The sequence below is a fragment of the Castor canadensis genome, chromosome 9 (assembly GCF_047511655.1).
Source record: "Castor canadensis chromosome 9, mCasCan1.hap1v2, whole genome shotgun sequence".
In the NCBI taxonomy this organism is placed as follows: domain Eukaryota; kingdom Metazoa; phylum Chordata; class Mammalia; order Rodentia; family Castoridae; genus Castor; species Castor canadensis.
Window position 1 is genome coordinate 67,575,123 of NC_133394.1, and position 72,089 is coordinate 67,647,211.

At 36.8% G+C, this 72,089-nt stretch overlaps 1 protein-coding gene across 1 annotated transcript; it reads right to left on the reverse strand.

The window, feature by feature from the left end:
- Positions 1–6,521: 6,521 nt before the first annotated feature.
- LOC141410805 (serine/threonine-protein phosphatase 4 regulatory subunit 1-like) lies at positions 6,522–56,689 on the reverse strand. Its single transcript, XM_074041123.1, is given in 5 exon segments — positions 6,522–8,392; positions 8,395–9,363; positions 13,069–13,251; positions 13,314–13,387; positions 56,541–56,689. Coding segments are annotated over 5 exon segments (3,246 nt in total).
- Between the last annotated feature and the right edge of the window lie 15,400 nt (positions 56,690–72,089).

Sequence of the window (72,089 nt, forward strand, 5' to 3'; positions counted from 1 at the left end):
AAAAACATTTGCTAAATTTCCCAGTAAAAGGGAGAGAAGCATGCCACATAGAGAATTTTAAAGGGCTATCACAAATATCAAGGAAACTCTTCAGTAATACACAAACAAATATACATATAGGCATCACCTTACATATACTTGGCACTGTTCATTATTTTACATATATTAATCCATTTAAATCTCATACCAACCATATGAGCAAGTATTTTATTAGCCTAATATCACAGATAAACTGAGTTGGAGAAAAGAAAGTAATTAGGCTCAGATCACCCTCCTACCAAGAGAGAAGGCTGAGTTTAAGGCCTCAGTGCTCATTCAAAGGTGTAATCAGACCCTCCTTTGTGCCCAAGGCTGCACCTGTAGGTTTTAATGATCCTACAAGCCACACTTCTCCCCTTCCCTGAATCACAGCCCAGGACAATGTAATCTGCTAAAGAGGCTGCTTCCTAAGCAGAAAGAGGTAGTAGGGAAAAGCTGGATCCTCGTCATTCTCCGTTTAAAAGCCAAATTATTGAAATTATATTTTTAAGATATACAGGGACATTTTGATATACATATGTGTTATAAACTAATTACTGGTCATCTGCTTAGTTACCATGTGCATGTATGTGTTTTGAAGTGCTCAGCACATTTCAATTACACAGTACGGTATTAACTATAGTCCTGTGCTATACATTAGATCTCTAGAACTTACTCATTCTAAAAAACTGAAACTTTGTGCTCATTGACCAGCACATACCCAGTTCCCTAAATTTGTACTTCAGATACTCAGTGAGTAATGTTTTGATGTATGTTCCAAGCAATATTTGAGACATATTAAAATTTATTCATTCATTCTAGAATTCCACTTTAACTGGGCATCCTCTATTTTATCTGGTAGGCCCAAGGAAACTAACTGCAAGTTTCCAATTTTGTCCTGTATATCCCTGAAATCATAGCTTGCCAGAAGACTGAAGACATTTTAGGGCAAAGACTTCCTGTCATGTGCACATTTTAGCTACAAATACTGTACACAAGAGAATCTGAGATACCTGGTTTTTAGCACTTTTAAATATAGTTATAAATTCTTAAACATGAATATGGATATAATAAAATTTTATTTGATTCCTGTTTATCAATCAATAAATAGGTAAAGTTGTGTGTTTAGCCAAGACAAGTTGTCAAATGGGTGTCTTCCAGAAGCATTCATTAATTAAAAAAATTGCATCACAAGCATTTGCAGTATGTACACTAATAACAGGACCTCAAAGAACTATAAGGGCTCCTTCTTAAAGTTCCTATGAATATAAAATGAGGAAGTGTCCTCTCAGGAGGCAAAAATTTCTATGTCTTAACCATTAAATTTTAATGGCTTGATTTCAGTAATCATTAATTTGGAAAAAGTCTTCATTATACAAAAATTAGCTCTGAAAATATACATCATGAGATTTCAGGGAAAGCACGAGTTTCTACTGCACTAAACTTGAATTTAAACCTAATTTCATTAGTTACTAGTATGATTTATTTTTATTTTTATTTATTTATTTATTATTCATTTATTCACAGGTGCATACACTGTTCAGATCATTTCTCTCTCCTGCCCCCACCCTTTCCCCCTCCCCACCCCTTTCAGGCAAAACCTGTTCTGTGCTTTTCTCCAGTTCCGCTGAAGAGTAGAAACATGCACATATGAATAAAAGAAAAAAAATAAATAAAAAATAAATAAGCAATAATAAGAAAGACATAGCATTTTTGCTAGTTGAGATAAGGATAGCTATACAGAGAGATTCCTATCATTACTTCCATGTACAAATGGGTTACAACCCAGGTTGACTCATCTCTAACTGATGTTTACACTAGTTCCTGATCCCCTTCTCGTGTTGAGCTCTGTCGCTTTAAGGTTTCTGTATTAATTCCTCTGGAGTGGGGACATCACATGCTTTCATGTTTTGGGTTTTCTATCTAACTTTGTACCTCCCGTGTATATGTTCTCCCTTTGTTATGTAACCCACGTCTTATAACATTGCTGCATTTTCCCTAGATCCAAAGAGTGCATATGAGGGAGAAGATATGATTCTTGGTCTTCTGAGTCTGGCTAACCTCGCTCAGAATGATATTCTCCAGTTCCATCCATGTACTTGCAAATGATAAGATTTCATTTTTCTTCATGGCTGAGTAAAATTCCATTGTGTATAAATACCACATTTTCTTGACCCATTTGTCAGTAGTGGGTCATCTTGGCTGTTTCCATAACTTGGCTATTGTGAATAGCGCTTTAATATTTTTTATTTTGCAAATTTTCAAACCAACAGTAAAGATAAAATTCCAACAAAAATTCAGTTTACTTATCTAAGTTCACACTGTCAACATACAGACACTTCCATTTTGCCAGATAATTTGATTATAAACCAGACATCATGACACATCCTGCTAAATTCCTTAGCAGGCATCACCTAAAAAAAGGAACATTGTAAAAATGAATGCAATTATTGATGATAAGAAAATCAACATGAATGCAATGTCATCACTCAGCATAAAACTCAAACAGAAATTTCCCCAATTATCTAAAAAATGTCATAATGCCCTAACCAGCCCCATCAGTTATCAGTCGAGATCCATGCATTTAAGCTGGATTTTTTTCCCCACTGCCTCTGGTCTCCTTATGCTCCTTCAAACCAAAATGGTTCTCCAACTCTCTTGGGATTTTTTTCTACAACATTGAATGTTTTGAAGAGTCCAGACCAACTGTCCTAGAACATTGCATTACTACCTAGATTTTTCTTTCTTTTTTGGGGCAGGAGGTCAGTAGTAAAGTTTGAACTCAGGGCTTCACACTTGCTAGCCAAGCACACTACCACTTGAGACATGCTGCCAATCTATTTTGTTTATAGGTTGTTTTTCAGATTAGGTTCTACATTTTTGCCCGAGTCTGGTCTCAGACTGCAATCGTCCTACCTCTGCCTCCCACGCATCTGTGCGTGCAAGCATGTGCCACCATGCCTGGCTTGTTTGTTGAGATAGGGGTCTTGCCAACCTTTGCTCTGTTGGCCTCAAACTGTGATCCTGTGTATCTCCACTTCTCTAGTAGTTAGGATTATAGGCATAAACCATCATCCCCAGCTGATTCTTTCTTCATGAAAACTGTCCAGCATGAGCCCCCCACTATGCTGATATCTTATGTCTCCTTACACATCACACCATTAGCACAGGATGCCAGGAGGACATTCTGTATATCCACTACTAGCACTTTTCATTACAAAGACACATTGCCCCTGCCAACTAGTAATTTGTGGTGTGATCGTTTGAGGTCATGTAAGTATTCTATGCTTCAATATATAACCTCAACCTATATCCTATGGCACAACCATTGATCAAAAATTCATGCTTGCATCCATTATGCTGTATGCTACAAAAGGACGATTTTCCATTCTTATTATTCCTTCTACAACTATTAGCTATGTTTCTACTGGAACATCATATTACCATAAATTCATAATCTACTCTTTAAATTCAGTGTATTATCATTTATTGCCATAATTTTTTGACACTAAAATTGTCCCAAATTTGGTTAGCGGTAACGGTTCATGTTGGCTCCTTGGTCCTTTTGATATGGCATCATTAATTTTTCAGCTTTTTTTTTCTTTCTGGCCCAAGATACAAGTTCACCTTGTCCTTGCACTTTCCTTGCCCCAGACCTGGACTCAGCCATTTCTCCAAGGAGATAGTTGCTTTTATTTTAATATTTCTTGGGACAGTGTCTCATTATATAGCCCAAGTTTGATTCAAAAATGCAATTCTCTTGCCTTTGCCTCCTGAGTGCTGGGATTACACACAAGCATCACTGGGCAAATACAGACTTAACGTATATGACATAACAATGCAGACTTAATAACTGAATCATCTTCTTCTTCTTTCCTGGTACTGGGAATTGAACCTAGGACCTTGTACACGCTAGACAAGTGCTGTGCTTCTGAGCCTCCCTACACCCTGGGCCTGACGTAGTTCTTTTAAATGGGAAATAACTTCTTGAAATCAAGATCTGGATACTTGACACCATTACTACTGGGTTATGTCTTCTAGGTTCTCTTCATATATATGTATGTATCATGAGTTAATACAACATGTGGAACTGACATCCAGTACTATAAGATTCTTTCTCATCATCTACTTCTTTATATTGCCTCCTCCCTCACTTAAATCAATTGAGGTTTTCAACAATATCAAAATATTTACTCATTGGTTCATCCTAGCACAAACACAAAAATAACTTCAGAATTACAATACCAATATCACTATCTCCAAACCTAGGAAGTAAAATTGTAAAAGTAACAATGGTTCTAGGTCCAACAAAAGTAGAGTTTAGAAAGTATGTTTAGGAGCTAGCTGAATGAATTATTTTCTGTGTAGGTGGGTTAGTAACTTCATATACTGCTAAAATAATCTGTTTTTGTTTGTATTCCTATTTAGGTGCTTGGTTTTTTTCATAATTCATTTTGTTTTAATGTCTTTTGCAGCTCTGGGGATTGAATTCAGGGTCTCAAAGATAATATGCAAGTGCTCTACCACTTGATCCACTCCTCCAGTCCTTTTACTTGTATTTTGGTTTTGAGATAGGGTCTTGCTAACTTTTGCCCAAACTGGCCTTGAACTTGTAATCATCCTGCTCTGCCTAGGCCCGAGTAGCTGGGATTGCAGTTATGAACACCATGTGTGGTTTTGTTTTTTGAGTACATATAAAATGGGTGTTTCACACATCAAGACTATGCAAAAGGCTGCAGTCAATGAAGTCTTTCTCCAAATCCTCTCCACCTTGTTCTCACCACACATGGAGAGAAGATAAAGATAAACAGCCTTTATTCATGTATAACCCTAGTTCAACTACTTACACAAAAGGAAGTATACTATATACATTTTGTTTCTTGCTTTTTCTCACTTAATAAAATATCTTAGAATTCCACTATCAATTCACAGAGATCATTCTCACTCTTGTTGAAATGGAAAGAAGGAAGATTACAAAGTCCCCAACTGTGAAAAGTTCAGTCAGACTCTAGTATAAAGTTAGGTCTGAAGCCGATGTAGAAAGTAAGCTTGCTTTGGGTTCGAGTTAGAACTGAACTCAGGTTAAAACCCCAATGTCACTTTAGCCCAAGAATAGATTCCATTTAATACCATAACTCTTTACTCAAGACCCTCCATTCTAATATGTGTAAGTCATGTAGTCATTTCAGCACATCCTGCTCTTCACCCAGATTCTGGGTGAAACCCTGGGACAGGGAAGACATGAGACCCCAGACTTTAAGAGACCCTACTCTAATGAGACACACAGAGTGTGCATGAATAACTATATATCTAAAGTGCTCTGCGCATACAGAGAAGAAGACAACTATCTCCCTAGAGGAATGAAAAAAGAAATCCTACTAGAAGGGAGTTGAGTCTTTTTCAGGTTTTAAAATTCACTCTAAGCCTGATTTTGGGTGAGTATTGGGATACTGCCTATACCACCCCCTCCTGCTGCACGGAGAATAGCTCTGCGTCATGAGTCTCTTGTCAGGAATATACGTGTGACATTAGCGGAGGTACTCAAAGTTGGGGACAGGACTCACTGCTCCCATTTCCCTTTGGCAGAAAGCACTGGCTTCAAGATGAGTGGGTTTTGTTCATCAGGGTCAACTGTGCCTCCTGGATGGGATCTTGGAGGTAGGCGAAAATGGAAACTTTCTTATTTCTTGTGAAAAAACACAGTGACTCCAATGTAGCTCATTTCATTTCCTTTACAATGGTCAGATTCAGGCTAATGTTGAGCTGTGTGATCAATTCTAATCAATTGTGACTGTGTGCTCACACTGATGTGAGCACGGTTCTCCTGGAGTGTCCAGAACAAAAATGGCCATGACCCTGAGTGAGCATCATGACCACTCACTGGGGAGGCCTTGTAGGAAACAAGTGCACAAGCACAGTAGTTTGTAAAATAAAGGAAAATAACCTCAAACACATTGTCTTGTTTGCAACGCATAATCTGTTGGCACATTATACAATGATGACTTTTGTTATGCTCCCATCTGAGACTATTTAGGGTCTTCTAGTTTCTGCCTGGATCTCGTCTATGCACGCTAGCAGCAGTTGAGATGTTTTATTTTTAGCTAATACTGGATAATTGACAAGTAGAATTCTTCCTAAGATATGTTTCTTTCAAATCCATTATCATTCTTGAATGCATGGGAATAAAAAACTAGTTTTTAAGAAAAATGGTTTTATCTAGTTTTTCCATTTTATACTAAATCATTAATACAGGTCACAAATCACATTTATTCACAAACCACATTTATTTGTAAACATCTAGAAAAAACCCAAAAGTTTATATATCTCTTTATACATCTTATTAATAAATTCACAAGTAAGGAAACTTGTACCATAACAATTCTAACAGTATGACTTAAGACTCTTGTATTTTCTCTTTAACTATTATAACCCCTGGTACAGAGTGTAGGCAACTGGTACCTGCCAAGGAGTCAATGAGAAGAAGTTCTCTACACCCACAGCTATTACAGACCCTTGTGGGGAGGTTGAACTTCAGCTTTTGTGGAAGCAGAACACCAACGTTCAGGTTGAGGAAGGTGTGCTGGGACATCTTCAGAGACTTTGATACTGGCAGGATGTTTGCTTGCAAAATATTTCACATCACTGTCTTGGTCCATCTGAAGTGCCATGATGGTTTGCTCCACTGCTTCCTGATAACAACTAGCAGATGTTAAGAACCATTCTTTTTTAAGGAGAGTTTGTCTTAATGTTTTTGCAAGTAACACTCTAACATTTGGAACCTTGTCATTCACCAAGATCAGCAAATATGGCATCAAATGTACAGTAAACTGCTCCATGGGGAGGCAATCATCTTCAATGACATTCTGGCAGATGAAGACAAAGGCTTGCCAACCAGACCACTTGGGACACCTCCCAAAATTCTCTACCAGCTCATGGATGAGATCAGCTCCAAAGGTCACAGGTGTCTCCCTGTGAAGCTTCTTCACCATCTTGCTGACAAGCTTGTATGAAATCCAACGAACAGAAGAAATTTTGTTTGCACAGAGTTTCAGAGCAATGGGACATAAATAGTCATAAACATCTTTGGGACTATATAATTGTAGAAGTAAAATCAGCTGCTGAGCCAGTTCAGCTTGAAAACGCCAATTTATACTGTTACCCGCCACTAAAAATCCCTGAAGTTGAAAAAGATATTCTCTCCTTTTGTCAATATGAAGAAGCTTCAGAAAATCATGCAAGTGTTTAAGGACACCTATCCTGACTTCATCAACATCTTTTAAAAATTGATTAAAAATTGGAACCAGATCTGCAGCTGTCAACTGCTCTCTGAGGATAAGTGCAAACTCATGCATGGAGAATGCCAAAGTTCTTCGAACTTTGTATTGTGCGTCTGATGCCAGAGTCTTGTACGTCTCTCTCAGGTAGTGCCAATTCCTCCTGCCAAGTGTCAGGGCCACACCTGGCAGGCTGTATGCACAATGCTTAGTGATTTCAGTGTCAACTGTGTCTGCAAGAGAGGGATTGGTCATTGACAAGTACTGATCCAATAAAACCTGGGGTACAACATCTTGCACTTCAGGCCTCCTCTCCTCAGAGCTGAAGCCACTGCTGGTGCTTGCATCAGCATGGCTGTGGACATGGTGAGCAGTGGTGTCTATATTGTCAACAGCATCACTGACTAAAGGCACAAAATTATTTTGATTTATGTTACAACTAGGTATCTCATTTACCATATCCAACTCTTCTTGCACCTCATGTTTCTTTTCTGTACTGAAGGTTTCCTCATGAGCATCCAGCCAGGAAGCATGCAGCACAGTGGACAGCACTTCCACCTGTGCTTTAACATCTGGATCATCAATGTGGGGCTCTAGGTTTTTTATTGATTCTTCCAGTTCTTTCCTGGTAGAACCTGGCACAGGAACTTCAGATACTACTTCTGGTCTCTCTGGGCAGAATCTCTTCCCAGAGTGCTGTTCAGGCTGTTTAAGCTCAGGATGATCAAGTTCATGATGAAGAGCTCTCTGGAAATTGAAAGAGTTGCATGCTTCCTGATCTAAGTGAGTGCAATCTTGTGAATTGGTGCCAACCTCTGGTGGGAATACAGATTGGTTACCACATTTATTATCAATTTTATTGCTGGCTGTTTCCTTATTAGATTCTGAGGACAAAGTACAGAGTAAAGAGCTATCCACTGGAATGCGTATTTCACATGAAGAGTTTCTACAAGTTTTAGCAGCACCATCTTCCAGTATGTTTCCCAGTTTGATGCTGGAATTAGTGGTACTGAGATCTGTAGAAACAGTTTCTTGTCTGATTTTCCCATCCTCAGCAATGTTTTGACCTTGAATCCTATTTTTATCTTCTGAACTTTTTTTTCATCTTTAAAATGTTGTCCTGAGCTAGATGGATTAGCAAAAGTACTTATGAAAGGTCCCAAAGACTGAAAAGCTGCTTGGCGAACCCAACATGAGGGATCATTGATCAAGTCCACAAATAGTGTTAATAGCAGGGTCCTTTGAATTTCTTGATGTGTTGCACGTGAAACTGCCATGAAGCATGCAGCACAAGCCTTCCTGACTCCCCGTATGTTATCATAACACAGCTGCAAAAACCTTGGCAGCAGCATTTTCTCAGTAGCTTGCTGGCCAACTACACTGCAAGTATTTCCAATATTGTCAGCGCAGACCTTTCAAACATGAAGCATTCTGTAATCACAGCACATCTCACAAAATCTAGGAAGGATAAGACATTCTGCAATATCCTTCCCAACCATGGGGGCTATCTTACACATGATAGGCAGAACTTCTGCTTTCATGAAGTCATCACTTTCTGGGGCTGATAGCTCCTTGATCAGAGGCCATACTTTGGTCTCCACATCAAATCGCTCAATCGGTTCCTGCTCCAGAAGAGCCAGCAAAGCTTCCAGACTTGTTTCCCACACCTCCTTATTCGGCTCTCTGAGATATCTAATGACAATAGGTAGTAAGTATTTGGAAAAAGCATATGTTCTTGAATGCCAGTTAACTTTGCAAAACAATGCAATGTGAGGCATCTGTTTCATTAGCTCTGCTCTCACAGTTGATTCTGAACCATCAGCTAATTTACTAATTCATTTCATAACAGCAATACAGTCTCTTTCATTGTCACTGACAGCCCTCAATGTAACCAGCAAACTCTGGGCCACCATTTGTCTGTTAAATACGTCCTCACTTGAAGCATTCTTGTCTAATCTCTCTAGCGGTGTCAACATTTCATCTTCTGAGACAAAATCCAGGGCTGAGGGTATAGTAAAGCCATTAGACTCTAAGCAGTAGTCATCCACATCAAGTTTGTCAGCATCTACACCTGAGAGAGAAGAAAGACAGGTCAGTGCCCTTGGCTAGCATGGGGGGCGGGGGTGGCCTATCTCCTAATGCCTGCCCAATGCTCACCTGCAGCTCCCCATTGATGTCTATTTTGAGGTAAAAGAAACTCTGTATGAATGTGCAAGGTTACATTTTTTTCCTAGACACACCATTTTCCTATTTATTCTGTGACTGATTATTGCTTCTGGTTTGAATCTTCTTAGGAAATAATACACATGTCCCACAGACCTATTACTTTCAATATTTTTTTGTGTAAATCTTTAGGCCATGAATAGATTTTGTTTCCCTAGGACAATAACTTTTTAAAAATAGTATGTGACAACAGGTCATCTTTCCTTTATTTCTTCAGTGTCACGTCCCTAACACTGGGGGTGAATGTTGGAGGCAAGGAGTATATGAGAAAAATCCCCATTTATTTCAAAGATAGTTTGTACCATTCATTGAATAAATATCCTTTAGCCAATGCCTCTCCTCTGCACGGCTTTAGACCCCAACCAATTCAAAAGCTGAGAAAGAAGAAAGCACACACCTGAAATCCTTGAGGATTTTTCCTCTGTATCAGTATGTGTAAATGTTGGATTAGTGTGCATGCAAATATTCAGGTTGATTTGTATACAATCTGTTGATCTGATTTTCTTATGAATAAAATTGCCCAAATTATTCTGCATTTTGCTTCAATTGGAAAATTGAGAATGATGCCCCTCGATACAAACATGTGTGTACTGCAATTCGATGACAAAATTTATTAAGCAAAGTAACCATCAAGTCTGGTTCTTTCTTAAATGTATTTTGAGATTTAGCTTTGCCTTTTGTGATGTATCATCTTATTTGATAAAAGAATTCATGTTGTCTATGTGACCAATGAAAGTTTAAGCTTTTGCCCTGAAAATATGAGGTGTATGTTCTTGCCACAAAATATAAGTGTTAAACTAACTGAATTTATAGAAAACAGTCATGTTTTGAATGTGCAAGGGTCCATTCTTCTTAGACACTTTATTTACCTATTCATGTGTGAAGGATTCTTGCTTCTGTTTGGAATCTTTCTGGGAAATGAAACACATATTCCATAAACCATACTTTCATGCTTTTACCATGAGCTTTTTCACCTAAATCTTAGGCCATGAATAGAATTTGCTTCCCTAGGACAGCAAAATTTTAAAAGTAATATGTAACAATTAGCTCTCTTCCCCAGAATTGGAGATGGTGGACTATCATTCTCACAAATACCTGTGACAGAAGTACCGATGAGTAGTCCTGTCCTTGTGGATGGTGGGGTTTCATAGAAGTTGTTGTTGTGGCAGGATCTAGAATGATGGTGAAACATCCAATTCATGAAAGAGCATCTTCCTTTATCTGTTATTGGCTCTGGATCAAAGAGGAAGGGAGATTATTTCATTTAGTGTTTCACTTATTTCACCTTATTCCCACCATGTTCATTTTATTGTGTGCTAGGTACAATACATAGTAGAAGAACTGAGCTATTTGTACTGTAAATCTCCCACATTCTGAAACTGGTTAATTGGCTTGCAGAGTTAATATATTCTTTTTTTGTCAAAACCAGTTCACTGGTGGTTAGACCCAGTGGGCCTGATCAGACTCAGCTTAATTCTTCCCATGTGAATGCATCTTAGACAGTGTTCTCTCTGGCCTGTAGCAATGTATCACAAGACCATCAACACCTAATTAGAGAAAATTCCAGATGGTAAATACGCTTGATTAATTGACATGTCATATCCCATTTTTAAAGCTAAAACTCCAGTTGTTTTATAATGTTCTACTTTCAAAGCAAATCTTCTCCTGTTTGACTTTCTAAACATGTAACCAAGGTCAACTCTATCCCATCAAGGGCATCTGCCCTTACTGACACAGCCTGCCTCAGTCAGCCTCTGGTCAATTCACTGTGCAGTCTGTGTTCAAACCTGAGTCCAAAATTTGTACTGATCAGCTATGAATGTTTTCCACACATGGTACCTTCATATTTTATTAAGTAACATATACCAAATATTTAAAAACATAACAGGTAAGCCAACATTTGCAAGATGACTGACATTTGACCAAATATGTTTAAATAACTGCTCACTTGGCTTTTCTGGCATTTGCTATGTATAAAAACATGGGGGCAATGCTTGTTGGGCTGAATTAGATGCCAGTGTGGATTTCTGGCTTTGCCACCTACTTGGACAATTTATTCAAAGCTCCTTTAGGTTTAATTACTCTGCTTACCCTGAAGGATACTATCTATACCTCATTGGACTAATGTACTCCTCAGAACAAGGCATGATTCATAGCACTCTTGATGAAATTAAATTGATCCCTCACTCAGTTTAAGGCAGCCTAGAAAACATTCTCCTCTTTACAAAGCAAGCTCTACCCCTATTTTCATTTCAGTTGGCAGCCTCCAGAATTAATGCTACCTCTCTACCTGTTGTACATACTTGCAACAACACAAAAGGTAGAAAAGAAGAAAGTGCACACATTCTTGAATCCTAGAGGATTTTCCTGTATGATAATATGGACAAATTGATGACTACGAATGTAAATACACAGGTTGAATTGTTTCTCAGATTTTATTATTCCTAAAATTACCCAAAATACATTCTCTTACTTAGTCTTAAGAAAAAAATAGTTCCCTGTCCCTTGATACAAAGATATATACGTGAGCTATTCTATGAGCAAAGTCTGACAGCAAAGCAAATAACAAGTCTAATACTTTCTCAAAAATATTTTCACACTGAGCTAGGTATTTTGTGACATATGTTATTTGATAGGAGAGATCATATTGTCTATGTAATGAATAAAAGTGTATACGGGTGCCATGAAAATATGGGGTGGTAATTCAACCTAACTGTACAGAAACCCAGCAGGTATTAAACAGTCCTAGAATGAATTAGGTTAGTGAACTTTCCATGATCAAATTAGGGTATGAAAAAAATGTAAAAATCATAAACTGTGGGCTTATAGAATAACAAAAGGACAACAATAAAATAAGAAGAAACTCTGCTCCAGACAAAATATATCCCAAAATTATAATACATCTGTATCACTAAATATCAGAGGGAGAATTCTTTAATATTTGAGGAACAAACAGTAAGTAAGATTAATAAAAAGTCCCTGACTGATAATGTTCTTTGCAATTCTAGACTACATATACATCTGTGGCATATGTGGAATGTAAACTGGCCTTGGGTTAGAGTTGGATCTGAATTCAGGACAAAATCCTAAAGACACTTCACATTAAGTATAGATTCCATTTAATACCATAAGTCATTACTCAAACCTATCCATTACAAGTGTACCTAAATCATGCAGTCATGACTACTCTAGCCCCTGTCTTCTAAGCAGCAACTGTGGGATGGGTAAGATATGAGAATCCATAACTCCAGAGATAATCCTTTAATGAGACACACAAATGTGTGCATGCATAACTCTTTGTCTAAAGTGCTCTGGGGATACATATAAGAGAGCAATTATCTCTATGGAGAATTGAAAAAATCCTCCTAATAGGGACTGTGTGTTAACTTCAGTCATTAGAGGCATTCTAAGCCTGATTCTGAGTGAGTATTGGGTTCCTGCCTGTACTACCTCCTCACACTGCATGGAGAATGCCTATGGGTCATGAATTTTTTTGGTCAGGAATGGAGGCATGAGCTAAGAGATAGTACATGAAGGAAGGGAAGGTACTCACTGCTTCCCTGCTTGCCCGTGGTTGGATGCCTTGGCTCTAGGAAAAACAGGCCTCCGAGGTCTGGGGACACTTGCTGCCTAATGCAATCCTGGAGGGTCAAAGAAGTTAACTTTTTCAGTCCCTGTGGCATGAATGCCTTATCTCCAAGGTGGTTCATTTCAATAGCGTACGGAAATTCATGTCCTGTGTGGAGAAAAACTGAAATATTAATTCAGGCTGATGGTGATGGGTGTGATCAAACTTACCTTTGGCTGAGCTCACAAACATTGGTATGATCTTGGTTCTCTTGGGGTCTATGGAGTGAAGGATTCTGTGTCTCCTGAGTGTGAATTATGCACACTTATTGAGGAGACCATTGGAAAACAGGTGCCCAAGCACAGGAGTTTAATAAAGAGATTTACAAAAAAAAAAAAAGAACACCTTTGAGGATCCCAAATGGCAGCTAGGGTAGGGAATCAGAAATCCTAAGCTCCATATCACCAGAAAACTCCTTGAGACGTTGGAGCTACAATTGGGTAATTCTGATTGCTCCTAGCCAAAATAATAACTACCATCACATTAGGTGCAAATAAAATTCAAAGACTGACTCTTTGAATTAATCAGCCATTAATTGCACTGAACAGTGACAAAAATCCCTTGCAGCACAGCCAGCAAGGCATGTCTGGCCCTGGGAAAAAAGCCCCTCAGCTGTTTCTCTTCTTTTTTCTTTCTTTCTCACAATAAGCAGAAGACAGACCATCAATCAGAATCAAACTCTGCAGCATCCTGAACCCCTAGCCCATGGAAAGCCTTCACATAGGAAAAAAAGCAGAGTAATTTCTCCTCACCAGCTGGCTCCAAAGCTGCTTGTGTGAAACTGCAGAATGAAAAGGTGAGCATTAGGTACCATGCATGACTCCCCTACCTAACACTCGGGAAAATAATCCAGTGCAGCCCCTGGGCAGACTGACCTCCCCCAGCAAAACTTAGAAACATAAAGAATGGACTGTAATCTAACAGTGACAGCAGAGAAGGGGGTAGAACACAGAACCTGCCCAGAGAATTGTGGTAGGGCAAGAAGCCAAACTCTCAGTGAACTGCAGGAAAAGCAGCAAAGGCTGAAAGCAGGGGTGGGGCAACAAGCCAGCATCCCAGAAGAGCCACCAGCAGCCAGAAGACATGGAGAGAGGCATAAAGGCTGAAAGCAGGAGTAGGGAGACAAGCCAACCTCTCAGAGGAGCCATTAGTACCCAGCAGAGGCTGGGAAAAATCACAAAGGCTGAGAGCTGGGGTGGGGCAACAGGCCAACCTCCCAAAGCAGGGCAGGTGGTGGATCCCAGAGCTGGTCTCTGAGACAGGGAGGAGCTGACCAAATAGAGCTGCAGAAGAAGAGCAATGCAGCTGCTGCCTAGTGAAAACAACAGCTCTGACCACCCTGCACGAGAGGGCAGTCTTCCCTCACAATTTCAACTAATCTTACATATAGAGCCATAGCAAAAACAGCAGCATGGAACTGGTACAAAAACAGATATGAATACTTGTGGAACAGAATAGAGGACCCAGATATGAATCCACACAGCTATGCCTTATTTTTGACAAAGGTGCCAAAACATACAATGGAGAAAAGACAAATGTTTCTGGGAAAAGTGGTTACCTACCAGCAGAAAACTGAAACTAGATCCATGCCTGTCACCCTGTACTAGTATCAAAGTGGATTAAGGACTTTAATATCAGTCCCAAAACCTTGAAGTTAGTACACAAAAGAGCAGCAATACCCTGGAAGCAACACTTATATTGCAGAACTTCAGCAGCCCAGCAACTAAGAGGAAGGATGGACAAATGGGACTAAGTGGAATTAAAAAGCTTCTGCACAACAAAAGAAATAGGCTCCAAACTGGAGATCACCCACAGAATGGGAGAAAATATTTCCTTATACATTACACAAAGGACTGATAGTAAGAATATACAGGGAGCTCAAAAAACTAAATTCCCCCAAAATTAATGAACCAAAAAAAAAAAAGTGGGCAACTGACTTCAACAGTATTCTTTCAAAGGAAGAAATCCAAATGGCTAAAAAAACACATGAAAAAATGCTCGTCATCCCTGACTGAAAAGGAAATGTAAATCAAAGCCACATTAAGATTACACCACACTCCTGTTAGAATAGTTAGCATCAAGAACACCAACAACAACAAATGTTGGTGAGTATGCAGGGGGAAAAAGGAACTGCATGATGGGAATGTAAATTAGTACAACCATGATAGAAAACAGAATAGAGGCATCTTAAAAAAAACTTAAAATAGATCTGCCATACAATCCAGCAGTACCACTCCTAGGGATATGCCTGAAAGAATGTGACTCAGGTTACTACAAAGGCACCTGCAAACCCATGTTTTATTGCAGCACTATTCACAATAGTCAAGCTATGGAAATAGCCAAGATGACCTACTACCAATGAATGGATTAAGAAAATGTGGTATTTATACACAATGGAATTTTACTCAGTCACAAAGAAGAATGAAATTTTGTCATTTGCAAGTTAATGGATGGAACTGGAGAACATCATCTTAAGCAAAGTTAGCCAAGCTCAGAAGGCCAAAAATCACATGTTCTCCCTCATATGTGGATAATAGGCATAACATAACCTAAACACAATAATATCATTGGATATGGATCATACACTAAGGGCAGACTGCACAAGGGAGGAATAGGGAAAGGGAAGGAAACCTAAAATTTGAATGTGCTTAATGTGCTCACTGTAGAGGAATGAATATAGTAATCTTAAACTGGCAGAGGCCACTGTGGGAAGAGGACCAGGAAATAGTGAAGATGACTGGCAGAGATGAACCAATGTGGGTTGCAATACACAGGTGCATGGAAGCAATGTTAGGAATCTCTCTGTATAGTTATCTTTATCTCAAACTAGCAAAAACGCTATGTCTTATTATCTCCTATGTGTTCTCTTTAACAAAATCCAAAATCGGAGAACAAGAAGGCAGAAAAGATTCTGCTGTGAAGGGGGGGTGGGGGAAGGGGTGGGGGAGGGAATAGGAGGAGTAAGTAAATGTAAGTAAATGTAAAAATGATAAAATAAAATTTTAAAAAAGCATAAATATGTTGCCTTGCTTGGAATGCATAGATCCATCACTGAATTGTACAATGGTGACTATTTAAGGCCTTCTAGTTTCTGCCTTGACATCACCCAAATTTTTATACCTTAGAGTACCTTAAGAGCTTGAATCCTCTAACCTTCCACTCATCATTTTAAACACTTGTCCTCCCTACTGCAGAGACTTGTAAACATGGAAGAAAATATATTGGTGGACATTAGTTAATATACTTTAAAAATTGAACTATTCATGCCAAGAATAGGTAAGATTGTCATATGCGATGTCAGTTTTATCAAAAGAGATTTTGTTTTCCTTTGCCAGTTCTCAAATCAGGGCTACTCCTGAGCAGTGGAGTGGTTTTCCTTAGGCTTCGCTCACACTGCCGTCCTCCCAGTGTTTCCAGACAGAAAGTGAGCAGACGGAAGGCTGTGGGGTATTAGAAACCAGAAACAAAGTACAAAACACTGCTCTGAATTACTTCCTTTACAAAGGATTCTCAATTTTTTCCCCAAGATGGCGACTAGAGGGAGGAAGCAGAAAGCATGCTTCCTAAAGTAAAATCTTGGAGAGACGCTGGAGATACACCTTGCAGGAAAAACCATCAAAAAGAGGCAAAACTCCAACACCTCCACACCCCCAGCCTGCACATAGCATCCCCATTCCATGTTAAACACAGAAAGCATGAAGGCTCCCACGCTGCCAGACACCAGCTCCTAACCTGCTTGGGAGAAGCAGACCACTAGGTGAGCTAAGCAGCACATGGTATTCCCACAGACAACCCTGGGACGAATCAGCATAGCCTCCAGACAGATTGACACCCACCCAGGGACAAAAGAGAAAAAAACCAAACTGAATAATAAACAAGAAGCTTTAAAAAAAAAAAAAGACAAGACAGGTAGCAAAGACGTCAGGGTGCCCTGATCTCTGGAGAGTGGGGGAGGGGCAATCCCTCTTGCAAACTGTAAATAAACAGGACAGCCAGAGAAGGCGGGTTTGGCGCCACCTCCCCAGTGTGCTTGGAGAGGGGAAGGCTTGTAACAGCAGCTAAAGTGTGGCATGCTCTACAGGAGAGTAGGGGAAGAGCACTCTCCATGCAAACTGTAAATAAACAAGCTGGCCGGAGAAGGCAGGAGTGGCAGCACCTGCCCAGCAACCCTGGAGCAGGGAAAGCTTGTAACAATGGCTGTCGTGGGGAAAACTCCACCAGAGTGGTGGGGAGGCGTACTCCCTCATGCAAACTGTAAATAAACAAGCTGGCCAGAGAAGGCAGGAGTAGTGCCACCTCCCCCAGTGTGCCTGGAGAGAGGAAGGCTTCCAACCTTGGCTAAAGTGTGGCAGCTCCACCCAAGAGTGGGGGAGGGGCACCTCCCCATGTGAACTTTAAATCATTTTTTAAAAAGACTGCAATTGCAACAGATGTGTAGGGCTGTATACTGGAGAAAACAAAAGGGGCATGCGTCCAGAACTCTAAATAAATAAAGCCTGTTGGGCTAGGTGAGTGTAAAGCTCATTCCTGAGATCTACAATAAATAAAGCCTGCAGCAGATGGCTGACAGTAGGTGGCAGGTAAGCCGCAGCCTCAGATAGACATTCACAAAGCTGTCTCCATACTCTTTTTTTCTTTTCCTCTTCCTTTGATGAGACCACTACAGAACTAAGACTGGCTGCTGAAGGACTAAATGAAACTATTGCATTTGAACTTGGGATTTTAAAAATTTTTTCCCCTTTGATGAGACAACAGGACTACTTCTCAGACACCAACACCAGGACTGCAGGCTGAAGGACTAACACCAAAGTTATTAAGACTGAAACTTTATTGCATTTGAACTTAGGTATTTTTATTTTATTATTATCCTCTCTCTGTCTCTCTAATGCCTGTTTAGCTTATCGTTAATCAGTACACTATCTCTCCCTGTTTATTTCTTTGGCTGTATTTTTGTTTGTTTCTTTGTTTTCCCTTTTTCTTTACCTTCTTTGCATTCCCTCTCCTCTCACCCTTCCATTCTAGATATCACCATTGTTATTATTACAACCTAGACAATACTTAATTGCACACAGTACAGGGACAATAACAATAGCAAGGGCAATGATGGGAAGATGGAAAAAAGAGGGAAACCATTTTCCCCCAATAATAAATTACTACAGGAACCAGAGGGAAATGAAGAAAACAGATACCCAGACCCAGACTCCAACAAAACAAAGATAAACCATGCCAAAGAACCCACTGAAGCCCACAAGAACACCCTGAAATAAGAAATCCTTCAAGTAATCCATGAGAATTTTATAGAGATGATACTGGATATGGTCAACCAAAATGTACAGGAGACACTCAAATTCCAAGACAACAAAAATAGAGAATTTGAGAAAGCACAAGAACAAACAAAATAAACTATAGAAGCACTGTATAAACACCAAAGTGAAACAAAGAACACAATAAATAAAGAGATAAATGAACTCAGGAAAAAATAGACAACATTAAAGAGGAAGGGACTCAGGATATGGAAAGCCATATCCTGAAAAGAACGAAACAGAAATGCAAAACAAAATGGAAGGCCAATCCACCAGAACAGAACAAGCAGAAGACAGAATCTCAGAACTCAAAGATGAAATGGTAATTAAAGGAAAAACCTAAGAACTATAAACAACTCAAGACTTGTGAAAAGAAAATGCAAGGACCGACTGACTCCATCAAAAGACCAACCCGGAGAATCATGGGCATTGAAGAAGAGGTGCCAGCAAAAGGAATGCATAATATATTCAAAAAAATAATTACAGAAAATTTCCCAAATCTAAAGAAAAATATGCCCATACAGGTACAGCAGGCTTCCAGAACTCCAAACAGACCTGACCACAATAGAACTACCCCACAACATATTATCATTAAAACAAGTACAGAGGCCAGAGAAAGAATATTGAAGGCTGTAAGAGAGAATAAACAAATAACATACAAAGGTAAACCCATCAAAATCACAGCAGACTTCTCAACAGGAACATTAAAAGCAAGAACAGCTTGGGGTGAGTTCTTCCGGGCACTGAATGAAAATAACTTCAACCCTAGGATACTCTACACAGAAAAACTATCATTCAAAATAAATGGAGCTATAAAAGTCTTCCATGATAAGCAGAAACTAAAACAATATGTGACCACAAAGCCACCACTACAAAAGATTCTTCAAGGGATTCTGCACACAGAAAGTGAAACCCAACTTAACCATGAAAGGGCAGGCAGCACCAAACTACAGGAAAAGAAAAAGCAAGAAAGTAGAGAGTAACCTTAACTTAGGCACACACAATCAAACCCTCAAACAACTAAGACAATTAAATGACAGGAATCACCACATACTTATCAATGCTAACACTTAATGGTAACAGATTAATTCCCCCATTAAAAGGCACCATTTGACAAACTGGGTTAAATAGGAAGATTCAAGAATTTGTGGCTTACAGGAGACCCATCTCATCAACAGAAATAAGCACAGGCTTAGGATGAAAGGCTGGAAGATGATTTACCAAGCCAATGGCCACCAAAAACAGGCAGGAGTAGCAATACTTATCTCGGACAAAATAGACTTCAAACCTATATTGATCAAACGTGATAAAGAAGGATATTCCATACTAATAAAAGGGGAAATAGATCAAAAGGAAATAATTATCAACCTATATGCACCCAATGTCAACACACCCAATTTCATCAAACATACCCTGAAGGACCTAAAAGCATATATTAACTCCAACACAGTGGTTGTGGGAGACTTTAACACCCCACTATCATCAATAGATAGATCATCTAAATAAAAAATCAATAAAGAAATTCTAGATCTAAAACAACCACAGATCAAATGGACCTAGTTGATGTCTAGAGAACATTTCATCCAACTTCTACACAATATACATTCTTCTCAGCAGCCCACGGAACCTTCTCCAAAATAGATCATATCCTAGGGCACAAAGCAAGCCTCAGCAATAAGAAAATAGAAATTATACCATGCATACTATCTGATCACAATGCAGTAAAACTAGAACTCAACAACAAAAATAAACACAGTATGCAAACAGCTGGAAACTGAGTAACTCATTGCTTAGTGAGCAATGGGTCATTGATGAAATAAAAGAGGAAATTAAAAGGTTCCTGGGAGTCAATGAAAATGAAAACACAACCTACCGGAACCTAGGGGACACAGCAAAGGCAGTCCTGACAGGAAAGTTTATAGCCATGAGCGCATATATTAAAAAGACTGAAAGATCCCAAATCAATGACCTAATGATACATCTCAAACTCCTAGAAAAACAAGATGAAGCAAATCCCAAAACAAACAGCAAGAGAGAAATAATAAAAATAAGAGCAGAAATCAATGAAATAGAAACCAAAAAAACCATACAAAGAATTAGTAAAACAAAAGTTGGATCTTGGAAAAAATAAATGAGATTGATAGACCCCCCAAAACCAGGCAAAGACACCTCCAAAAAGGAGAACTTTAGGCCAATCTCCTTAATGAACATTGGTGCAAAAATCCTCAATAAAATAATGGCAAACCAAATTCAACAACACATCAAAAAGATCATTGACCACGACCAAGTAGGCTTCATCCCAGGAATGCAAGGGTGGTTCAATATACAAAAATCAATAAACGTAATACACCACATTAACAGAAGCAAAGACAAAAACCACTTGATCATCTCAGTAGATGCAGAAAAAGTCTTTGATAAGAACCAACACCATTTCATGATAAAAGCTCTAAGAAAACTAGGAACAGAAGGAAAGTACCTCAACATTATAAAAGCTATATATGATAAACCTGCAGCCAGCATTATCCTTAACGGTGAAAAACTGAAACCATTCCCTCTAAAATCAGGAACAAGACAAGGATGTTCATGACCTCCACTCCTATTCAACATAGTACTGGAATTCCTAGCCAGAGCAATTAGGAGAGAAGAAGGAATAAAGGGAATAGAAACAGGTAAAGAAACTGTCAAAATATCCCTATTTGAAGACAGTATGATCCTACACCTTAAAGACCCAAAAAACACTACTCAAAAGCTCCTAGACACCATCATCAGCTATAGCAAGGTAGCAGGATATAAAATCAACATAGAAAAACCATTAGCATTTCTATACACTAATACTGAACAAACTGAGAAAGAATATATGGAAACAATTCCATTTATAATAGCCTAAAAAAATCAAATACCTAGGTGCAAACTTAACAAAGGATGTGAATGACCTTTACAAGGAAAACTATAAACTTCTAAAGAAAGAGATTGAGGAAGACAATAGAAAGGGGAGAGATCTCCCATGCTCATGGATTTGTAGAATCAGCATAGTAAAAATGTCTATACTCCTAAAAGCAATCTACCTGTTTAATGCAATTCCCATCAAAATCCCAATGACATTTATCAAAGAGATTGAAAAATCTACCGTTAAATTTATATGGAAACGCAAGAGGCCACAAATAGCCAAGGCAATACTCAGTCAAAGAACAACGCTGGAGGTATCACAACATGGACTTCAAAATATATTACAAAGCAATAGCAATAAAAACAACATGGTACTGGCACAAAAACAGACATGAATACCAGTGGAACAGAACAGAGGACCTGGATATAAAGCCACACAACTATAACCAACTTATCTTTGACAAACACGGTAAAAATATACGATGGAGAAAAGACAGCCTCTTCAACAAAAACTGCTGGGAAAACTGGTTAGCGGTCTGCAAAAAACTGAAACTAGATCCATGTATATCACCCTATACCAAGATTAACTCAAAATGGATCAAGGATCTTAATATCAGAACCCAAACTCTAATGTTGATACAGGAAAGAGTAGGAAATACTCTGAAGTTAGTAGGTATAGGGAAGGGCTTTCTCAATGAAACCCCAGCAGCACAGCAACTAAGAGATAGCATAGATAAATGGGACTTCATAAAACTAAAAAGCTTCTGCTCAGCCAAAGAAATGGTCTCTAAACTGAAGAGACCACCCACAGAGTGGGAGAAAATATTTGCCAGCGACACATCAGACAAAGGACTGATAACCAGAATATACAGGGAACTCAAAAAACTAAATTCTCCCAAAATTAAGGAACCAATAAAGAAATGGGCAAGTGAACTAAAGAGAACTTTCTCCAAAGAAAAAATTCAAATGGCCAAAAAACACATGAAAAAATGCTCACCATCTCTAGCCATAAAGGAAATGCAACTTAAAACCACACTAAGATTCCACCTCATACGTTAGAATAGCCACCATTAGCAACACCACTAACAACAGGTGTTGGCGTGGATGCAGGGCAAAAGGAACCCTTTTACACTGCTGGTGGGAATGCAAACTAGTTCAACCACTCTAGAAAAAATTTTGGAGGCTTCTTAAAAATCTAAACATAGATCTACCATATGATCCAGCAACACCATTCTTGGGGATATACCCAAAAGAATGTGACACAGATTACTCCAGAGGCACTTGGACACCCATGTTTATTGCAGCTCTATGCACAACAGCTAAGATATGGAAACAGCCCAGATGCCCCACTATTGAAGAATGGATTAAGAAAATGTGGTACTTACACACAATGGAATTTTATGCAGCCATGAAGAAGAATGAAATCTTATCATTCTCAAGTAAATGGATGGAACTGGGGAACATCATTTTGAGTGAGGTTAGCCTGGCCCAAAAGACCAAAAATCGTATGTTCTCCCTTACACGCAGACATTAGAACAAGGGTAAATGTAACAAGGGGATTGACTTTGATCAAATGATAAAGCAAGAGCACATAAGGGAGGTATGAGGATAGGTAAGCCACCCAAAAATCTAGATGTATTTGTTGCCCTCAATGCAGAGAAACTAAACCAGATACTTTAAAGGAACTGAGGCCAATAGGAGAAGGGCACCAGGAACTAGAGAAAAGATTAGTTGGAGAAGAATTAATTTAGAAGGTAACACACATGTACAGGAAAGCAATGTGAGTCAACTCCCTTTATAGCTATCCTTATCTCAACTAGCAAAAACCCTTGGTCCTTCCTAGTATTGCTTATACTCTCTCTTCAACAAAATTAGAGATAAGGGCAAAATAGTTTCTGCCTGGTAGTGAGGGGGCAGGAGGAGAGAGGGAGGTGGTGAGGCGGTAAGGGGGGGCGGGGGGAAGGGGGAAGAAATGACCCAAACATTGTATGCACATATGAATAAAGGAAAAAAAATTTAATTAAAAAAAACCCAAAGAATTCTCAAACATACTGTGCTGTAAAATGAATTTCATTATCTAGGAGGTATATATAAGCTCCCTTTCATCCATTTCTCACTTTTCACTGATATACTTTGGTGAACTCTTGCTTGTCCTCTTTGCCTGGCACAGACACAATGTCAATGGTGCATTCAGACCAAGAAATGCAGCAACTTTTGACTTTTGGGTAGAAGAAACCTATCTGTCATCAATACAATAAAACAAAGGCATCAGGATGACCAGGAGTTGATCCACACTTGAGAACCAAGAGTACCTTAAAAATAATGGATTCAGAAAGGCTGATAAGGGGTCTTCATGAACACTAGGCTCTTAGAGTGCCTTAGAGCTAGCCATGGGTGAAGGTGTTCCAAACCTTTCAGTTATTATTGAGACAATATTTTATCAAATTAATACAGCATATTAAGATAAATGTTTCCACTATTCCCTTCTCTAATTTATTTTATTGCTGACCCAATTTTACAAAAATATCAACATTATTAAAAAGGAAAATGCTCTATGATTATCAGCAGAAATTATCTTCTCTTCACTACAGCATATGCAATTTATCATAGCCCTTCATGTGCTGGAATGGCTTTGTTTCTTCAACCACCCTGAAAACCTGTGAATTTTTCTTCTAGCTAATTGTTCCAATAAGTATTTTAAAGATGAATAATGTATCATTAACTTCAAAAAGACATGCTGGAAAATGCAACCTAGTAAATACAAAATACAGGTTGGTCAGTAACGGAAGACTTTAGGAGTCTGATTATCTCATTTTCTATTTATGCTGAGAAAAGTTCTGAGTATAGACTTGTTTTAATTTAATATTTATACATGAATTCACAGCAATGGCTGAATTTTAGAAGATCCTTACAAAAGAGAGGCTCTCTAGTCTTTAGAAAATGGGACAGTGGATTTTTATTGAGCAGGAGCAATAAATGAGAAAAATTAATTTCCTATCTAATTTAAATGTCATGAACAAAAAAATATTCTTTTTTTTAAAAGAAAAATTTCACTATTTTATGTGAAAAATCAGTACCAAACTTCTCATTATCTGTACCAGGTTTCCAACTACCTGTGATAGAGTAAGTGCTAGGTAATTATTTCTAAAATGTACAAGTGAATATTGTGGGCCATTTTTATGTTTAGAGGTATTTAAGTGTCAAACAACAATCAATACTTTAGAGGCACAACTTCAAACCCAATCAATCACATTTTAGATCTCTTCCTGACATTTTCCAATAAGTGTGAATGGAGCTTCTTTTTTTCCAGAATTGAAGGATAGCAGGTACTCCTTCTCGCAGCCCTGAGAGACAAAAAGGACTAAGTATCACAAAAAAGTAATTCACAATAGATTCTTGAAGAACATAGCTCCTTGACATTTCTGTGTTTCTAAAATGGAAAGGAATTTGTATCAGTGTAGATGCTATGCTATTCTATCCATGAGGTGGCTACAGTTTTAACAGTGCTGATTTAAGTAACTCCTATACACTTCGGAGCCTCCAATAGATTACTCCAGATTCTTGTCTATGGCTTCTGAAGGAGCATGGATCTACTCTCCACAATGCAACCAATCAAAAATCAAAGTTATCTTTCAAAAATCTCAAAAATCAAAGTTATCTTTCAATTTAAAAGTCAGTTGCAAGTAACTTACATTTATTCCTGGTATTGAAAGTGTTTTCTTGATAATATCATTCACTGTATCAGTACTTGTTGTAGTCACAGTAACAGGCTATAAAAAATGAGAAAAATGCTATAACTTAAAATTCCCAAAGCACATGATTACCAGTCATTGTCAAATTATTATCCATATTCAACAAGCAAAGCTTGCTGTCAGGTGATGACAAAGTAAAGCACATGTAGAGCACACACCCTTGACTGTAAATGTTTTTCATTCCTTTATATAATGTGAAGTCAGTAGAAAGCATTTCAGTATAACACATTTCTCTTCAAATAAAGGATCTGTAGCATTTGAAATACAACAGCTTAGTTGAGAAAGAGAAAATTCAGTATTCAGAGAGAGCATGGGGACTGGTCTTGAATACTGAGGCTGATTCCACAAAAGGCAGACAGTAGTTTCAAAAGGAGGAGCTGAACCCTTTCCTTCTCTACCTACATTATGTTTTGATAGTATAGCTTTTATTTCTTTGCATCTCAATCAGTTCTACTAAAATCAGAAAAACTGGCTATAAAAGACATTTTCAAAAAACCACTACGTAGAGAGAACTTTCTCTTCAGGCAATGAAACCTTCCATAATTTTAGTTCCATTCCTGTCTGCAGGAAATAAAGTCATTTCTACTACATCCCAAATTGCAAATGATTCTATAAAATAGAAAGATAATTTGTAGAAAACCTGAAAAGGGTTAAAGGGATTCTGAGTTGATACCATTGAACCATCTGAATTTCAAAATATATTATCATAAAATAAGAAAATTACTATCCATGTAGATTTTGTAACATTAGATAGATTTACAATGAGGATTGTGTTACCTGATAAACAGTGTTTAAAGAACACTTAACAGCTACTGTGCGTGGTGTCACACTCCTGCAATACCAGCACAACAAAGGCCTGAGGCAAGAGGATTGACTACAAATTTGAGGCCAGCCTGATCTACATAACAGGACTCTGGCAAACAAACAAACAGCCTTAAAATTATATTAAAAATAAAGTTAAGGAAACACTTTTATAATTCATTGTATTTTGCCTTATGGTAGACTAACTGATTGACATGACAGATGATCCTGGAATTTGTTAATTGGATTTGTGTGAGTGGGGGTGGGTGGGTGGGGTGCTGAGAATCACCCAGGGCCTGGCATATCTGGGCAGGTGCTCTACCTTTGAGTGTTAGTCAGACATGGAGGTCTCAACAACATTTTTTTTTTTGCCCAGGCTGGCCTTGAACCACAATACTTCCAATCTCTAGCTTCTATGTATCTAGGATTACAGGCTTATCCATGAAGTCTAGCCAGAATTCATTAGGTGTTTATGAACAAATCATCTTAAATCCATTCATTTCACATTGTGCTACTTAGAGCCTAAGAATTGTGAAAATGTGTTTCAGAACCCAAAAGTATGGTTCAAATCCTCCATACTCAGGGAAGTCAGAGTTTCTTGGGCTAAAATATCTGGATGGTACAAGCTTTAGCTTAGAATTTAGTTAGAAGTAAAGTTTCTGTAGTCTTTAAGATGTCAGAAATCTCTTCCTCACAATTTTAAAATTCCACCATAAAGAAAAAAAAATACTTTGAAATTCTAATCATTTTCTAATTTATATTGTTTATAAGAAAGTGGGTGGATGTGAGGGTGATCTGGCTGCGACATCTGTCACCACATTGATCGCCAGGGTTGATTCGGCTGATCTGGCTGGCTAGGCGGGTGTCCCCTTCCTCCCTCACCGCTCCATGTGCGTCCCTCCCAAAGCTGCGCGCTCGGTCGAAGAGGACGACCATCCCCGATAGAGGAGGACCGTTCTTCGGTCAAGGGTATACAAGTAGCTGCGCTCCCCTGCTAGAACCTCCAAACAAGCTCTCAAGAAAGTGGGTAATTTCAAAATTATACATGGTATCATAGTAAGTTAAAATGGTAAGTGAATGTGGTAAATTCAAAACGATAATTACAATAACATACGTACTCATTCCATATGGTATTCTTGTAGACAATACGTGACAGGCATGTGCCACTATGTTCATCTTTTTTCTGTTGAAAGGGAGTCTCAAAAACTTTTCTTCCCCATACTGGTCTGGAGCCACAACCCTCCTGATCTCAATCTCCAAGCTAGCTGGGATAAAAGGCACATCCCACCATGAACAGTGATTGAGATGGGAGAGGCGGGTCTTGTTAACTTTTGCCTGGGCATCCTCAAACCATGGTCCTGATCTCACCCTCCCAAGTAGCTAGAATTACAGACATGTGCCACTAGCTCCCAGCAAAAAATAAAGTTTCAATATTTATCAAAATATTTGGAAAAAAAAGTCAAATGTGACTTTGTTTTCCAGATGAGTTAAAGTATTACTTGATATATAAAGATCATGCAAATGTCCCCAATTCTCAAGAGCTGAAGCCATGCTCAAGATGATTTAGATCTTCACATTATGAGACAAAAAATGGCTCAAGATGATTTAGATCTTCACATTATGAGACAAAAACCAGTACATTCAAAATGTTTATTCTTTTGTAAATTGGACCTAAGTAAAATTGACTTTTTAAAATGTCAAGATGTATTCCATGACAAATTCTAAATGTAACCACCATTGAAATCAAGCAGGCAGAGACAAGGATGTGCTTCCTTACATGAGAACTATCCAGTCTCTTCTCACTTTCACCATGCATCTGGTGCATGGAAAAAGGTCAGAACAATCTGCTGCCTTTGTATTGTCTAGGAAATGTTTTGGTACTATTTATTTCCACCTTCAATACTATTTTGTGTAATTCAGAATCACTATACAGAACTACTTGCCATAAAAATACCTACAATATTTCGTTCATCATTGTGAACATCCAGGCTACTCTACCGAAGTTTCAGAAATCAACTATTGCATAGTATTGAAGGTACAAGTTTTGTCCTCAATAGCATTAAAAAAGATGAAGGAGACACATGCTGATCCCTTAAAAGTGTCATCCCACTCAGCTAGCTCAACTAAATCCTGATGTTCTTAAGAATGAAAGACTTATCAAACCTCTGCATTCAAAATAATTGCAAAATGCAATGTCTGACACTAGAAGATCCTGTTCTGAAAAGGGAACACTATTGGGGTGAAATGAAAAACTGGAAGATGAATAGTAGATAAAATTATATTGGCTAGGGATCTACCTCAGTCATAAATCACTTGATTTGCATATGCCAATGTGTGAGGTCGTGGACTCAAACACCAGTATTGTGCACACATACATATACATTATATCATATATGTACATCTTATATATATATATGATATATAATATATCTTATGCATATGTTATATATATCTTATATATATATGTACTTAAGGATAGAGGGCCATGGTAAATGTAACTGACCTTCAAAAAAATTGTACCTATACACTTTTCTAGGGAAAGAGAAAATGTATAATAAAATAAATGAGGCAAAATATCATCAAATAAGTGATTATAAAGGAAATATGATATTAGTCATTTTTATTTCAATGTATGCTTACAATTTGCAAAGACACAAAAGTATATTAAAATACATAAACACTATTTTTATGAAAACATCTGAAATCACTCTGGATGCAAGTAGCGAAATTTGAATAAAAACTTAATTGCAGTAAGAAATATCTGCTTGGGAAAATTACTTTATTACAACAACCAGTATATCTTATGTACCTTTAATTTGAAATACTTTCTCTAAGCTTAAGCATTGTACCTAGCATGGAGTACTCTTGCTTCATATTGCCTGGAATTTAGATATATATGTGCACAAAAACAAGCATACATAAAAATACATTTTCCAAATGACATTTTCTTTTAATAATAAACTTTTAAACAAATTTACACTAAAGCATACTTTTTAACATAATACTTAAAAAGAAATATATTAGTAATGGGTCTTCATTTTAAAGGCAGCTATAACATATTGAGGGAGAAAGTGAATTTATTCCAAAGAGAATATATTTTTAGTAGCATAAATTATACAAAGTAGTTTGTGTTATTTACATTCATGTATATAATGTACTTTCATCAAGTATATAACCTCTATTACTCTTTCTTAACCCCCTTTTTACTCCTCCAACTTGTTTCCTATTTTGAAAGACGTTAGTGCAATTTGATACTTTATAAATTCTCTTCTCTCTCTCTCTCCACCCCCCCCTTCTGTCTTTCTCTCTCTTTTTGTCTCTCTCTCTCTCTGCCTAAATCAGGAACTTGAAATTTTCTTTTTGGTCTTAAAAACACTTACAGAGTACTGGATGTCTTTCATGAAGATTAGGAGCTCAAGGCTCTTCTGATGGTCCTTCTCTTTTATTAGATTGAATGTTTCTAATGATTCAATAATAACCAAAAATTATAAAATGAAGTAGATAGCACATTTTCCAAAAAAAAGCCTACGTTGTTAAAAGTTATCCATCTTTATTATGTTATATTTAAAAGCATATGGAAAAACTTAGCAAGACCAATTATGCATTTGAAAATATGAAAAAATATTTCAGGAAAATGAGACATGGCCCAGAGGATAACACGTTGCCCTGGAATGTGAGATTTGTGAAGCAGATCCAGTCCTCAAAGCATTCTTGCCTGGCTGGGAGGGACAAACACCTTCCTGAGTTCAAAGGCAGGAAACAGTATGTTCTCTGAAGTAAGTAACCCTGTGTTTATGAGAATTTAATATACGTTTCAAGAATAAAGTTAGCTCTAATATATGGGTTGAAGAGAACAAAAGGGTAAGAGCTGTAACCAAAACTTCCCAAATATAAACAAAGAGTGCATGTCAACTAGAGAACACTATTTATAGTAGCCACCAAGGAAAATGGAAGTAAGAATTGTTTTGAGGGTAGGCTTATAATGGCTGTGAGTAAAAAGTGGAATAGTTTGAGAATACTGGCTTTCAGGGACTTTGCTTCTTTTATCACAAATTAAAGAATTAAAATATGTACAATGGAAAAATACCTTTCAATGAGTGAGCACCATTTTTCTTTATGTTCCAAAGAACTGCAATGTAAAAAGTGAGAAAAGATTAAGCTACATAACATATGTATGCTAAGATTTTAAGATCATCATTCCAGATAAAGATATTAGAGCCCATTGTTACTGCTGTGGGTACAGGTGGAAGTAGTATCTTGCTGATAACTGGGATGAAGGGACTCTGCTCTTTACACATGGTTTTCCAATGATAGCAAGTGGATTTTAGAGTGGAAGAGATGTTGGTTTGCAGCTTAAACACTGGATTGCAACTGTGCCCTGGAAGCTATATGACCATAAGCAAATTCACATAACTGGTCTAAGCTTCAGTTTCCACAACTGATGAAGAGGGTAATTAAACCTCAGGGAGCTTGAAGTACTATACAAATATAAAAAATACTGTTATTCAGATTAAATCATTCTTAACAAATTTATCCTTTGGATGGTCAATCTTGCATCAAAACAAGAACATCATTTTAGAGGGGAAAAACTCCACAATGTCTTATTTCTTTGTATAAATTTCAGAATTGCAATAAGGAAAATTAATTCCTAGAAAACATTTTTGTTAGCATGATTCTTTGCCCAAGATCAGTTCACCTGTAGCTAAATTGCAATGATTAGTATTCCCTTTGTTATTTCTCAGCTGTATTAAATACCTAAGTAAAAATATTTTAAGAATGATTCATATATGGATTTATCACTTATTAGATAGTTTAAAAACACGTAAATTTGGGCTGGGATGTAGCTCAGTGGTAGAGTGCGTGCCTAGCATGCATGAGGCTCTGGGTTCAATTCCAAAACCAAAAAAGAAAAGACAAAAAAAAATGGAAAATTACATATAACATGAAATTTGCCAAAAGTGACTTTTCATAAACTCATGATATTTTGTATCATCATTATCTTGTTCCTGAAAGCAAGCCCTTTACCTATTAATTTTACTGTCCCCATTCTCCCTATTCTATCCACATTATGTTTATTCATTAAACATTTGGTTGGTTTCTGTTTTTAGCCATTATGAGCAATGCTGCTGCTATGTGCATTTGTTTACAAAATTTTGTGCGGATATATGTTTGCAATTTTCATGGGTCTACACTCAGGAGTGGAATTGCTGTGTCATTTGGCAGCCCTATGCTGAAATTATTATGGAAAAATCAGACTTTTTTTCAGGACTACCATATTTTTTAGTTCTATCAGTCACAGCTCCTCCACTTTCCAGCTCTCTGCTATCTGGCATGGGTTTCATAAGTAGTGAGGCCACCTAGATGGCCCCTAACCTGCATATGTACATGGACATCACTTATAATTATGCCAATTTGAGGAATCCTAACAATAGCAAACAGAAAAAGCACTAGATGCTGGGCATTTTTGTAGCAGTATGATTAAGTGGAAATCTAACTTTCACATTTCATTCCCTCATCAAAATAAAAAAGGTTTTGGAAACTCTCTTATCAAAGACTTTGTATGTTCCTAATTTAAACTCCTTCCTCTAAACTGCAACATGGACAAAACATTAATAAAAGCCGATAGCCTTTAGTGAAATCTGCCATGGGACAAAAGACATGCTGAGATTGATACAAACATGGTCTTCTCAACAATCTTTGGAAAGTTTTCCTTGAGTCAAAACCTGAATCATGGCAATTTAGGTCTTGACTTCATTATGGTCCATGAGATTTAGCAGAGAGAGGTGAGGAGAGTAAAGAAGAAATGTAAATACATGTAATGAACCATCCATGTGTAAAATATGTATGAAACTTGGTCTGTAGCTGTTCAAGGTATCAGACCTGTGTTACTCAATGCCTGTGAAGCCAAGAGTATTAGTTCAAGATGGCTAGGTAGATGGCCATATTCCCATCTTCATGCCAGCCTAAGAATGTATTGTAAAATTAACCTGCACTGCACAAATAAACCACTATTTCAGATTGTCTAAAAAGACCCATATATGATATATATTGCTTATAGACAACAAATATGATAATCTGTCACACAGAGAGGAATCTCAGAATCTCAGATTTTGATGACATAGTTATTTTTATTTCAATCATTAAATGTTGTATCTTTACAGGAATTAATTTAGGAGTACAAAAGGAATTTTCAAACTTAATTGGACTACTCAATAATACTTGCTAAAGAAAGCTCTATTCAGTTTCAAACACAGACAATACCTTGTTACTACAGAGGGAAGATGTTACTATAGAGGGAAGAAGTCTTGTCACTTTTCACTTTGTCTGCCTTCCACAGCTCCTTGATCACCCACCTGTTAAAAATCTATGTTAACTCCAGGACACCAAACAGACCAGATCAAAATAGAACTACCCCATGGCATATTATCATTAAAACAAGCTCAGAAACTAGGGAAAGAATATGGAAGGCTGTAAGAGAGAAAAAACAAGTAACATACAAAGGTAAACCCATGAAAATCACAGCAGACTTCTCAACAGAGAAGCAAGAAGAACGTGGGGTGAGATCTTGGGCACTGAATGAAAATAACTTCAACCCCAGGATACTCTACCCAGCAAAACTATCATTCAAAGTAGATGGAGCAATAAAAGTCTTCCATGATAAGCAGAAATTAAAACAATATGTGACCACAAAGCCACCACTACAAAAGATTCTTCAAGGGATTCTGCACACAGAAAGTGAAACCCAACTTAACCATGAAAAGACAGGCAGCTCCAAACCACAGGAAAAGAAAAAGCAAGAAAGTAGAGAGTAACCTCAACTTAGGCACACACAATCAAACCCTCAAACAACTAAGACAACTAAATGACAGGAATCACCACATATCAATCAGTACTAACTAACACTTAATGTTAACGGACTTAATTCACCCATCAAAAGGCACCGTTTGACGAAATGGATTAAAAAGGAAGATCCAACAATTTGTTGCTTACAGGAGACCCATCTCACTGACAGAAATAAGCATAGGCTTAGGATGAAAGGTTGAAAGAAGATTTACCAAACCAATTGCCCCCGAAAACAGGCAGGAGTAGCAATACTTATCTCTGACAAAGTAGACTTAAAACCTACATTGATCAAATGAGATAAAGAAGGACATTCCATCTAATAAAAGGGGAAATAGACCAAAAGGAAATAATAATCATCAACCGGTATGCACCCAATGTCAATGCACCCACTTTCATCAAACATATCCCGAAAGACCTAAAAGCATATATTAACGCCAACACAGTGGTTGTGGGAGACTTTAACACCCCATTATCATCAATAAATAGGTCATCCAAACAAAGAATCAATAAAGAAATCCTAGATCTAAAATACACAATGGATCAAATGGACGTACTTGATGTCTACAGAACATTTCATCCAACTTCTACACAATATACATTCTTCACAGCAGCCCACGGAACCTTCTTCAAAATAGATCATATCCTAGGGCACAAAGCAAGCCTCAGCATTAATAAGAAAATAGAAATTATACCGTGCATACTATCTGATCACAATGTAGTAAAACTAGAACTCAACAACAAAAGTAAAGACAAAAAACATGCAAACAGCTGGAAACTAAATAATTCATTACTTAATGAACAATGGATCATCGATGCAATACAAGAGGAAATTAAAAGGTTCCTGGAAGTCAATGAAAATGAAAACACAACCTACCAGAACCTAGGGGACACAGCAAAGGCAGTCCTGACAGGAAAGTTTATAGCCATGAGTGCATATATTAAAAAGATTGAAAGATCCCAAATCAATGACCTAATGATACATCTCAAACTCCTAGAAAAACAAGAACAAGCAAATCCCAAAACAAACAGCAACAGAGAAATAATAAAAATAAGAGATGAAATCAATGAAATAGAAACCAGAAAAACCGTACAAAGAATTAATGAAACAAAAAGTTGGTTTTGTGAAAAAATAAACAAGATTGACAGACCCCTGGCAAACGTGACTAAAATGAGGAGAGAAAAAACCCAAATTAGTAGAATCAGAAATGCAAAAGGGGAGATAACAACAAACACCATGGAAGTCCAGGACATCATCAGAGACTACTTCGAGAACCTATATTCAAATACATTTGACACTCTTAAAGAAATGGACAGATTTTTAGATACATATGAGCATCCAAAACTGAACCAAGAGGAAATTAATCACCTGAATAGATCTATAACACAAAATGAAATTGAAGTAGGAATCAAGAGTCTCCCCAAAACGAAAAGTCCAGGACCTGATGGATTCTCGGCCAAATTCTATCAGACCTTTAAAGAAGAACTGATATCAACCCTCCTTAAACTGTTCCACAAAATAGAAAGGGAAGGAAAACTGCCAAACACATTTTATGAAGCCAGTATTACACTTATCCCAAAATCAGGCAAAGACACCTCCAAAAAGGAGAACTATAGGCCATTCTCCTTAATGAACATTGATGCAAAAATCCTCAACAAAATAATGGCAAACCGAATTCAACAACACATCAAAAAGATTATTCACCATGACCAAGTAGGCTTCATCCCAGGGATGCAAGGGTGGTTCAACATACGAAAATCAATAAACGTAATAAACTACATTAACAGAAGCAAGGACAAAAACCACTTGATCATCTCAATAGATGAAGAAAAAGCCTTTGATAAGATCCAACACCACTTCATGATAAAAGCTCTAAGAAAACTAGGAATAGAAGGAAAGTACCTCAACATTATAAAAGCTATATATGACAAACCTACAGCCAGCATTATACTTAATGGAGAAAAACTGAAACCATTCCCTCTAAAATCAGGAACCAGACAAGGATGCCCACTACCTCCACTCCTACTAAACATAGTACTGGAATTCCTAGCCAGAGCAATTAGGCAAGAAGAAGGAATAAAAGGAATACAAATAGGTAAAGAAACTCAAAATATCACTAATTGCAGATGACATGATCCTATACCTTAAAGACCCAAAAAACTATACTCAGAAGCTTCTAGACATCATCAATAGCTACAGCAAGGTAGCAGGATATAAAAGCAACATAGAAAAGTCATTAGCATTTCTATACACTAACAATGAGCAAACTGAAAAAGAATGTATGAAAACAATTCCATTTACAATAGCCTCAAAAAAAAATCAAATACCTAGGTGTAAACCTAACAAAAGATGGGAATGACCTCTACAAGGAAAACTATAAACTTCTGAAGAAAAAGACTGAGGAAGACTATTGAAAGTGGAGCGATCTCCCATGCTCATGGATAGGTAGAATCAACATAGTAAAAATGTCGATACTCCCAAAAGTAATCTACATGTTTAATGCAATTCCCATCAAAATTCCAGTGACATTCATTAAAGACATTGAAAAATGTACCGTGAAATTCATATGGAAACAAAAGAGGCCACAAATAGCCAAGGCAATACTCAGACAAAAGAGCAATAGTGGAGGTATCACGATACCTGACTTCAAACTATATTACAAAGCAATAACAATAAAAACAGCATGGTACTGGCACAAAAACAGGCATGAAGACCAGTGGAACAGAATAGAGGACCCAGATATGAAGCCACTCAACTATAACCAACTTGTCTTTGACAAAGGAGCTAAAAATATTCGATGGAGAAATAGCAGCCTCTTCCAGAAAAACTGCTGGGAAAACTGGTTAGCACTCTGCAAAAAACTGAAACTAGATCCATGTATATCATCCTATACCAAGATTAACTCAAAATGGATCAAGGATCTTAATATCAGACCACAAACTCTAAAGTTGATACAGGAAAGAGTAGGAAATACTCTGGAGTTAGTAGCTATAGGTAAGAACTTTCTCAACGAAACCCCAGCAGCACAGCAACTAAGACATAGCATAGATAAATGGGACCTCATAAAACTAAAAAGCTTCTGTTCATCAAAAGAAGTGGTCTCTAAACTGAAGAGAATACCCATAGAGTGGGAGAAAATACTTGCCAGCTACACATCAGACAAAGGACTGATAACCAGAATATATAGGGAACTTAAAAACTAAATTCTCCCAAAACTAATGAACCAATAAAGAAATGGGCAAGTGAACTAAACAGAACTTTCTCAAAAGAAAAAATTCAAATGGCCAAAAAACACATGAAAAAATGCTCACCATCTCTAGCAATAAAGGAAATACAAATTAAAACCACATTAAGATTCCACCTCACCCCTGTTAGAATAGCCATCATTAGCAACACCATTAACAAGAGGTGTTGGCGAGGATGTGGGGAAAAAGGAAACCTCATACAGTGTCGGTGGGAATGTAAACTAGTACAACCTCTCTGGAAAAAAATGTGGAGGCTACTTAAAATGCTAAACATTGATCTACCATTTGATCCAGCAATACCACTCTTGGGGATATACCCAAAAGACTGTGACACAGGTTACTCCAGAGGCACCTGCACACCCATGTTCATTGTGGCACTATTCACAATAGCCAAGTTATGGAAACAGCCAAGATGACCCACCACTGACGAATGGATTAAGAAAATGTGGTATCTATACACAATGGAATTTTATGCAGCCATGAAGAAGAACGAAATGTTATCATTTGCTAGTAAATGGATGGAATTGGAGAACATCATTCTGAGTGAGGTTAGCCTGGCCCAAAAGACCAAAAATCATTTGTTCTCCCTCATATGTGGACATTAGATCAAGGGCAAACACAACAAGGGGATTGGAACTGAGCACATGATAAAAGCGACAGCACACAAGGGAGGGATGAGGATAGATAAGACACCTAAAAAATTAGCTAGCATTTGTTGCCCTTAATGGAGAGAAACTAAAGCAGATACCTTAAAAGCAACTAAGGCCAATAGGAAAAGGGGACCAAGAACTAGAGAAAAGGTTAGATCAAAGAGAATTAACCTAGAAAGTAACACACACGCACAGGAAATTAATGTGAGTCAACTCCCTGTATAGCTATCCTTATCTCAACCAGGAACACTTGTTCCTTCCTATTATTGCTTATAGTCTCTCTTCAACAAAATTAGAGATAAGGGCAAAATAGTATATGCTGGGTATTGGGGGGGGAGAGGGAGGGGGTGGAGTGGATGGTAAGGGAGGGGGTGGGGGCAGGGGGGTGAAATGACCCAAGCCTTGTATGCACATATGAATAATAAAACAATAAAAACAATAAAAAAACTAGCTATTAAGTGCATGATTTAGTAAAAAATAAAATCTAAAACTGAAATAAAAAATAATGTATGCTAAAAACTGGTCAAAACCTATTTGACTATTAATTCATTTGCATATATTTTCATGTAAAAACCTCTGGGGAAAATACAAGGCAAATGAAGGATCTTATGGGAGGTCAAAAAGTGAGTCCACAGTTTAATATACAACCAGATTAAAATATTTTCCTATTTTAAATAAGTTGTGGGAAATTTATCTGCATTTGTGATTCATGCTAGCCAACAGAAAGATGACTGTGCCCTGTCATAATAACCCATAAACAGAAGGCTATGTTGTGGTCTTACCAGAAAGTTGCCCTGAAGTTTTCCATGGGCCACCCCAAGAGAAAGGACTTCTTTGCATTGGTGTGGGCTTCTTCTTCTTTGCCCATCCACAGAGAGCGCAGAGGAATTATATGTTTGATCTTAAAGTTTTTCTTATATCTAGAAAGATAATCAAGCACAATCTCTGTTTATGTCTTAAATATAGGAACAGCTGTGCTCAAATGGAAGACATCAATTCTGCCTGCCCCAGAGCAAAGCATACCCCATCCATCTCTAGCACTCTTGGAACACAACTCACTGAACAGCTCACTTAACCATAGGTGAGGTGGGTGAAGACTAACACAGGAAGCACAGAATACACTTTACGGACAGCAGCAAACAGATGTAGGTTGCATTATATTTCTGGATGTTAAGTATTGAACAAGGATCATACTCTGTATTTTAAAGATTTTTTTAGGGAGTCATTAATTGATTTAATATCAATGTCTCATTTCAAAAACAATTTGAGGGGATGTAAAAAGATTAAAAAGTGTATGATTTATGAAAGCATAAATTTTTTTTCATATGGCAGACAGGAGCCCAAAGTATTTAACTATGGATTCAAGGATTTAAAAATTCATTTCAGTATTAGTTCATAGAAGATTTATTATCATTAGAGAACAGGCTATTTTTAACTTCCTTAATTTTATATTATTATTATTATTGTACTGGGGGTACAGTGTGATATTTACAAATTCATAGTTGAATTTACCCCCTCCATCATTCTTCTTTATCCTCCTCTACCCCCATTTCTGGAATAGTTTCAACATGTCACATTTTTCCACTTTCATACATGAGTACATAAAATTTCCACCACATTCAACCTCCTTCACCCTTTCCTTATATCCTCCCCCTTTCCATTGGTACCAACTCCTAGACAGGAACTGTTTTACCATCCTGTTCTCCATTTTTGAAAAAAGGTAGTTTTTGTTTGTTTAAGATAGGTCTATAGGAAGTTCCCTTGTGACATTCATTCTATACAAGAATAATATAGAATTTTTAAAACTGTTGAAATCATCAGAAGGTAGAAAGGAGAAAAATAAAGAGCATGAACTAATTCAAGTTGTAATACATACACACATAAATTTCCTTTCTTAATTAAGATTTGTTTATGCGATTTTCTCATTAATTCTGTTTGTACTGAAAAACTAGCCTACAAACTGAACACAACTTAAAAAAATAAAAAAGGCAAACCACAGCAGAGACCGTGAGGTACTCCACGTAAGTGGTGCACACTTAAAAGCATATGATATTTTCAATTTTGTAAATTCTTCATGAGACTTCAGTACTACTAATATCTTACTAATTATAAAGCAGATTCCATTTGATAAAAAAAATAAGTCAATTGTAAAGAAAAAAATCACTTCCTAACTCACATTCTAATGAAAATCAAAGTGATCATGAAGGCCCCATCTTCATGGGAATAGAATTTTCTAATGTACAGGTTGAGAGTTCCTAATATAAAAATCCAAAATTTTAAATGTTCTCAAGTGTAAACCTTTTTGAGCACCAATATCATACCATAAGTAGAAAATTCTATACCTGACCTTTTGTGACAGGTTGAAGTCAAAATACAGACATATTATATGAACTTGTTCTAGGCTACACATACAAGGTGAATATATATAAAAAGGAATTTCACATTTAGGTTTGCATCACATCCCCAAGATTTCTTGGTGTATATTCAGATTTCCAAAATGTGAAAAACATCCCCAAACCAAAACACTTGTGGTCACATTTACTATTAACCTTCAACACAAGTAGAGAAAACACACTGTGTTGTGAGCAAACAAACATTTAAATTCTCTTGACTCCCTACACACAATGTGAAATTCACCTATATTTTGCAAAATATTTGCGGCAGAGGCCAAGATGGTGGCTAGAAGGAGGAAGCAGAAAGTGTGCCTCCTACAGTGAAATCTTGGAGAAACGCTGGAGACACACCTTGCAGGCAAGGCCACCGAGAAGAGGCAAACCCTGACCCCTCCACACCTCCAGCCTGCGCAGAGAATCTCCAATTCACGTTGAATGGAGAAACCAGGAGGGCCCCCAGGCCTCAAGTCACCCTCGCCCACACGACTTGGGAAGACATGGACAAGCTTACGGTTGATTAGTACACTGTCTCTCCCTGTTTATATCTTTGAAACTTTTTTTGTTTGTTTCTTTGTTTTGTTTTTTTTCTACTTGTTTGTTTTTCCCTTTTCCTTTAACTTCTTTGCTTTCCATCCTCTCCCACCCTTCTGTTCTAAATATCACTAGTGCTATTATTACAAGCCAGAAAATACTTAATTGCACACAGTACAGGGACAATAACAATATCAAGGGCATGATGGGAAGACAGAAAAAACAGGGAAACCAGTTTCCCCACAGCAAAAAATTAGTACAGGAACCAGAGGGAAATGAAGAAAACAGATACTCAGATCCAGACTCCAACAAACTGAAGATAAACTATGCCAAAGAACACAATGAAGCCCACAAGAATAATTCAAAAGAAGACATACTACAGGTACTCAATGAGAATTTTATAGAAATGATACTGGATATGGTCAACCAAAATGTACAGGAGACACTCAAGAAATTCCAAGACAACAAAAATAGAGAATTTGAAAAAGCAAAAGAAGAAATAAAGGAAACCATAGAAGCACTATATAAACACCAAAGTGAAACAGAGAACACGATTAATAAACAGATAAATGAACTCAGGACAAAAACAGACAACATTAAAGAGGAAACCATCCAGGATATGGAAAACCTCAGAAAAAAGAACGAAACAGAATTGCAAAACAAAACGGAAGGCCAATCCAGCAGAATAGAACAAACAGAAGACAGAATCTCAGAACGTGAAGAGGAAATGGTAATTAAAGGAAAAACTGAAGAACTATTAATTAAACTCAAGACCTGTGAAAAGAAAATGCAAGAACTCACCGACTCCATCAAAAGACCAACTTGAGGATCATGGGCATCGAAGAAGGAGAAGAGGTGCAAGCAAAGGGAATGTGCAATATATTCAACAAAATAATAACAGAAAATTTCCCAAATCTAGAGAAAGATATTCCCATACAGATGCCAGAGGCCTCCAGGACACCAAACAGACCAGATCAAAATAGAACTACCCCACGACATATCATCATAAAAACAACAAGTACAGAAACTAGGGAAAGAATATTGAAGGCTGTAAGAGAGAAAAAACAAATAACATACAAGGGTAAACCCATCAAATCACAGCAGACTTCTCAACAGAAACATTAAAAGCAAGAAGAGCATGGGGTGAGATCTTCTGGGCACTGAATGAAAATAGCTTCAACCCCAGCAAAACTATCATTCAAAGTAGATGGAGCAATAAAAGTCTTCCATGATAAGCAGAAACTAAAGCAATATGTGACCACAAAGCCACCACTACAAAAGATTCTTCAAGGGATTCTGCACACAGAAAGTGAAACCCAACTTAACCATGAAAGGGCAGGCAGCACCAAACTACAGGAAAAGAAAAAGCAAGAAAGTAGAGAGTAACCTCAACTTAGGTACACACAATCAAACCTTCAAACAACTAAGACAACCATATGACAGGAATCACCACATATCAATCAATACTAACACTTAATGTTAACAGACTTAATTCCCCCATCAAAAGGCACCATTTGACGAAATGGATTAAAAAGGAAGATCCAACAATTTGTTGCTTACAGGAGACCCATCTCACTGACAGAAATAAGCATAGGCTAAGGATGAAAGGTTGGAAGAAGATTTACCAAGCCAATGGCCCCCAAAAACAGGCAGGAGTAGCAATACTTATCTCTGACAAAGTAGACTTCAAACCTACATTGATCAAATGAGATAAAGAAGGACATTCCATACTAATAAAAGGGGAAATAGACCAAAAAGAAATAATTATCAACCTATATGCACCCAATGTCAACACATCCAATTTCATCAAACATACCCTGAAGGACCTAAAAGCATACATTAACTCCAACACAGTGGTTGTGGGAGACTTTAACACCCCACTATCATAAATAGATAGATCATCCAAACAAAAAATCAATAAAGAAATTCTAGGTCTAAAACAACCATAGATCAAATGGACCTAGTTGATGTCTAGAGAACATTTCATCCAACTTCTACACAATATACATTCTTCTCAGCAGCCCACGGAACTTTCTCCAAAATAGATCATATCCTAGGGCACAAAGCAAGCCTCAGCAATAAGAAAATAGAAATTATACCATGCATACTATCTGATCACAATGCAATAAAACTAGAACTCAACAACAAAAGTAAAGACAAAAAACTTGCAAACAGCTGGAAAGTAAATAACTCGTTACTTAATGAACAATGGGTCACTGATGAAATAAAAGAGAATATTAATAAATTCCTGGAAGTCAATGAAAATAAAAACACGACCTACTGGAACCCATAGGACACAGTAAGGGCAGTCGTGAGAAGAAAGTTTATAGCCATGAGTGCATATATTAAAAAGACTGAAAGATCCCAAGTCAATGACCTAATGATACATCTCAAACTCCTAGAAAAACAAGAACAAGCAAATCCCAAAACAAATAAGAGAGAAATAATAAAAATAAGAGCTGAAATCAATGAAATAGAAACCAGAAAAACCGTACAAAGAATTAATGAAACAAAAAGTTGGTTTTGTGAAAAAATAAACAAGATCAACAGACCCCTGGCAAACGTGACTAAAATGAGGAGAGAAAAAACCCAAATTAGTAGAATCAGGAATGCTAAAGGGGAGATAACAACAAACACCATGGAAGTCCAGGAACTAATCAGAGACTGCTTCGAGAACCTATATTCAAATAAATTTGACACTCTTAAAGAAATGGACAGATTTTTAGATACATATGAGCATCCAAAACTGAACCAAGAGGAAATTAATCACCTGAATAGATCTATAACACAAAATGAAATTGAAGTAGGAATCAAGAGTCACCCCAAAACGAAAAGTCCAGGACCTGATGGATTCTCGGCCAAATTCTATCAGACCTTTAAAGAAGAACTGATATCAACCCTCCTTAAACTGTTCCACGAAATAGAAAGGGAAGGAAAACTACCAAACACATTTTATGAAGCCAGTATTACACTTATCCCAAAATCAGGCAAAGACACCTCCAAAAAGGAGAACTATAGGCCATTCTCCTTAATGAACATTGATGCAAAAATCCTCAACAAAATAATGGCAAACCGAATTCAACAACACATCAAAAAGATTATTCACCATGACCAAGTAGGCTTCATCCCAGGGATGCAGGGATGGTTCAACATACGAAAATCAATAAATGTAATAAACCACATTAACAGAAGCAAAGACAAAAACCACTTGATCATCTCAATAGATGCAGAAACAGCCTTTGAAAAGATCCAACATCATTTAGTGATAAAACCTCTAAGAAAACTAGGAATATAAGGAAAGTACCTCAACAGTATAAAAGCTATATATGACAAACCTACAGCCAGCATTATACTTAACGGAGAAAAACTGAAACCATTCCCTCTAAAATCAGGAACCAGACAAGGATGCCCACTACCTCTACTCCTATTCAACATAGTACTGGAATTCCTAGCCAGAGCAATTAGGCAAGAAGGAATAAAAGGAATACAATAGGTAAAGAAACTGTCAAAATATTCCTATTTGCAGACGACATGATCCTATACCTTAAAGACCCAAAACATTCTACTCAAAAGCTCCTACACACCATCAATAGCTACAGTAAGGTAGCAGGATATAAAATCAACATGGAAAATCATTAGCATTTCTATACACTAATAATGAACTAAGAAAGAATATATGGAAACAATTCCATTTACAATAGCCTCAAAAAAAATCAAATACTTAGGTGTAAACCTAACAAAAGATGGGAATGACCTCTACAAAGAAAACTGTAAACTTCTGAAGAAACAGATTGAGGAAGACTACAGAAAGTGAAGAGATCTCCCATGCTCATGGATTGATAGAATCAACATAGTAAAAATGTCTATACTCCCAAAAGTAATCTACATGTTTAATGCAATTCCCATCAAAATTCCAATGACATTCATTAAAGAGATCGAAAAAAACTACCATTAAATTTATATGGAAACACAAGAGGCCACAAATAGCCAAGGCAATACTCAGTCAAAAGAACAATGCAGGAAGTATCACAATACCTGACTTCAAACTATATTACAAAGCAATAACAATAAAAACAGCATGGTACTGGGACAAAAACAGACATGAAGACCAGTGGAACAGAATAGAGGACCCAGATATGAAGCCACACAACTATAACCAACTTGTCTTTGACAATGGAGCTAAAAATATACGATGGAGAAATAGCAGCCTCTTCAACAAAAACTGCTGGGAAAACTGGTTAGCAGTCTGCAAAAAACTGAAACTAGATCCATGTATATCATCCTATACCAAGATTAACTCAAAATGGATCAAGGATCTTAATATCAGACCCCAAACTCTAAAGTTGATACAGGAAAGAGTAGGAAATACTCTGGAGTTAGCAGGTATAGATAAGAACTTTCTCAATGAAACCCCAGCAGCACAGCAACTAAGAGATAGCATAGATAAATGGGACCTCATGAAGCTAAAAAGCTTCTGTTCATCAAAAGAAATGGTCTCTAAACTGAAGAGAACACCCACAGAGTGGGAGAAAATATTTGCCAACTATACATCAGACAAAGGACTGATAACCAGAATATATAGGGAACTTAAAAAACTAAATTCTCCCAAAACTAATGAACCAATAAAGAAATGGGCAAGTGAACTAAACAGAACTTTCTCAAAAGAAGAAATTCAAAGGGCCAAAAACCACATGAAAAAATGCTCACCATCTCTAGCAATAAAGGAAATGCAAATTAAAACCATGCTTAGATTCCACAACACCCCTGTTAGAATAGCCATCATCAGCAACACCACCAACAGGTGTTGGAGAGGATGTGGGGAAAAAGGAACCCTCTTACACTGTTGGTGGGAATGTAAACTAGTACAACCACTCTGGAAAAAAATGTGGAGGCTACTTAAAAAGCTAGACATTGATCTACCATTTGATCCAGCAATACCACTCCTGGGGATATACGCCAAAGACTGTGACACAGGTTACTCCAGAGGCACCTGCACACCCATGTTTATTGCAGCACTATTCACAATAGCCAAGTTATGGAAACAGCCAAGATGCCCCACTACTGAGGGGGTGGGTCATGGGGGAGAAATGACCCAAGCATTGTATGCACATATGAATAATAAAAAAATAAAAATTAAAAAAAATATTTGGGCCAATTGATCTAGTCTTTATTCATTTGATTTGATTACTTCCTCAGCAACCTCATAAGTGAGTATTTCTAAGTGAAGTCTGAAGTGAGTTGAGGTAAAATGGAGTACAAAGCATGTACTCCCTTTGTGTGGAAAAGTGCGGAAGCAGGCACTAAATTCCGATCATTAATTTAAAGGAATTGACTGAAGGCCCAGCACATGCTTTCTCTAAGAATGTGAAGAAAAAAGAAAATATTGGTTACCACAGGGAGTAAGTAGACACTGTTATCAAATAAATATTTCATTATATTAATGGTGATCATGAGTATACCCAAAATGAAAACAACTGAGGATACTTTCTTAAAAATTGTGGAAATATCTTGTATGAGTACCTGCATTCAGTATGGATAGTTATCTTCTCAAAAACAATTCTGTGTTTTCTGTATCTTAAGGGTGTTCGGATCATAAACTTTACTCACATGCCTTAACGCATATGTACTTTCCAATATTCCAATTGCATATAAAAAGTGTATAAAATATTTTTTGTTTGGTGGTATTGGGGTTCTGAACTCAGGGCTTCACACTTGCTAAGTAGGTACTCTACCCCATGAGCACCACCTCCAGCCCATTTTGCTCTGGTTATTTTTGAGAAGGGTCTTGCATTGTGCCCACACCAGCCAGGAAATCTATCCTTTTATGCTCCCTGCCATTGCTAGACACAAAACAAATGTGACACTGCAACCAGCTATTGTTGGACATGGAATCTCACAAACTCTTTGCCCAGGCTGGCCTTAAACAGTAATCCTCACAAAGCCTCTCAAGAATTAAAGTGTGACCCCTGTTAGAATAGCTATCATCAAAAACACCACCAACAACAGGTGTTTGCAAAGTTGTGGGGGAAAAGGAACCCTTGTACACTGCTGGTGGGAATGCAAGATAGTGCAACCATTATGGAAAAAATTATGAAGGCTTCTTAATAATCTAAACATAGATCTGCCATATGATCCAGCAATCCCACCCCTGGGGATATAACCAAAGGAATGCAACTCAGGTTACTCCAGAGGCACCTGCACACCCATGTTTATTGCAGCATTATTCATAATAGCCAAGTTATGGAAACAGCCAAGATGCCCCACTACTGATGAATGGATTAAGAAAATGTGGCACTTATACACAATGGAGTTTTACTCAGCCATGAAGAAGAATGAAATCTTATCATTCTCAAGTAAATGGATGGAACTGGAGAACATCATTCTGAGCAAGGTTAGCTAGGCTCAGAAGACCAAAAATCATATGTTCTCCATCATATGTCGACTTTAGATCTAGGGCAAATGCAGCAATGTTGTTGGACTTGGGTTGCACGCTAAGGGGAGAGCACATACAGGACGTATGGGGATAGGTAGGAAACCCAAAACTTGGAAGTGTTTGATGTCCCCACTGCAGAGCAGCTAATACAGAAAACTTAAAGCAACGAGAGGTCAATATGGGAAGGTGACCGGGAAGTAGTGAAAAGGTCAGGTAGAGATGAATCAATTTGGGTTGTAACACACTTGTGCATGGAAGCAATGCTAGGAATCTCTCTGTATAGCTATCATCTCAACTAGCAAAAATGCTTTGTCTTTCTCATTGTTGCTTATGTCTTCTCTTCAACAAAATTGGAGAAAAGGGCCAGAAGAGGGAGGGGGCTGGGGCAGGGGGGAGAAGTGGCCCAAACAATGTATGCACATATGAATAAATGAATTAAAAAAAAGCAGAAAAAAAAACCTAAAAGGACTAAAAAAAAAGAATTAAAGTGTGAGCCACCAGAGCCTGGCATAAAATCTTCTTTTAAGAACTGAGTCTTAGAAACAAGGACATCATTAAATAAGTTGATATAATTTTTATAACATTATGAAAAAACTTTCAGTGGTTGTAGAGGTCAATCTCAAAAGTAGTATATGAAAAATGAAAAAGTGTTGCACATCTTTTAGAATAATGGGACAATCAAAATAAATGTTCAGTTCTTGAGTAGATTCAATTTTTTAACAGAAGAAAACATCGTCTTTATGTGAAAAATTTTTAGCAGAAAATTTTAAGCTTTGTAAAGCCATTAAGGGGTCAGCAGTATCCAGGATGATAAATGGCTTCTGGTAAGAAATTTAAGGTCCACTCTCTTTAATTACAAAACTTAAGAAAAATAAGTGAAGGAAAACATATTCCCTTTAAAAATAAAATGCGAGTGGTCTGCAAATTTCTGAGAAGCTGAGAATGAGCACTGTGGTAGTTTATCTCTCAGGCTGAGCAAAGATAGACATAGGTGGATTTTTATTTGGATGAGGCTGACCTAGACTTAAGTCACTTCCTGGAATTTCCTAGGGACTGATTTTCAATCACTTACTTAGCCTTTCTCAGCCTCTGTTTTCATATCTGAAACCTGCTTTGAACCCTTGGGAAAGTTACATGTGCCATCTATGATGCTCCTAGTATGGTTCTGGTAACCCTCCAGTGAATGTACCTTGGTAATAAAGTGAAAGTAAATAGCCTGATGAATTAAGGACATATCTTCTGTTGGCCTCTGTCAGGGGACATTCCAAGGAACTTACACTGAGGTAGGTTAAAATTAGGGAAAGTTCAGGACTCATAGAAAAATATTACATCTTAGATTAACCATTCTTTGGCTCAGGCACTGCCCTCACCTGGCTGGGAACTGCCCATTCTCCTCCCCACTCATTTATTATTGGATGGAAATCACCTAGCTTGCCCCTTCCCATAGGTTATCATAGGTTTTAAAGCACCTAAACAGCAGAAACACACATTCTTGGCCAGCAGACTCCACCTTGGCCTCATTATGCTTTCCTTTGTATTTTTCTTTTCCTAAACTCCACTTACACCCACGTGTCCTGTGATGAAGTCTTCCCCACTGGGCACAGAATTTGGAAGTCGTCTGATTACAGACTGCACCAGCACCATCAACGATGCCAGGGCCTCGGTGGACTTTCTGTCTGTCCAATTTATAACATGGCCACCTTTATACCAATGTCTATAGGTGATTACTCTCATACAAGAAATATTATCTTTATATTTGTCTCTACATTTTAGATAAATTGACTTCTTTTTCATGCCTCTGTTCACTGAGCATTCTGTTTCCTTTTTTACTGCAGTAGATGACAGTTATGTCTTTTATTTACTACTAAGGTTGTGAGAAAGAAACTAAAAGATTGTGAAATCTTTAATGAGACCCAAAAGGAAAGAATAAACAGCCTGTACTTTGAAATAAACAGATCTAGTTTTAAATGAGGACTCTACTGACTTCTATTGCAGTGACCTGGGGTAAGCCAATAAACCTCTGAGCATAAAGGCCCTCTGTGAAACAATGAAAATAATCTTCTGTAGATGGCAGCAAGATGGCAGAGGAATAGATGCTTCCTGCATCAGGCTGCATGAATAAGAATTTGGATAACAAAGAACAGACTACATATAGAACAGAGAAATAGAGGAAATCACAGGGAGAGATATAAAACAGTAAATAGATAACTGAAAAAGAGGCCAAATCAAAAAGACAACACAAACAGTTTGTAGCTCCTAGCCATCCACGTTCCCCCTGTAGGGAGGGGAAGACTACTGCAGGTAAGCCAGGGAATGGCTGGCTGCTGTAGAATAGCAAAACTAGCTCTGAAACATTATTTGTGCCACTGGCAAATCTTAACTCTGGAACAGAGATATCACAAGATAGTAATTTCCCCCCACATGGCAGGCCAGCAGCAAAACAGAGTAGCCCTCATTTCTCATTTGTCAGAAGGCTGTGGCAACGTGCCATCGTGAGACAGCCAGTAGATCTGCATCTGGCCTCTCAAGACACCTGACTTGAACTTGTAGTGAGTTGAGCAGTCAAAAGGTACTAGGTGGGGGAAACTGGTGGCTCCACCTAACTGCCTGAGGGAATTCACCAAAGCAAAACAGCAAGTCTTCTGTGGCAGAGAGCTCAGGTATCTGAACCTCCTTGCAAGCAGGCCAGTTTGAAGACTGATCATTGAGGTGATATGGAAAGATGCAGACCATAGATTTCTGGGTCTCTCAACCACAATGTCCCTGTAGAAACCTTCCACCAAGAGCACCCCAGGCAGGAAACACCCAGAGGTGACACAAAAGCCCCATCAAATAAGGTAAATTTAAATAACAAAACACCCAGCCCTCACTGACTGAGAATGAGAACTCCAGTTACAGTAGCTGCTTCAAGAGTAAACAATGAGCAATAAGCATCTAACAGAGCAAAGGTTGGATTTAAAAGGTGATACTCAGACACTGGAAACTGCTGTGTCTGCCTGGAAATCCACCATCAGAGGCAGACATAGAGAGAGGTAGGTTTGGACTGGGTCCAAGTGGGAAAGGCAGTCAGTGGACCTGTCCTCTTAAGCCACTGGACCCCACCTCAAAGAAAGAGTGGTCCTGCCAGCTCCAAGTTCCATTTCAACAGGAAATATCACTCTCTCCACCTCCTCCCCTGCCCTCCCCGCCAACTACAGAGGCTGCTGCGGCCCAAAATAACTATAGGCCAAAGCTCTTAAAGGGAATTGACTGTCTCAGTTGCCCTTTCCTTGAGGCTCCAGCTGGAAATGCAACTCTGCCCTTCTGAAGATGTTTCCATAACAACCAGGGCAAAAAGGACAAAGAAACTCACTTCTCACGGACAAGAAATATAAACTTTTGTTGTTGTTGCCATTTTATGTTTGTATTTAGTTTTGTTTTGTTTTTTAAATTGGTTTATTCTATTTATTTGTTGTTGCTATTGCTGATCTTATCTTACTTTTGTTTTGGTTGTTTGTTCAATTCCTCTCAATCAAATTGTTCTTGTTGGATTGTTTCTTTCTTTATTCCATTCTCTATTTCTCGGTTACTAATATCCAGAGCTCTCTCATACTATCTCCTACAATCCTCTCCCCTTTTTCCCATCATGTCCCCTCTCTTCCCCACAACCAACTTTATAATACTCAATTTCCAATACTTATATCCTTGAGCCAGTGTTAAGCTTCCACATCATCCTCCCACAAATAAGAATTTTGATCCCATACAACATTGCTGGGGAAGCAGATTCAAGCATCATTTGGATCAAATACTTGATTTATTGCTGAATTTTTTACCACGCTTCTGCAGTAGGTTCTCCACACACCCAAGTAAAAGGAATATTAGACCAAGAAATGCACAAAACACAACATAGAAATATAAATATGAAAAACCAAGGCAATGTTTCATTTCCAAACTCCACCACAACTCAACATCTGAATCCAAAGATAGTGATTTGGCAAAAATGTTGGAGAGAGAATTCAGAAACCTACTATTAAAAATTATCAAAGGCCTTAAAAGAGGACTCAAACAGATAAATGAAGTTACAAAATCAATCCAAGACCTAGACTATGGAAGAGAAATTCAGAAAGAAAATGGAAATTATGAAAAAAAATCAAGTTGAAATGTACAAATAAAAACCTCAATAAATCAAATATAAACCACTATGGATAGGGTTATCTGCACACAAGAGCAAACATAAGACAGAATATCGAGATGAAGGACAAGATTAGGGAGGTATTGCAGACAAACAATCACAAAGGAAAACATTAATACATATCAATACAACATACAAGAACTCTGGGACACAATCAAAAGATCAAACCTAAGAATTCATGGGTGGAAACAGGGGCTGAAATACACACTTAAGGCATAGAAAATCTATTCAATGAAATCACAGCAGAAAATTTCCCAGATCTACATCACAATATAGACACCCATTTACAGGAGGTATTTCAAACTCCAAATAGACATAATCAAAAAAGAACCACATGACACATCATAATTAAAATGCCAAATCTAGAAAACAAAGAAAGGATTTTGAAAGCTTCAAGAGAAAAATGCCCTCTTACATACAAAGGTAAACACGTAAGAATCACTTCAGACCTGTCAGCACAAACCCTAAAAGCCAAGAAAGCATGGAGCAATATAATTCAAGCTTTGAGAGAGAATAACTGCTAACCAAGAATGCTTTATCCAGCAAAGCTGTCCTTCAACCTCAAGGGAGAAATAAAGACCTTCCAAGATAAGGATAAGCTAAAGCAGTTCATTACCACCAAGCCTGCATTACAGAGAATACTTGAAGGAATAATGCACATGGAACAGAATGAAAAACAATCTCAAATACGAGAGGCTAGGAAAGTATAAATCTCAAGGGGAATTACTGAATCTACAGGAGCTAGGAAAACAGGAAGCATGATCCACTCAGAAAACCAGCAAAGCCTGAAGTTGAACAAAGACAAAAGTAAAGAACAATTAACATGAGACTGAATCAAAAAAAAAAAAAGAAAGAAACAAATAAAATACCTCTTAATCATAACCCTAAATATAAATGGACTTAACTCTTCCATCAAAAGGTGCAGATTGTCAGATTGAATCAAAAAGCAAGATCTAATAATCTGTTGTATAAATGAAATACACCTCACAACCAAAGACCCCCATTTTCATAAAACAAACACTTCTTAGCTTAAAGAAACGGAAAGGATTAGGTACAATAATTGTGGGAGATCTCAATATCCTACTCTCTTCAATAGACAGAACATCCGGGCAGAAAAAAAAATCCTAAAACTAAACAATACTTTCAACAGATGGACTTAGCAGGTATTTATAGAGTACTTCATCCTATGACAGCATATTACACATTTTTATCAGCAGCCCTTTGAACTTTTACCAAAATAGACCACATCCTAGGTCATAAAGCAAACCTCAACAATTGCAAAAAAATTGGAATAATCCACTGTATCCTAACAGACTATAATGGAATAAAATTATAAATCAATTAGCAAGTAAAAACCACAAAACCCATTAAAATTCATTAAGATTGAGCAACACAGTTTTGAACAAGCAATGGGTCAATGAAGATATTAGGAAAGAAATTAATGAATTCCTGGAATCAAATAAAAATTAGGACATAAGTTACCAGAACCTGTGGGATGCCACAAAGGCAGTCTTAAGAGGGAAGTTTATAGCTATGAGCATCCACGTCAGAAAACTAGAGAGATCTTAGAGAAATAAAATGATGATACATCTCAAACACCTAGAAAAAGAAGAGCAAGAAAACCCAAAAAGTATTAGAAAACTATTATAAAAATCAGGGCATAAATCAATGAATTGGAGACCAAAAACAAATACAATTGATGAAACACAAAGCTGGTCCTTTGAAAAAATAAACAAGACTGACCTCTACCAAAGAAAGACCTGAATTAATAAAATCAGAGTTGAGAAAGGGAATACTACAACAGACACCAATGAAATTCAGATGATAATACAGGAAAACTTTAAAAACCTATATTCCTGCAAAATAGAAAATGAAGAAGAAATAAATTTCTTGACACATCTAAGGATTCCAAAAGTGAACAAAGAAGCTATTAAAAACTTAAACAGATCTGTAACAAGTAATGAGATTAAGACAGTTATAAAGAACCTTTCAGCAAAGAAAAGCCCAGGCCCTGATAGATTCAATGCTGAATTTTATCAGACTTTTAAGAAGAACTAACATCTATGCTCCTCAAATTATTCCATAAATTACAAAAGGAAGGAATACTACATCATACACATTTTACAAAGCCAGTTTTACCCTAATACCAAAGACAGGTAAAGATACATTAAAAAAAAAGAAAGTTATAGGCCAATATCCTTGATGAACATAGACTCAAAAATCCTCAATAAAATATTTACTAACAAAATTCAATAACAAATTGAAAAGATCATACACTAACAATGATCAAGTAGCTATGATTCCAGAAGTGCAAGGATGGTACACATTTGCAAATCAATAATTGTAATACAACACATAAACAGAATCAAGTACAAAAGCTACATCATGATATCAATTGATGTAGAAAAAGGCTTTGACAAAATTCAGCATCATGGTAAAAGCGCTGAAGAAATTAGGAATAGAAGGCACATTCCTCAATATTATAAAGACTATATATAACAAACCTATAGCCAACATCATACTTAATGGGGAAAGCCTGCAACCATTTCTTCTAAAATCAGGAATGAGGCAAAGGTGTATACTCACTGTTATTCAACATAGTGCTAACAATCTTAGCCAGAGTAATAAGACAAGAGAAAGAAATACAAGGGACTCAAAGAGGGAAGGAAGAAGTCAAATTGTCCCTATTTGCAGATGATATGATCCTATACCTGAAAGACCATTAAAAAATTAATATAAAATCTCTTAGATCTCATAAACACTTTCAGCAAAGTAACAGGATACAATATCAATATGCAAAAATCAGTAGCATTTCTATATACAAACAATGAACAGTCTGAGAAAGAAATCAAGAAAACAATACCATTCACAATAGCTTCAAAAAATTAAAATACCTAGGTATAAATTTAAAGAAGGTGACCAACCTGTACAATGAAAACTATAAGTCACTAGAGAAAGAAATCAATGAAGACATCAGAAGATGGAAGGATATCCATGGTCATGGATCAACAGAATCAATATTGTGAAAATGTCTATACTACTGAACGCAATCTATATGTTCAGTGCAATTACTGAGATAGAAAAGTCAATCTTAAAGTTCATATGGAAGCACAAAAAACCTTGAAGACCAAAGCAATCCTGAGCTAAAAGAGCAACACTGGAGGTATCACAATACCTGACTTCAAACTATAGTACAAAGCCACAGTAATAAAAAACAGCATAGTACTGGCACAAAAATAGACATGAAGACCAATGGACTAGAAGATCCTGACACAAACCCACACAACTACAATCATCTGATTTTTGACAAAGGTGCCCGAAATGTGCACTGGAGAAAAGACAGCCTCTTCAACAAATGGTGCTGGAAAAACTTGATTTCCACCTGCAGGAGATGGAAACTAGATCCCAGTCTCTCATCTTGTACAAGTATCAGTTCAAAATGGATTAAAGATCTGAAGCAGTGAACTTAATCCAGGAAAAAATAAGGAACACATTGGACTACATAGGCATAGGTAATTTAACTTTATGAATGGAACTCTAATAACTCAGCAATCACGAGAAACTATTGACAAATGGGACTACATGAAACTAAAAAGTTTCTGCACAGCTAAAGAAACAGTCACCAGACTGAAAAGACAGCCTACAGAATGGGAGAAAATCTTTGCCAGCTATACATCTGACAAAGGATTGATAAGCAGAATATACATGGAGCTCAAAAAACTAATCTCTCAAGTTAACAACCCACTGAAAACGTAGGCAAATGAACTGAGCAGATGGTTCTCAAAAGAAGAAGTACAAATAGTTAATAAACATGTGAAGAAATGCTCAAAATCCTTGGCCACAAAGGAAATGCAAATTAAAACTACACTGAGATTCCGCCTCACCCTAGCTAGAATGGCTATAATCAATAACACAAACAATAACATATGCTGGCAAGGTTGTAGGGGAAAAGGAACACTTCTATACAGTTCAGAATGTCAATTAGGGCAACTGCTATGGAAAGCAATATGGAGGTCCCTCAAAAACTAACATTACAGCTACAACACAATCCAGTGATACCACTCATAGACAAATATCCAAAAGAATGTACACCAAGATATGATAGAACCACTTGCACACCAATGTTTACTGAAGCACTATTCACAATAGCTAAACTTTGGAAGCAGACCAAAAGCCCGCAACTGATAAATGGGTTAAGAAAATGTGGCATATAAACACAATGGAACTTTATCCAACCATAAAAGGAATGAAATTATGTCATTTCCTGGTAAATGGATGGATCTGCACAACTTCATGTTAAGCAAAGTAAGGCAAGCTCAAAAAAAATCAAAGGGTGCATGTTTCTCTCATTTGTGGAAGCTAGACTTATCAGTTAAATGTATGTGTGTGTGTGTATATATATATATATATATATATATATATATATATGATCACATATAGTGACAGAGAGAACCAAATTTTATTAGTGAGTCTGTCTGAGGGGGCTATAGGAGGTGGGAAGGTGGGAGAGAGAAAGAAAATGTTAAGAGAATGAAAAATATTGAAATGACCCATCTGTATATGAATATAATATAATACACTGTACAGTAAGCTGTTGAATATTAGGGGAAAATGGTGAAAGAATGTAATGGAGAGAAGGGGGATAATTTGATAAAAATACCATGTATACAGATCTTAAGTACTAAGGCAAAACCCCCTTGTATTATCAATATGCACTTAATTTTTTTTTAAAAAAGAATGGCAGGAGGGAAAAATAAATCTTTTGGGGAGTGGGTACCAGGTTGGAGGGAGATTGTCACAAGGAATGGGGGAATGAGGGTTAATATGGTGGATGTGTTTTGTATCCATATATGAAAAGAGGAGAATGAAGCCTGTTGACATTGTTCTAAGAAGCAGGAAGGAGGGAAGAGGGGAATGATGGGGGGATATATCTAATCAAGATATATTGTCAGCACATATGTAAATATAACAATGTATCCCCTGTACAACTATTGTATGCTAATAAAATTATATTAAAAAGAAATATAAGATGGCATTTTCAGAGGAAAAATGAAAATAATGTCATAGGGGAGATAAAAGTGGTACACAAGATGAGATTCACAATGTGCTTAGCATATATAATACATCACAGGAAATAAGCCTCTGATGAATCATATCTATTAGTGTCACTTAGATGAGGTATAGCATTGTATAAAATAAGTAAATCATCTTGTATGTCTTACTATGACATGGAATATCTGCAAGGCAGAAGGAGGACAACGGTGGAAAATGGTAACTTCTAGGGTGACTTAAAAGCTTCTGCATGAGATTTCTTTTGTCTTTCATGATATTTTACAAATACTGAAAACAGAGATAGACAGGCAAACAGATGTCCAGGCCAGTCACTTCTTTCTATCTCCTTACCTTCAGACAAATAAGTAATCACCATATTATATGCTGGGTATTAGTTACATTTGTGTTCGGGTTGAGAGGAAAATATACCTCATTGGTTAACCTGACTTCTGAATCTCACATTTCCACTGCCACTCCCAGGATAGATAATCAGGAATATTGCCTGCCTGAACTGGTTGCTTTGCTTCCTATGCTGACTGCCCTCCAGTCTACTATCTAACAATAGCCCAAACAATACACTAAAAAATCAACTTCTTTGGACACTTCTGTAGTTAACAACCCTTCAGAATACCCTAAACCCTTACTATGACCAATGGAGCCCATATATGAACAAATCCCTGACAACTACTTCTTGAGTCTCCTGTCTGACATTGTGCCCCCATGTATTAGGCTTCCATTACACTAAGGACTTCAATGACCACTTCCCTCCAAAGGGCCAAGATGCAGCCAGCTCAGATCTACGTCTTCCTATGCCTAGTGTTGGGATGGTTGCTGCTTTCCATCTTGTAGGTGTAGTTTAAAGGTCATCAGCCCAGAAAGACACACGTGGTTGACCCTCTCCAACACTGTCCTATCTTCTCCACATGTCTTATTGGAAGCACAGTCAGAAATTTCCCCTTCTGTTTTTTATATGTCTATAAGACCAGGCAAGAAGGTCAAACTTGTCAAACTTGTGATTGACTGACGTTTTTTCTTTTGAGACAGGTACTCATAACTTGCCCCAGGGCATGTGTGAAATTTGCAATAACCTGCCTCTACCTCCTGAGTGGTGGGATTACAGATGTGCAGCACAATGTGTAATTCTATTGATTTTTGATTGTATTCTACAGGTGCACAGATCAGGATCTTCACAAATGCTTGTGGAATAAAGACGGAATCAAAACATTTGGAAACATCATAGAAAAGACGCTTGATAATTTCTTACAGTAAGAGTAGTGAAAATCCATGAGTAGTAAAATGCATTTTGTGATAATCAGGAGAGGATGTAGTTCGTATGTACCTGGTATTTGATATAAGTAATGAGTCATCGAATAGGAACAGATGCCTCTTCTTCCTATGCCAGCCATTTCTCAGTTCCACAGGGCCGTGGATAAGCAGCTTTCGGTCTGTGACCTCTGAAGATGTGGTTTTCTTATCCTTGGTTCCCATTTCAGTAGAAATGTCTTCCTGGTACACATCAAACACCAAAAAACAGCTAGTCAATGGTCAAATATGGGACATAGCTTTAAGTCAAATTTGAAACCAGTCACCATACTAAACATGATAGCCTCATTTCCCAAAGAAGGACTCCATCACTGAAATCCAGCAGTCACTGAGTAATGGTTTTAATAGCAGGCAGAAGAAAAACAATCCCTTAGGAAGGGGGATGGAGAATAGATTCACAAACATAGCCCTGAGATTTGCCTATTTTGAGAATATTGAAAGAAGGTAACAATCAGCCATGACAAATGCTATAGCAAGGTCAAAGCAGATGACCACTGAGAATTGGACATAGATTTTATCAACACGAAAGTCACTGGTAAACTTGACAGGACAAAGAACAATATTTTGTGGAACAATATGAAGACCTGTGAAGAAGTAGATCCAATTTGGTCGAATGTTCGCATGAAAATTCAGGTAATTGGGACTTCTCAAACATTGGTTCTCATCTTGTCTCAAACAATATTCAAATTGTTGGAAAAAAGTTGCCAAAGAACCACAAATACGGTAAATATCAAAGTTTTCAAAACACACTGAAGTGCTTAGATATTTGGATGAGCTACAGCACCTTTCCAACAGGTCTGTGGTCATAATAGTTAAAACCAAGTAGACTGAACAGAACATAAAATGCCACTCATATCTAAGGAAGTTATCTTCATAGACATATACAAAACTATCTTCCATGATGACAAGAATATGACTTTCCTGATCATGCAAAGCCTGTGGTGTTGAATCAAACAGTGCTAAATAGTATGAACATTAGTAGCTTTTCATGAAACCAGTGCTGAAGGCAAGAATTAGTTCACATATTTAAGAGAAAACAAGACAGAACCATTTCTGGGACTATAAGACTGTTTTAGTGATCAAATTCAAAAGTAGTATATTAAAAGACTACCTTGCCCAGTGAAGCATCGAATGAATAGCTTTGTAATGGAAAAGGATATCCTTTTTCCTCCAGTTCTTGACTCTGAACACAACCCATAGCTACAGTACTTGACAGAGCACTGTAGATAACAGTCTGAAATCTGAGGATGCTGCAGTAGTTAAGCTCACTCATCATTGTGATGTCACATGTCTGAGGCTCATGGCTTAACTGACAGATTAACCCACCTACCTTCCTGATTTGCTTCGTTCCTTTAACTTGTTAAAATTAATCTTTTTGAGATAACTGTAGCCTCATATGCAGTAATTAGAAGTAATAGAGTGATTACATCGATATTTTATTCAATTCTCCCTAATATACCCCCAAACTATATCATAACCAAAAGTATTAGTTAAATTTCCAGTGCTATAAAAATTCCTGAGAACGTGTACAATATAAAGAAAAGACATTAATTTGGTTCATAGTCTTGGGAGTTGAACATCCAGGATAAGATTGTCCCCTCAATTTGGCTTCTGGTCAGGGCCACCTTGGTTGTGTCACAAAACAGTGACTGGCAAGATGACAGGAACATATGTCAGAAATCATATGGTGAGACAAAAAGTCACAGAGGAGTGGGTTCAGCCTTGCTCTGTTATAACAATCCTCTTATGAAAACTCACCAGGGTCTCACAGACTTAATGCCTTCAGAGGGAAGCATTCCAGTTGCCTGATGATCTCCAGTAGGATCCACTTCTTAAAGGTCTCGCCATCAACATAGCCACATTGCAGACTCAGCTTACATCACATGAATTCTTAGGGGCCAAATCACATCCAAACCATAGCACCAAGATATTCATATCACTACAAATGTCTTTTATATTACACTTTTACAGTCACATCAACTGCCTTCCCACCTCTACCACCTTTATAACACTTAGCAATCATTCCTCTCTTCTACATTTCTATAATTTTGTCTTTTCAAGAATGTTGTATAAGGGGGTGGGGAGAAGGGGGGAGAAATGACCCAAACATTGTATGCACATATGAATAAAAGAAATAAAAAAAACTATTTAAATGTAAAAAAAGAATGTTGTATAATTGGGACCATATAATATACAGCATTTTAAAAAATTTTCACCACTTAGCACAATTGGAGTTTCATTCATATTATTGCATATTATTGTAAGTTCATGTCTTTGTATCAGTAGTATTCTATACTATCATAGTTTGTCTCATTTCCTTTTTCAGCATCTATTAATTGTACAAGGGGTTTCTTTCATTGTACATGTATATAATGTACTTTGATAAAATCCACCCATCTATTGTTCCTATTTCCCCTCCCATTTACAGTTTTTAGTGGGTTTCATTGTGGTATTTTTATACACACATGTAACTTAGGTTGATAATTCACAGCTTTAACCATTTGCCTTTTGGAGAATTTCTGTGTTGTTTCCACTTTGGGTGATTACAAATAAAGCTGCTGTAAACATTTATGTGCAGATTTTTGGAGCAAGATATTTATTTTTCTGGAATCAATATTCAGGAATTGTATTTCTGGATCATAAAGCACATTTAGATTTTAGCCATTCTGGTAGACATACAGTGTATTTTGTTGTGGATTTATTTTGAATTGATTTTATGACTAATGGTGCTGAATATCTTTTCATGTGCTTATATGCCATCTGTGTTTCTTCTTCAATATCATGGAACTTACAATATTCCTCCCAAACTATTTCATGTAATAGCAGACTTCCTTTTTCTCTAAAATCTGACACTTCACAGATGAAAAGCCTGCTGCACAGGTAGGCTAAATACCTGGAAACCAAGCAACCATGAGGTAACAATAGGGATTCAAATCCAGCTGGCCCATGAGGTCACAAAAGATATGGCAGTGAGGCAACTTGAGTCCTCTCACATGGAGAGTTTTCTTTCCATAACTACCAGGCAGGACTGCCATTTGAACTTATTAACAAAGTTTATGGTTTTCCTTATAGTTTCCTGTATCAGTTATTTGAATATGTATCCCTTACTTCCCACTAGATTCTATTTCAAGGCAAAAGCCTATATCTGATTTAAATTTTCACAGACCTCAGCCCACTGGAGAACATTTTTAAACTTTTTTGAGTGAACAGATGGAATAATTTTCTGCAACGGGTGGGGAAGAGAATGTGACGTTTTAAAATGACCCCTCTTTTCAGGTACTTCAATCCTTTAACACACAGTATCTGATCCTGCACTAGGGATAAGGCACTTGGATAGGTCTGGGCAGCAGAGACAAAAGGCACCCAGATCCAGCTGTCACAAAATGACATCTGAATGGGGGGAAATGAAAGTCAACATGGTTACCCTGGTAACACCAGACACATACACTGCAAAATGTTGAAGAGTAAAGTGAGATTAAAGAGGAACTTGATATGGCAGATTGTGGGGAGGGTTGGCAAGTAAGGCTTTTTGAAGAATTCATTTGAGATGAGCTGTAAGTAAAGGATAGTTTGGAATTATGCAGATGGAAATAAAGAGAGGAAAAGGAAGAGAGAAGAGAGAAAAGGGCAGTTTCTGTTTTGGATGATGTTTCACTGTTTCATGGAGAGCACAAAGAATTTGAGAGTAAGATATTTCAGAAAGAGTTGTTTGAGTCTGCTGTAGTGAGTCACACCTATAAATCTAGCTATTCAGGTGGCAAAGACTGGGGATCCTAGGTTCTTGGTTATCAGGGGCAAAGTTACCAGGACCCTAGCTTGAAAAAATAGGCTAGGTATATAGCTCAAATGGTAGAGTATGTTCCTAGCAAGTATGAGATCATGATTCAATCACTAGTATCAAAAAAACAAAAAAGAGTTTGCTGAATTAGAAACACTTAACAGAAAGTATATGAAGTGAAATAATTCTGAGTAGGGGTCAGAAATGCAATTCCAGACCTTGTTAAAGCCTCTCAGAACCAAAGTAGCCTGGAGGTAGCATACAGAATGTGGTCTCCAGGCACTTGACACTGTTTTTAAAGAAAATTTTATTAACATAGATTAATTGTACACATTGTGGTGGCTTAGTGTGGTATTTCCATATGTATTCATTCAATATGCACTGACCCAATACAACCTATCCCTTATACCATTGCACTGTTCTCAATATCTACTAATGACTACTCTACATTAAGGATGACATTTTATAGCTTCCACACATGTGAGTACAGGTGATATTTGTCTGCCTACTCCTAATATATGTCATATGCCTATGCTTTAACATAATCCTCCATTTCTATCCATTTTACTGTAAATAACAGGATTTCATTCCTTTTAATGACTGAATAATGTTCCATTGTGTACATATACCACATATTATTTGTTCTTTCATCCATCAATGGACAACTAGGTTGATTCCTTATCTCAGCTATTATTAATTGTGGCGTAGTATACATGTAGGCATCTCTTTGGTATGCTGGTATCATTTCCTTTGGATATATACTCAAAAGTGGAATTGCTGAATCATATGGTACTTCGTGGTTTAGTTTTGTTTTTTCCTCCAAGGAAGCTCTATACTGTTCTCCATAATGGCTGTACATTTACATTCCCAAAAACAGTGTATGAGAGGTCTTTTTTCTACATCCTCTCCAGCATTTGTAATTTTTTGGTTTCTTGATAATAGCAATTATGAACAGAATGAAATGGTATCTCAATGTAGTTTTGATATGCATTTCCCATACAATTAATGACATTAAGTGTTTGTTCATGTATTTGTTGGGCATTGTTACTTATTCTTTTGAGAAGTATTTATTCAGATCACTAGCCTGTTTTTAAAAACTATACTACTTGATTTTTATTGCTTTTTAAAGTTCTTTATATATTATGGATATTAACCCTCTGACAGATGGCAAATATTTTCTTCCATTCTTTGTCTCTTCATTATGTTGTTTTCCATTGCTGTGCAGAAAGATGTTAGTTTGAGGTAACCCTATTTTCAATTTTTTTCTTTTTTCCCCATGGTTTTAGAGTACTATGCAGAAAAGGATTGCCTGTCCCAATCTGTAGAAATGTTTCCCCTATGTTTTCTTCTAGTAGTTTGAGAGCCTCATATTTTACATTTTGGTCTTTTGTCCATCTTGAAATGATTTTTAACAGTGTGAGAGATAAGGATAACAGTAAAGGACTACACTAGTCTGGGACAAGATCAGCTGTATTTAGAACCATTGGGTTCATTGGGTAACACTGGCCTGCCATTAAGGATCTGTCAGAATCCACTTAAGGTAAGAAATGTGGACACACTTATCTCTGTATCTTTCCCAGTTCCCAAGTTATTTCACAGTCAGCCTCCCATTCTTCCTCTCTCTTTAAAAGAGGTTACAGATTTATGCTTCTACAATCTGGTAACCAATCCTGATATGTGTTAGATTTGTTTTGGAGAATTTTGGGGCAACCTGTCCACTCCCTACAGATTGTAATTAATCAGATCCAGAAAATATGCATTTTTGAAAAGAGTTTTTTCAATTTATTCTTCTATAATTATTGATCAGTTCTATGATTATTGATGAAGTTCTTAAAGTACCCAATTAAAAAAGATGTAGATCTTTGTTAATGAAAACCATTTTCTTAGAAAGTCAAGGAAGCTTTTCTTAGTCTTGTAGTATTTACCTTTATATGTTACAGATAACAATTTCATTTCAAGTACTACTGTTGAGGGTATTCAGGGATGAGTGGTAAGCAGTATTAATCTGTTTCCCATCTAGAAAACAATGCACTGGCAAAATATTTAGATCTAAAGAAACAAATAGACTGAAAAGTGAGAGGATTGGAAAAGACACTCTACACACATAGTAATTGGAAGAGAATAAAGATGGCTATACTATGCCAACAAAAAGACTAAATCAAAAGAGGGCAAGAAGGACAAAAGGCCAAAGAGACAAAGAAGGACAGAAAGAAAACTGCAAGTACAAACATCAATACATCTTGCTTCATAGCAAGAACTGACAAATGAAGGGAGAAATAGACACTTCTATATTAACAGGGACTTTAAAACCCAACTGCCAATAATGAATGTTAAAGACAGAAAATAACTAAAATTAACTAGAATATATCTATTAGATATATTCAGAACATTCTACCCAACATTACCTGATAGATACTGAAGAAAAGAGTTTTATGGCTCCTCAAAAATGTAAAAACAGAATCATCTAGGAATTAGACATCTAGATATATTCCCAAAATACCTGCGAGTAGGCTCCCAAGGAGGTATTTGTATACCCATGTTCATAGCAGCAGCATCAACAATAGTTAAAACCTAGAAGCATCCCAAGTGTCCATCTATGGGTAATAGGTAAACAAAATGTGATATATGTATATATGGGATATTACTCAATCTTTAAAAGGGAGGAAATTCTGACAAATGCTATGACATGGATAACCTTGAGGGCATTATTTTAAGTGAAATAAATTAGAAGAGGAAAAATCTTGCATATTTGCTTTTATATGAGGTACTTGAGAGAGAATGGTAGCTGCAGAACTGGACAAAGGGGAAATGGGTAGTTGTTTAATGACTGTAGAGTTTGTTTTACTAAGTGAAAAAAGGTCTGAGCTGGATGGTGGTGATGGCTGCACAACATGCAATGTACTTAAACCACTAGCTGTATAACTTAAAATGTTGTAATGATAACTTTTACACTTTATGCATTTTGCTACAATAAAAAACTGTGGAAAAGAGAACAAATTCATCCAAGAAAGTATGCCACTGTTATTTCCTTTAATTTAATAGAAGAGATCTAAATGGAATAAGAGTGGCAGGTTCTATTTCTTAGTTCTATTTGTCAAAACAAAATACTACAGACTTGGTGGCATTAATAACAGAAATTTATTTCTCATAGTTCTGGAGGCTAGAACATGCTAATATGCTTGCTTTTTGATAAGAGCTCTGTTTCTGACTTGTAGAGAACCATCTTCTCACTGATTTTGCATGGTTGGGGGGAGAAGAGAAAGACGTTAGGTTTCAAATGTTAGAAATTAGGGAGGAGACAGTGCAGTCCATAGCAGTCTGTTTTCATTTATTTAACTAAACCTTGAAATTGTTACCCTAAACATCCAAGTACAAGAGATAATATAAAGGAGATGGCATGCTTAAATACCAATACTTAGGCATGTTCAAAGGACTAAGTTATTTTCTTAATCCTATTTTTCCCTAAGTTTCAAAACTGATAATGAAATGTACTGCATAGGAAAGCAAGTTTGGATTTGGTGCTCTTACCCAGCTCAATCTCTCTCCCCAAAATGGCTGGCTCTGGAACCCTTCACCCCTGTTGGCAGAGGAGAAAGGAGGTTTGCATCCAGGCCCTGGTCTTTCAACAGACTGGAAGCAGCAGTCAGAACTGCTAAATAGTTCTTTAATTGATGATGGGTCGGTCCCTGATATCTACTTGTTCACATCTCTCTGACAGACACTGAATTGATGTTCCCTTTTGACTCACCCTTTGCATCCTTTCTCATCTTGATGTCCATCTGGAACACTATCACGGTGTATAATTTCTCTCCTGATTCTAGAAGTCTGGATCACCTACTTCCCACTAGCTGATTTTTTGTTGCCTCCACAAATTTCAGGGCACCCAGATACTGACGGTAAGTGATTGCTCCACTGACCTTTACTGCCCTCTGCTGAACATAACTGGAAATTAACCTTTCAAGCCTTTGGCCCAAGGGAGGTACTGTAGTGAAAGGAGTGTAGCATGGATCACAGAATTTGAAGATGTACACACACACACACACACACACACACACACACACACACACACAAATGACATAAATAATATTTCCAAGAAATATTTTAAAAAGTCAAGATAACTGTAAAGCTACATGATGAATAAAACACCTAAATGGGTTCTAAAATAGTATTTCTAGCTTATGTACACCTATGACTTGTCATCCAAATTAGAAAGGGTTCTAATACCACAGTTGAAAATCAATCAACTTTTTCCATCTTTCATGTGGTTTAATAAAATTTAGGAAAACCCAACAGCAAAAATGAGAAGATCCAAATGGAACAGATATAACAGTTAACATAGGAAGAAATGAGACAGTTAAAAGAATAGAAGAAAATTTGATTAAAAACTGAACACTTTCAGAGTCAAGAAGCTAAAAGTTATATTACCTCTGAATCAAGAGAAATCAGAGATGTTCAATGTTTTATGTTTAATTTCTTTTAAAATAAAAGATATTACTGTCCAAATCAATAGCTTAATAGAAGGTCTTAAAACTGTTTAAGAAATTCCATTATACCTCAACACTTAGAAGTTCATCTTTCAGTTTTAATTGTATAAGATTACATTTTTCCCTCAGTCAGTGTGTACACCGATGCTATTTGGTTCATCAGAATACTGTAAATGCTGATTTAATTTGTACAGTCGACACAAAACAAAACATGGAAGACAATAATAACTACTATAGACAACGTTACTAGTAAGTATCGACATTGATATGTAAGAAAATACAAGTCTGAATGCTATGAAAACACAGAGATATGACAGGCCATGTTAGAAACGAATTTTCTTATCTAGTATAGCAAAGAATCAAGATGTATTAAAACTTCTGTAACAAAGTATAAACATATTCTTTGGGTTGTGAAAATAACCACCACAAGAGCAAAACTAATGCAACTTAAAAGTAGATTGATCAAGAAATACAAATGACTCTTCTCATCTTTCAATAGATACTATCTTGTTATGCTTTGAATGTGTCTCCTAATGACCAAGAGCTGTATCTTATTCCACAAAGTAACACTGGTGGGAGGTAGAGCCTAAAGGAAGGTGTCCAGGTTACAAGGGTGGTACCTTCATAAATGGATTAATGTCTTTATCCTGAAAGTGAGTTTGTTATCTCTTGTGTTTTTATTTTTGTTTATTTATTTATTTATTTGATGCTACTGGGGCTTAAACTCAAAACCCAAAGCTTGCAAATGCTCTACTTGAGACATGCCTCCAATTGCATTTTGCTCTAGGTATTTTGAGAATAGAGACCTGAATTTATGCCAAGTTGGCCTGGGCCATGATCCTCCTATTTATGCTTCCCGCATAGCTGGGATAACTGGCATGTTCTACCAAGCCCTGCCACTGACTGCGATAGATCTTGCAAACCTTTGCCTAGGCTAGCCTCAAACCACAGTGTTCTGAGCCGTGGGATCACAGGAATAAGCCACTGTGCACACAGCTATGGAGTTGGCTTGTTAGAAAAGTGATTTTGGCCTCCTCTTGTACTCTCCTAGTTGCTCGATTGCTTTTCTGCCTTTCACCATGGGATGACACGGCAAGAAAGCCCTCAGCAGATGTGGCCCCTCAAACTTAACATTCCACCCTCCAGAACCATGAGCCAAATAAGCTTCTATTGTATATATAGCCAAATAAATTTCTATTTTATACTGCTATAAGAGAATAGTGTCTTAAATGTCACCAATTGAGAAAGCTGGGAATACATACAAGTGTTTCCCAGAAGCTTCATCATCACAAATACCAAACCACACACACACACACACACACACACACACACACACACACACACACACACAAACACACATTAGACATGTGGTTTCTGCTTAGTTAATGTACATCCACTGGTTGTGGACTCTTGACTCTTGACTCTAGTGCAGCTAACTGGTTTTCCAAGGCACTGAAACCCAGCTGTGGCCAGCCCTTCTGTCTACAACACAGGTTATCAATCACTAAGTTAAGTACCATGCTGTTTGACTGGCAATTGCCAGGTCAACTAAGATCACAGTATTCACTTAATTCTGGGACTGACTGTAATTTTCCTTGTGGTAATTTCAGTCTACTACTGTAGTTTATTCTATGCCCATGACCCTTGGAGAGCTTAACAGTTAACCTAATTTTGAAAAAAACTGAGGAAGTCATATCTCTTCCTGCAAAAGACAGCCCAGGATGCAGATACCATTATGGGAGCTCCAGCAGATGAACAAGACCTTCTGGTTGAGATCAAGTCAACTGTATACACTTAAGAATGAAGGAATTTGTAGCTTTTCATTTGCAATAACATTTAGTTTGGGAAAAGCTGAAAAATGAGAAGAGTTTCATTTCACTCAAATTTGGAACAGTTTTGTTAATGTTCCAGTCTTTGTATTCATTTCATAGAATCTGTGGAGCTATTCTGAGCAACACGGTTGTAACATTATTAGTAAGAAATAGAATAGCAAATTAATTTTCAGTTTGGGATTCCACATGGAGTCCTGCCTGATTGAGGTAGATCCAGCCTTTTGTGCATTAAAAAGAAAAAAAGTGAAATAGCAATCCCAGAGAGGCTTACAGCAAAAGAAGTAAACTTTAGAAAGTTAAGAACACAATAGTCACGTGAGTCTTACTTCTGAACTGCCTGTGAAGTCCAGTTGGTTATGACATTGTTTCTTAAGAGTCCATTATGTGTGCTGCCTTCATGATTTTTCTAGATTAGTTCATCATCTACACTAATATTGACATAGTATTTTTTTAAATACTCTGGCTTAATTCTTTGTTCACGATATGTAATGTGCTAAAATGTATTAGTTGCATGTCTTCCTGAATACAGATTATTATTTATAGTTAACCCAAAAATTAATTTCCCCCAAGACATTGAATAATTTAGGTTGTTTAATGTGTAATTCTTGTGGCTAGCTGGCAGTTTACAAAAAGTATTCTACACATTAATAGATGCTAAATATGTGATTTTTGCACATATGGATACATATACATATCAGTAATATTAAAATGATACAAAGATCCAAGAAGTTAACCCTGTTAGCAACTATTACCCTCAGGTAAAATGATTAAAACACATGCTAAATCTTAAAAAAATGTGACTTTATAGAATTCTTTGTCTTATATTTCAAATTATTAGACTATAAATAAATCTTTCCTTTGTCCCTTTCCTTTAAATCATCAAACTGAGTAACATCAGTGGTCCATTAATTCCAAAAAGATATTCAAGGTCACAAATTTGTCTCAGATATTTGTGGCTGCCCTTGGTCTTAGGAGTTCAGCCTTTTTGTTTGATTCCATATGGTATCAATATTTTTCCTTTAAGTCTTTCCATGGCCATTTTTTTCTGTTTTCTAATAAGCAAGAGGTCAGCTAATTGCAGAATGTGTACTACAGAATGAGTTTCAGGCAAAAGAATGTATGGAAGCGACTACTCTTTGGAGTACTATTGAAATCCAGAGCATTAATTTCTGAACTTAACTCTTTAACACTAGAGAAGTCAGTACATACTAAATCAACAAAAGTAATATCATTTGGATCATTTAGTTTTAGCATGCCAAATAAAAGACAATAAATGACTGACATTTAGATATTATCAGTAATACGTAAGACTCATATTCCCTGCTGTGCTTTTTGGAGAGGGAAGTATCACAGTTAATTATTCCCATTGATTAGCAAAGAGGCACTGCATATTTTTTGAAACTCCGTGCTCTCTATAAAAATTTTCTCACAACTTTCTTAATAATACCTAAGTTTTTACTGAAGCTCTACTTCTGCTTTCCTTTATATTATATGTCAAATTTTAGAGGTTATAAACAAAGAATTCAAAGGAATGTTTCATTTATTTTTTTTTATTTGGCCAGAACTAGGGTATGAACTCAGGGTCTCAAGTGCTCTACTACCTGAGCCTCCACAGCCAAATGAATGTTTTAATTGCAGTAGTATTCACTTTACACTGTACTTGATGGTGTATGAATCCTAGACATTTAATCCAAATAATTCACCACCAGTTCCATTAGTTCATAACTACTTTTCATATTAGGTGATGAACACTTGTGGGTGAGCCTTTCTAGACCACTGGACCTCAAGAAGCTTCAACAACTCTTTAAGAGACTTTTCTAACAGAATTTACTCTACTCATACTTGAATACTGGCATCTCTTTGTCCAGCACTAAGATAGAAAAAACATAACACATTATCCTTTATTCTTAAGAAGCACACAACTGGATCAAAATAATGATTTTTCCAGAGATAATTAAGACAGAGAAATGCAAAATTAAGTGATCCTGTTTCGTTACTTCCTGATTCTTTGCCATAACTTTCCTTTCTCTTATATCATGTTTCAAGCGTCAGAAAAGCCAGGACCTTGTTTCATTCTTCCTGGCTGTTTACACACAGTGTTTTTCACATTAATAGATTCAAAATATGTGATTTTTGCATGAATGGATTCTGGTGAAGCACACTTACTTAATAATGAATGTTAAATGAGTTGATACAGATAAAGAGCTTAGAACAGGGTCTAATCAGGTGTTTAATAAAGTGATTAAAATAAGGGAAGATATAGAATGGAGATTAGAATTGTTTTTAGAAGTCTTAAACTTCCAAACCACGTTAAAACTAGGTGAGAAATGAATAGAGAGAATCTAGCTAAGAAGGGTATAAATAAGCATGATGTTGACGACGTAAGAAAACCTAGGCTGACAATAAGGCTGAGTACAAAGGTACCACAATCTAACATTTGCTAAACTGAACTAATTACAAATGACATTTATTCTTTTAAAACAAAGCTTATTTTAAGTTTTACTGTTATAAGATAAAGACAGTATTATCAAAAGATATCATTTGCTTTACTGAATCTCTTCTATGATTTAACTATATTAATAACACACAAAGATCAAAATATTTTTGGCAGTATGGGGTTTGAACTCACTTTAGTAATTTTAAGAACATTTAAAACACACATTTCACTCTACTTCATCGTCACTTAATGTTTGATTTTATAAAACATAAAAAATTAACAGTTCTTTATTAAAAGAATTAAACAGCATAAATATCCATTGCATCACTGGTTCAAGTTATATAAGTTAAAATCTAATGATCAGTAGTTTCCTCCCTATGGAATATATACAATGAAACAAATGACAAAAGAACCCAATGAAGCAGTATTTCTCTACTTTATGAATCTAAGCCAAGATTGTAAATACTCAGACTTCTTTTGCCATATGCACATTCGGTTATTTGTATATTCTGAGTCACCCTAGTTGAAAAAAATAACTAAAGAAAGTATTAATTTTGTAGCAGAAAATTTCCACCTATAATTATCACTTTCAAAGGCATTCACATTTCAGTGGTGACAAATTCTGCTGCTTCCGGTTGAACAATGTGCAGTGAACTCATGATGTTAAACTCATGGTAAGTCAAACAGGTTACCCCCAAATGGTACAATGATACACATTCACCAAATGTGTATGAAAATTATCCAATGAAATAAAATGTATCAGTTATTATTGATTCAGTATCAGGAAAACAACATTTGAGAATTACAGTTATATTATGTTTTTTATCTTACCTTCAGTCATTGACAAAACTTTTCTTGGTCACTAGGCTGTCCACTTTGTGGATTGTGGCAGTAAAGGAAAGAAGACCAACTTCCTCAGAACTGGTAATGAACTGGGGCCTGACTCTTCCCATTTTTCAGGTACAATCAAATCTTTGTCTGTATAAACCAGCAGATCAAAGGAACCTAAGTTAGGGATAAAAAAATCATTATTTTTCAAAATCAAAACCAACCTCCCTGCCTCTCTCAAGGGACACACTGTGAGTTACCCAGTGTTGGAGAAGATAGTTAACATGGTCCCTTAACACTAATTCATTTTCCTCAATGCAAATTTATTAGGGTAGAGAACATGTTATACTCTTCAGTTTTTCCTTTGGAAAAATCAAGATGTTTTTCTTTAAGGAGAAAACCATTAAAATGGAATAAGCATTTAATTACATAAGAAAATATAACTCAAAAGAAAGCTAACATCTTGGTTTTGCTATTATTGCATCCTAATACTGAGAACAGTGTCTGGCATACAGAAAGCATTTAGTAAATATTTCATGAATGAAGTAGCTGAGAATGAAAAGGAAGACACAATGATATCTATAGTCATATTATATACAATGTGCTGAGAAAATAAAAGTACTGAAAATGTTCAAGAGTAAGTGTTGTAAAATACTTTTCCTCTCTAAACACTTACACATTGTCTAGGCTATTACAAGACACTGCTAATGAAAAAAAATCAATAAAGGGATAATTCTTACAACTGTAGCTTAGTCCTTTTCTTTCCCCTGGAAATTTAAGTTAGTAATTTGCATAACACATACAAGAAACAATTAACAGTGGCAGAAATGTCATTGTAGGTATGATCTTTCTGATCACTGAGCAGATTTCTTCATGAATGTCTTTTCTCTGCAACACTATCAGACACCAAATTGATTAATTTACTATAGGAATTAACAAGTTATTTAAAGCATAATGGAAAGTAAGATTTCTTATCTAATTAAGTTCTTCCAAAATAAAATACTGATTAAATGGGAGATTAAAAACATAAATCATAACCAGGGGCTGATGGCTTGTGCCTATAGTCCTAGCTACTCAGGAGGCAGAGATCAGAAGGATCAAGGTTCAAAGCCAGCCTGGGGAAACAGTTCATAAGACCCTATCTCAAAAGCATCTAACACAAAAACAGGGCTGATGTAATGGCTCAAGTGGAACAGCATCTGCCTAGCAAGTAAGAGGTCCTGAGTTCAAACCCCAATAGTGCCAAAAAAATAATAAAAACAAAGTAAGTGAATAAATAAATGAATAAAAGTATCCTTAGAACCTATAACCTAGTAGGCACAATACATACTATTGTTCTTTCATTGTCTTTCTTGTAGGGTTTGTCAGAGTATCAGGTCATTTAATATGAGATGATTAGGAGATTTGCCAGCCACTTCAAGTTTGGAAAGCTTCAACAGCTGAAGATAAACATAAGTGGCATCTAAATTATTTAATTGCTACAAACATTTTGACATTTTTAGTAATGCCTAAATATCTAGCTCCCTGTTGCCTTAAATAAAATACTAGATAGTATGTTAAATTATTTTATAAACTAAAAATTTCCTAAAACTTTAAACATATACATTTAACTTTATTTCATCATTGTCACTTAAAGTTTGATTCAGATTGAAAAAAATTAAGAGCTCTTTATTACAGGAATTAAATAATATATACATATCCATTGCTTCAGGGATTCAAGCTATATAAATTAAAATTAAATAAATTAAACTCAAAAAATTTTTTCAATGTGGCTATATACAGTGAAATGAATGACAAAAAAACCTAATGAAGCAGTATTTCTCTGCCCTCTGACTCTAAGGAGAGGTTCTGAAAATTCAGACTTCTTTTGCTATATTTTATATCCAACTATATTAGTCAATATAGTTGAAAAATTATTGTGGGAAGCATTTGTCTTTATAGCAACTATTTTCAATTACCACCTTCAAAGAAATTCACATCACAATGGTGGCAAAATCTTCTGGGTTCATCCCAAATAATGTGCGGTACACTCATTATGTTACCTTTCAGTTGTTCCACCACATTATTGAGATATTTTATGAGCTCAGGATCAGTAGTGACGAGCAAGGTGAGTCCATATTTCTGCACTTCAGTAAAGGTGGCAGGTGGATATATGTCATGCTGATGTAAAATTCTGTTGATGCCAAATGTGGAAAGAAAAAAATGT